Here is a 71,126-nt window from a genome sequence, read left to right as displayed (position 1 = left end):
CATCATAGAAAAAATTTATCTGAAATGATATATATATATATGGCGTTTGAGATACACAAAGAGGAGGCCAACAAGATAGAAAATGATGGTAAGTTTATATAATTTTGATTTGATTTTGTCCAATTTATTTTACTTTGAATAGGTTTTATCCTCTGAGTTGTGTTTGGATCTAAGTTCCTTCTAAAATTTCTTTCACATTTTTGTAGAATTGAAATGTCATGCCAATAGTCATGTTGGTGAAGTGGAACAATCTAGGAATGTGTGGTATGGGAAATCAAGGAACTGCCTCAGTAAAGTGGTGGATTGGTAAGAACCCCCTCATTAGTACATTTTTTTTTTGTTGAAAGCCCCTCGTTAGTCCTTAAAATGGTAATTGAATCACTCACTATATTTTGAAATTTCTTTATCAGAGTTACCCTTTCCATTTCTTTTTTTTGGATTGTCAAAATGTAGGCAGCATTTGTTTGTTTTGTTTTCATAAGTAGATTAGAAATCTAATTTTATATCTAAATCCAATTGGGTGGACTTCAGGTTGAATAATTTTTTTTAATTTGACTCATTTGTCAGATTCATTTGAATGGTTAACTCAGAATGATTTTGGTTCTTTTCGAACCAGACATAAATAACTCTGAACTAAGAACTCACTCATCTGAAATGACTAGTCTTACTATGACCATAATAAGTTCGTTCTAGATGACTAAAATTCAGATAAATTCGACTCAGATGCGTCATATTCAGAGAATAAAACTACAACTACTATATAACATTACTTGCAAGTTGAATATGATCTTTGATTGATTGGACTTTCTTTGGATAAAAGGAATATAATTATTTTCTGGCTCCTAGTGAAGCATGCATGAACTGTTAAAACCATATAAACTTTAAAATAACCAAGAAACTAACGTTGGGAGATTTTGCCGCAATACTCATACATATATAATACATAATAATATACTTAACTACATATAGATGCGGTGGTGGACTGTGGATATGATGGCTGTATGGTGGTGGTGGTGGTGGTGGCTAAAGTGACAAAATATGATGGTGATCCGGTGAAAGGATGTACAAAAAAAGATTAATAAATCCTTAATATTAATTGCACTGTAATATCTTATAAATATTTTAAATAATTACATATACATATTGGCGTCTGAGGTGCTCATTTCTCGAATACTAAAAATCTGATACCTAACCGCCTCACACCCGATCCGGACCGATTCACAACCCTCATTTTTCCTAAATTCAAAAATGGCTCCCACAACTAGGGGTGGGAATCGGGCGGGTTCGGGCTCATAAATGTCGGGCACGGGCGGGTTCGGGCGGGGTAGTAAGCTACCCAATCGGGATATCGGGCGGGTTCGGGCGGGTAAACATGAGCCTCTTTGAAGCCCGCGGCCCGACTATGCCCGAGTGCCCGATCGGGCTCTAACGGGCTCGGGCGGGCGGGTTACGGGTTTTTTCAAGAAAAAATAATATAAAAAAACTTAATTAAAAATATCATTATTGTTTGCAATTCATTCACGACTCAATAACTTATATCCAATTAAAAATATCATTCTAAATTTCCTAAAGTTCATTTACATAAGACAAAAAATACATCAAATTAGATTTACACAAAAAATATACATAAACATAGAAATTATCAGGCGGGCTTATCGGGCGGTCTCTCGGGCGGGCTTATCGGGCGGTCTCTCGGGCGGGCTTATCGGGCGGTCTCTCGGGCGGGCTTATCGGGCAAAGAGCTATGCCCGAGTCCCGCCCGCGTCCGCCCGAAATTTCGGGTCGGGTAAGCCCGAGTCGGGCTCTCTTCGGACTGCGGGCTGCCTCGGATCGGGCGGTTAGGGCCGGATTTCGGATTTTCGGACCGTTTTCCCAGCCCTACCCACAACCACTTCATAAACATTGGAGAAGACAAAAGAACCACGGGGCAATAAAAAGAAACTAGTCACAAACTAAAAGTTAAAAAAATAACAAAAACCATTTTACAAATAAGTAATCTAAAGTGTAATTTGTGGTAAGTAAAAGAAGATAAGAGGTCTTTCTATAGAGTTAGAAAGATGGAGGCAAAAGCTGGGAAACCCAATATTATAGCTAGACAGAATAGCTAGATACTGAAACGGTAATCCGTGTTACTTCAAGGACGAGCTCATTTCAATTAGTTTGCACCATTAATGTTTAGGTTTAATTAGTAACCAAACAGACATTAGAAACAAATCTATGCTTTAGTCAAGAACTTGTGGTAGCATCAAAATTTTTTTCATGAATAGAAACCAAGTAGGCCTAATTACAAAGAATGAATTAGTAGATGTGAAATAATCAACTTTTTTCGTCTAAGTGAGATATGCCGTTGTGAAGCTCAAATACTCAACCTAATGATTATGACTAAATACTAATTAAGGCAGAAGAGATAGGAGATTTTGTTTATATGGAGCAATCATGACAGAATTATATTGGAAATTAGAGATAATAAAAAATTGAAGAGCTTTCCGAACATGTGTTACAAAAACATATATTAAAACATTAATTCTTTCTTATTTGTGAAAGAGAAATACTAAAGAAAGTTGAGCATGTACTCGCTAAAGGTGGAAAAAGATTATGACGTTACATTTATATTTTGACACATAATTAAATAAAGTAGAGGTAGGAGTAGATGGACTCTCAGTCCCCTTATACCTTAAGAGTCTTTATATGGCATTTAGGTCGACCTAAAATGTCTTAATTGATCATTATAGTGCTTATCCACATTCATAGTGTATTGCCTATTGTATTCATGATGTATCAATGTCATTGAAATGTAATGACTCTTGGAGTCCAATCTCAAGAAAAAAAAAATACAATATCTATTCACTCACAAATGTCAAATATTAGAAATCATGTATAATTTCAAGTTTTAAACTATATAGTTATACACGGTTGTTTCGTATGACAACTAAAATATGTTCTTCTACCTCTCAAGCTGTAGACATTTCAAAAGAGAAACAATGGAGACGCCTAACAAGAATACATTGTCAGCTTGAAATGGACCTATGCATGTAGTCTGGCAAGCAACCATTAAAAAACTGAGTAGATCAGATGTTGCTCTTACTGATATATCTAAAGTTATTGGATTGTCGTCTTTTCCCTCTATTTGAAATTATTCAAAAGTTAAACTTATCAACTCTATGGTTTTTTATTTTAATCTTTTGTTGAAGTGTCCTTGAAGGCTAAAAGTTTGAATTATCATCACCACAAAAGTACGGGTTATTTGTGACGGGTTTATCCAGTGGATCTCGGAGAACGGTCACAAATACTCATGATATTCCAACGGTAGGAAAATAAGTCGTCAGAAATACGTTTACTTTCGACGAATTATTTTGTATCCCCGTCGAGAGTGGTATGTATTAACGACGAGTGCTTACTTAACAACCAACGTAAATACACACACTGCTTTAGTCAATTGTAACTATCTATAATATAAATCAGAATAACATGTATATTCATGTATGGAGTAATAAATTTATACTCACATTGAACAAGCGTATCTAAATGACTTGTCACATGCAGGTTCGTCAATTTTCCTATCTTAATCGGAATAGGCCTTGAAGCCTGTGTTTCCAAATTAAAGAACACCAATTTGTTTCTACCTCTTGATAGTATATTTCATTATCCCTTACAATAGTGGAATGTATCATCATTGGAACTGCAGCCTTTTTTTTACCTAATTGGTCGTTTCAAACCTATATTTTCTTACCCAAGTTGAGCTGTTGTTGTGAGTATCTGAAGCGCCCAAACTTGCATCTCAACTTTGTTCATCATACACACAGCCAAACTCCCATCTAATTCAACCAAGTAAGGAGTATAAGGTTCTCCGACATTCACACAGATAGGCAAGACATGAGTTATGTACTCTTCGGTGATTATGTTGATTGACAGTACATAAGCAAGTTGATCAAAAAAATTAAAGTCACTCGAACTTCTAAAGGTGATAACAAGATTGTATATGAGGATTCTGCTGAAAAAATAGTAAGTTTCTTTTCATATTAACATTTGATATGATTAATATTTTATTATGTATATGACATATGTGGACACTAATCAACTTTATATTCTTTGGCAGAGACAAATGGATGAATTGGAGGCAGATAGAATTGCCTAGAGTACTCCAGAAGATTTTGATGGCCCATCAAGTCCGAATGACGTGTTTGGCACCGTCATGGGGCATGATCGAGGTGGTTGTGTGCGGTGCCTGCCAATGGTAAAATCAAAAGACATCACATATGCAGCCAATGGTGAACCTCTTTCAGATCCCCAATCCTATAGAAGTTTGGTCGGTGCCCTACAATATCTTAATCTCCTTAGATCTGACATCACATATGCAGTCAATTAAGTTTCAAAGTTCATGACCAATCCTTCTTCCATTCATCTCACGGCCTATCCAGATGTTGATTAGGCAGGATCTATTGATGACAAAAGATCCACCTCAGGTTTATGTGTTTATTTGGGTCCCAATTCGCTTATTTGGACTTCTGAGACCCAACCAACGGTATCCAGACCATCCACCCAGGCAGAGTTTAGGGTTGTTGCTCACACGTCAGCGGAAATTACATAGCTTCATAACTTATTAGTCGAACTGGCTTTCTCCTTAGAGGCATCTCCAATATATATTGTGATAACATAAGTTCTACGTATCTTGCTGTTAATCCAGTCCTTCATTCACACGACCTAAACACGCTGCCATTGATTTCTATTTTGTTCGTTGACAAGTTAATAGTGGAAGACTTTAAGTTCACTACTTACCTCGAGAGGACAACATTGTTGATATTCTTACCAAGGGGTTATCCATACAGAAATTTCATCTCCTAAGAGTCAAGCGTTCACTTAATTACCAGCGTTCAGCTTGAGGGGGGATACAAGTGTACATATGACATTGTAATTTTTTCTATTTCTTCAAGGGTATTATTGCCCTTCTCACTTTGTATCATTTGTTTATTTAATAGAAGTGTTCCCATGCTTTAGGGCATCTTAGCCATTACATTTACAATATTAATAACATGTTACATATGCACAAGTTAGTTACCATTTAATTATCTTTGCTTGGTCCTGAGGTTATTCAACTTCCGAAATCTATCTTTTCTATATGTTGATAGTGTACCAATGGGGAAGTGAAAAATGAAGTGTTCATTACTCCAACTAAGATTACTTATATATATTTATATATATATATATATATATATATATATATATATATATATATATATATATATATATATATTGATTGATATATGTACTTGTGATACTGGTATGGGATCGATGAGCACGATTACGAAGAAGAAATTGAACAAGTCAGAGATTTTACTGCTAAGATTAGGTAAAGCAACTTTATGTCTCACAGGAATTTCAGTTTTAGGTATTGTTTTTAGTATTAAACGAAATATGAATATTATTCATAATTTGTTTACCTACCGGGATTTTGGTCAGTATTTGAAGGATAAGGTTCGGCAAGCCACAACCTTAGATCGTCAAATGGGTAATCTTTCGCTTAACGAGATTCTAGAAGAGAAAACCAATGAGCAAAGCGCTCGTGTGTTCTGTGAAACAGCAGTAGGTTTTCTATCAACGTGTGTTCTTCTGAAATTTCTTCGTTTTCTTTGAAATGCATATATATTTTTGGCATATACTCCTAGAAAAGAGTGTATCATTTTTTGTCCTACAACTATTTTTTGTAAAGAGTTTTGTGTTGTATTGCAGGTTTTAAAGAGTGGTAATATGATCGGCGTGAAACAAGAGGGAGCTTACCGTGACATCACTTTATCAGTGGACCCAGAAATAGAATGATTTATAAGTTTAATTAGTTGAGTGGTCTAAATTACTTTTAGTTTAAGACGACTACTTTCGTATGGTTTATATTTTTTGTGACAGTCAGCTAACTCATGTTACAGATATTATTTGTTTCGAAGATTTTAAGTCATGGGATTCGTTTATCGAACTTCAAAATTTTGTAAATATTAAACATCTTAGAGCAATTCTTGTAATACTCTAGATTATCTAGAAATTAGTAGTGCATTTATCAAGATAATATCTTGATTATCTGAAACTAGTTATGTAATAATTAAGAAAAAGTTTACGTATAGACTAGATGTTTCGATGACCTCTATGTGTTACGTAACTTTTGGTAATTCATCGGCCACAAACTCTATCCTAAAACTTAATAACTTTTAATTGCAAATTGTCTCTAATTACTAACTAGATAACACTAATTGTGGTATCAAAGAACCCTAGTCCTTTATCCAAATTGTATTGCTGAAATGATAATAGTTATTAGAAGACATTACAAGGTTTTTGGACTTCCCTATAACTAAATATAAAAGTTTAACAACTACTATCATCTTAGGCTAGAGCCAGCTGATATTCACGTAACATGTTCTCCTAACCCTAGAATGTGTGTTATTACTTTTTTTTGGAAAACGAAAGTGATTACAATGGCATTGATGTGATAAGCCCGACAACCGTCAATTTTAAGCTCTTACACACAGACCTAAAGTCCAACTAAATAACGGCCTAAAGCCAACTGAAACAACGGGTCTATAGCCCAACTAAATTACTGTATTTATACATTTAATAACCCAATTTCTATAAACCATGGATTTCACCTCCAGAGAATCGAACTGGATCACCTAGGGCCTCCAAGGTTTCAGAATTTATGTCAACACTATCGACCACTTGAGCAAATAAGTGTTGACCTACAACGGGTATTATTAGTTTTGGATGTCTTTAAACTTACATTGGGAGCATAACTTGCATATCATTTGGCTAATTACATATCAAATGCATTTTATATAGTTGAGGTCAATATTAATTTGATTCACGATGAATGAGATATTGTCCGTCGATGTAATGGAAGAGTGTAAGCATCTAACAGACGTTAACATAGAAGGAAATTATGAGAATAAAATTTACAAAGATTAGAAAACCGCAATATTTGGAGGTCTACTTTCAATTTTACTCCTTTTCGTACCAGTCTCTCTGTGTCACTTTTCTTTGGCCTGCCTGTTATTTCTATTTCCTTTGGTCTGTTTGGCTGCACCATAGTCTACTGGGCTTTCAATCTATACGCTTTTCTGGTCCCTTTGTGCTAACACAGGCATTTTAATCGGCTTTGTAATTTGCATCTACTATTCCTCAACATGCTTCTCCATCTTCCTCTCAGATTGGATAATAAAGCTTTCTGGTTTTGGAGAGGTGGTGATGACGGAGCATGGTGAAGGCATCTTTTAAAACATGGCGCAAAACGTTGTGGAGTCAAGAGTAAACATCACGTAAAAAAAAATCATACAAAATATGATTATGTTAAGAACAGTGAGAATAGTCCCACGTAAGAGTAGAAGGTTGCAATAACCAAGAATATAATGTCTGATGTCTGCATCATCTATACTCATCGCCGGTGGTTTTGATGAATTAGATAACCACAAAACTTAACATGGTACTGTATATAGCTAGACCCACATGTAATAGTCTTAAATTCATATTTTTAATACTAATGACTAATGTGGATTAATATAGTAAAAGTAATCTACTAAATTTATAAACGATGGACCATAAAATAGGAGTAACAATTTAAGTTTGAATGCATATAATTAATATGTTATATCTAGAGCCCTTAAAAGTAATTATTAAATAATAATGAGCTCTTTAATAATTACTTGGATAACTGACAATAACCACTTGAACAGGTCTAGGATAAATCCTTAAAACAAGATTTTGGTTTAATTATTTTCAGTATTTGTGTTATATAGAATTTCTTTGTGCATGTGTCATGAAAATCTATCATAAAAGTCACATTTCGGGCACATAAAAAACGTGTATTTGCTCAAAGAACCCTACATGAGAAGGTGTATAAGAATAGTAACACATAAAAAGAGTGATATTTTAATAACCGAAAACATAAGGTCTCTCCCGTCATTATCAATTACTGAAATAGGGACAATAATAGAGGCTGTTATAATGGCAATCGACCTTAAGTGTGGTCGTTTTCATTCTTTCCTTTGAATACTTAATAGCATAAGCTCTGGGCTTCAAAACAAAATAGAAATAGATCACCATCAATATGCAAATGAAAGTAAAGCCTTCAGGTACATAATTAGTTGCTTGCATTTACAACTTTGCATTTCTAATGATAAAATCGTGCTCAACAATTTCTTCCAAATACAAAGTTAGGTCTAGCTTTTAGACCTTTTTGTGTAGATCGGATCACCCACCTGAACTAAGAGACGTGTAAGGAAGTAAAGCACAAGATATAATTTTGAGAAGGTGTTAATAAACGGAGCCTAGTTGCCACAAGAATAAAGGAGCCAATGACCTTCCTATAAAACTTTCTCGCATAAAATAGTCAGACATCAAGAAAGAAAAGTGTCCCTATCAATAAATTTATAACACATGTTCTGCGCATCTCTATTATTTGTCAATTAATTTTGAGTTGTGCAATTCATACAATATCTCATATTTCTAAATATGTAGTACAAGTCCTCCACGCCCACATAACCTATCAAGTGGTGAGAACAACTTCTAATTTTCAATTTTATTTGTATCATGAATTCTAGTTTGTCGGCCTTTAGGGTCATTAATTCTCAGATCTTCAGGTTCTCCTTTTGTCGGTTTTTAGGGTCTTTTTTTTTAGTCAGTGTCGAGTCAATTTCTTTCCCTTCATGAGGTACTTTGCATTCGAAATTCCTACGAACTTATCTTATGTAACTCTCATGAAGTTTCTAGAGAGAAATAACAATTATCTACCATGTAACTTTGTGATTGTTATCACTATTGAATGAAAGTATGGTTTTGCTCAAAAAAAAACATCGCCACTAAAATGATATCACTGAAGTCTTTGCTCAATATTGTGGACTAGTTTTGAATGAAGTCCTTCATTGTTTTCGAAAAAGATAGGATTGTATTAAAAACTTAATGAATTCATTTTATTTATTTTGAATTGAGTACTTGGAAACATAACAAAGGCAAGATTACTTTTCTCTAAAAATGAATTTCATTGTTGATTAATATATGGATATTGAGCAGTCATACTTGCCAATGGACAGACCAAATTGATTGAAGAAGAGAAGGGAGGAGGAGCTAAAGAGGTTAAGAGGAAATGGAGAAGGAGAACGGAAGAGTTTCGAAAGGATATACGACTACAATTTTTACAACGATCTTAGAAATCCAGATCTGAGTGACGAATTAGATAGACCAGTACTAGGTGGTCCTAACCACCATTATCCAAGGCGTTGCAGGACCGGCCGTGGCCCGTCACAAAAAGGTAAAATTGTATGTGAGTAAGCCAAAAATATCCACCTTTTCTTAGTACATTTGAGAATAGTCCCACATTGGAGAATGGGTAACTAGCAACCAAGAATATAAAGTATAGGTCCTCTCCACTCATTGCCAATTGGTTTTGAGTTGGATGACTACAAACTTAACAGCACACCTATTATTTGTTACATTATGTCACTATACCAGCTATTCATTGATATAAGTCATTTTCCTTTTTTCTAGTCTCGGCTAATTTTGACCTCCCAATTAGTTTGGACCACCATCATTTATTAGAGCGGGCTCATATAGTACATTAAATTTGTCGAGTACATTTACTTCGTCTTTACACTATTTGTTGGGAATTTTCTACGGGGGAGATGCTAGAGTGTCCAGTTTTTTGGGCATTTTAATGCCCAGCGATGTGGAATCACTAAAAGACAAGGTTTTTTCAAAGTTTGACTATGATGGGGACCGCTTTTGTTTCTAAATGAGGAAATATGTCACCCTCTAAGTACCAATTTCTAAGTCACTCTATCATTTCCCATTAGGAAAGGGAAATCTCCAACAATAGTTAGTTATTCTCTTTTCTAAATTTCTGTAAATATCGTAAAAATTTAGAAACACATCTATTATATTAAAACAGGTCGGTCGGTTATCCAGGGGATAAGTCTGGCCGTCCATTTTATTTTAGAGATTTGGTTGGAGCCTGATCCAACGGACGATAATTCATGAATAAAAACCGTTTAAACACATTTTTGTAATTACATAAATGTTTTTGGGGTAATTAAGTAAAAGTAACCCACCTTTAGAATAGAGAGAAAAAGGGGAGGTTATACCCTCAAATCTCTCCACTAATCCTCATGGTTACTCTTCAAGAGAGGTAAATTGGTTTTGAAAATCGGTTTTGAAACTCCCTGTATTTATGTCAAAATTTATTCCAAAGATTCTAATACTAAAAAATTATTCACGAAGAAACTACTTTTCCAAAAAAACTTTTCACCATTAATTTAATTTGGATTGTTTCATATTCGATCTAACGGCGTTAGCCAAGAGGGATCTCCTGCTTCCGTAAGAAGATTTTAAATATTGTTAATGACTATTTTTAGGGTTTGTACTACAGTTAATTCCTTCGAAGCACAAAGTATATACAAGAAATTACAAGTGAACCAGTCATGAAAGTAGTTCATATGGGAGAGTCATGCAATTCTATGAAAACATGTTTAACAAAGGGAGTTTTGTCCACCACCTTTTGGTGCAGTGATTGGACACTTCTTAAGCCCGTGAGATCATGAGATCGAGTTTCGACGGAAGTAGTTTATCATTGAGATTTCTCCCATGTAATTTGGACAATAAATAAAGTAAAGGTAGAAATAGATGGGCTTTCAGACCCCCTAAGATGGCTCTATGGGTCTTTATATAGCTTTTAGGACCCAAGAAGTCTTAAGTGGCGATTATAGTGTTCATTCAAATTCATGATGTATTCCATATTATAATCAAAGATGTATCGATGTCATTCAAATGTAATGACTCTTGGAGTCCAATTTCAAAGATAAAGAAGGGATTTTTCAACTTTATTTTGTCACAAAAAATATGAGTATGCTAACTAGGTTGTTGCTTATGGTGGGCAGACCCATTGACAGAGAAGAAAGGAGATACTTTTCATGTGGCAAGGGATGAAAAATTCTCAGAAGAGAAACAATTATCATTCACAGTGAAGACATTGAGCTCAGGCCTTAGTGCATTGCCACCGGTGCTTGAATCTTTAGCCCGCGTCGATATAAACCTCAGTTTCAAGAACTTCACAGACATAAGTTCTATATTCAAGGATGGGATCACCTTGCTTAAAAAGGGTGAAAATGGAGAAAAAAAGAGTCAAGGGTTTTCGTTGTCGAATGTTGGATCTGTGCTAAAACAACTAGTGAAAGTGGTGGCAACCCAAGGAGATCAACTCTTAATCTTTGAAACTCCACAGCTGTTACAGAGTATGTATCTCTCTCTCTCTCTTGTCAAACCAGTCCACGATGAACAAATGTGAGAATAATCCCACATGGAAAAAATAGTAAGTTAGTAAAAATATAATGTGTAGGCACCTGCTCATTATCAATTAGTTTTGAGTTAAATGACCACAAATTTAACATCTTAATTTTTTGAAACTCTAAAACATATACGAATCTAGACATGTTACAGATTTGCAAACGCTGACCAATTATGCTAATTAAATTTCTTGCTAGCAGGAGATAGATTCTCTTGGCTAAAAGACGAAGAGTTTGCTCGTCAAACACTCGCTGGGACCAATCCATATAGTATTCAGTTGGTCAAGGTACGCTAACTTATAATGCAACTAATATATTTGCAATATACAACAAGCTAGAATAAAAACCCGATATATATTTTATGTAACACTCCAAATCCAGATTTCCATGTCGGCCGCCATGAAAACCTAAACTTAAAGCATTTCTCCGCAGAACAATAAACATATACGATATACTCATCAAGGAGACAAATAGTATGGAACATGAAGCTCAAAAAGTAATAATAAATCAACTAATGAAACTTTACCAAGTTTCTTAAAACTCACAGAGTGTCTCTAAATCATTGACACAAATGTCGGACAAGATCAAACAAAATAACACCAAGTATTTAGAAAATACAACTCCAAATAACTACCTAAAGAAAGAAAGAAAACCACTAAAGAAACTCCTCCAAGGCTAGCTATGACTCAAGCAGGTGGCACTTTCCGATTTCCTTGTCCTGAAAAATAAAAGGTTGGGTCAGACCCCAACAAGTAGATTTCGAAACCTCTAAAGCCTCAATAGACAGTTTCAAGAGCTACCAAAACAAATAGACAACCACATATCATGTAAAGATGTCCAAGTATAGTATCCGAGTTGTGACCATTAGAAATAAAGTGTACCACATATGTAACAAACAACAAAAAGCGACATGACGAGTTGGTGTCCACCTTATGTAAGAGTGTGGTCCACAAGGTCATCCATTGTGTTAGCGCCGACCCCATGCGCTCCATACCTATATCACATCCGGTAGAGAGGGTCGAACCAACCACAAAACTCTTACAACCCTTCACCAACTCCATCACGTCACACATACATAATATCACACCATTTGTAATAAACAACCAAAAGAAATATGACAAGTTCCACGTTGTATGAGAGTGTGGTCCACAAAGTCATCCATTGTGTTAGCGCCGACCCCATACGCTCCATACCTATATCACATCCGGTAGAGAGGGTCGAACCAACCACAAAACTCTCACAACCCTCCACCAACTCCATCACATCACACACATATAATAGCATCACGCCACAACATACATAAATCAAAATCATATTCGTTAGTATATTACGACATACGAGTTTCATATTTATAATGTTTGTAAGTAATGAATCAATGATGATAATAGCCTAAAATTCTCATATCAAGTTGAGTTCTAGGACATGATCATGTATCTATATAAAGAGTATTGTTAAATAGTGAGAGACATCTAATTATAAGAGTTATATACTAAAATCATGGCAAATAAAGGATTTAAGCCCTAAATATCATTGTAGTACATAAATGTAGCATGAGAATGTTAATAGAGATTGTATGGTTCATCAAGTACGTCATTAGGGCAAATATCTTACAAAACCTAAACACATAGATGGGATTTCAAAGTGACCTAAAATGAGTTTGTAGAAATGAAGGATCTACTACTACTAATATATACATTTGTGTCAAGAACCCTAAACTATGTTCAAGTAATACTAAAATCTAGGATTTGTAGTGTTATCTAATTTGTCTAGGTTTTCTATAAAAATGGCTATTCAAGCCCTCTCTCTAACACTAATAACTACAACAAGAAAAGAAAGAGATGAAGAAGGTGGGAACTCAAAAGTGGGTGTAGGGTTTAGATTGTTAAGAGAGTTAATTGGGTTAAATGAGTTAAATGGGTTAAATGGGTGGGAAAGGATTACCTTTCACCAAAACGGTGAGAGGTCTCACGGTTGTAAGTGGCCATGAGGTTGGGTTGCTAAAGGCAACCCAACTTTTACTTATGGGCGCTACATTTTATGTATTCGGTGTGTCAAGGTACAGTAACTTAATGTTAGTTACATCGCTTTACCACCCCTTGAGTTTTCACGCCCGCAATATAAAATTTGGAAGTTAACATAACATCTTTTTAGCACGAATGGCCACTAAAGAGCAATCTCAACCCAGAGACGTATGGACCGCCTGATTCCTTAATTACTACAAAACTCGTCGAGAGCCAAATCCAAGTTACCATCGCGCAGGTATAAAACGCAATCTACTCCGAAATCATAGTTTTGTTAAGTTGATCAACATCTAGAATTGATTAAGATTTTGTAACAATTAACTAGGCAATGGAGGAGAAGAAACTATTCATATTAGACTACCATATGTGAACAAAGTGAGAGCGATTATGTAGTGCCCCTACAAGTAACTGGTGGGTGCCTTTAGCAGCACCACTAATAACCCCACTAGAAACCCTACTACCCCTCACCTCTTCTTCTTCATTTTTTTTCCAGCCTCATTTTGTGGAGATAGGGATAGAGTGAGAAAGTGGGAAGGTGGTTTCCTTCCCTTCCATTACAACCCCATTAAACCCTTTTAACCCCTAAACCCTACATCCACTTTGGGAGTTTCCACTTTCTTCATCTCTTCATTTTCTTTTGTAGACATTAGTGTTGGTTCTAGAGAGGGAAACTAGGGCAAGTGAAGGAGAAGAAGGAGGCATCAAGGTGTTGGGGGGATCTTTTGCTTGGTTGGTTCTTAGTGTGGGGGTTCTCTTCATTGTTTGGCTTTGGACTAAGGTAGATTTCTACTCCTCTAGGGCTTGAATAGCCATTTTTATAGAAAACCTAGACAAATTAGATAACACCACAAACCCTAGATTTTAGTATTACTTGAACATAGATTAGGGTTCTTGACATGAATATATATGCTAGAAGTAGTAGATCTATATTTATACAAACTCATTTTTTGGTCACTTTGAATCTCATCTATGTGTTAGATTTTGAGGATATTTGCTATAATGATATACTTGATGAACCATACAACCTTCATTTACATTTCCATGCTAGATTCATGTATTACAATGATATTTAGGCTAAACCTCTCTATTTGTCATGATTTTAGTATATAGCTCTTATAATTATATGTCTCTCACTATTGGACAACACTCTTTATATAGATACATGAACATGCCCTAGAACTCAACATGATATGAGAATTTTAGGCTATTATCATCATTGATTCATTACTTGCAAAATTACAAATATGGAACTCGTATGTCGTAATATGCTATCGAATATGATTTTGATTTATGTATGTTGTGGTGTGATGCTATTATATGTGTGTGATGTGAAGGAGTTGGTGGAGAGTTGTGAGAGTTTTGTGGTTGGTTCGACCCTCTCTACCGGATGTGATATTGGTATGGAGCGTATGGGGTCGACGCTAACACAATGGATGACCTTGTGGGCCACACTCTCATACAACGTGGATACCAACTTGTCATATTGCTTTTGGTTGTTTATTACAAATGGTGTGATATTATGTATGTGTGACGTGATGGAGTTGGTGAAGGGTTGTAAGAGTATTGTGGTTGGTTCGACCTTCTCTACCGGATGTGATATAGGTATGGAGCGTATGGGGTCGGCGCTAACACAATGGATGACCTTGTGGGCCACACTCTTACATAAGGTGGACACCAACTCGCCATGTCGCTTTTTGTTGTTTGTTACATATGTGGTACATTTTATTTCTAATGGTCACAACTCGGATACTATACTTGGACATCTTCTCATGATAAGTGGTTGTCTATTTGTTTTAGTAGCTCTTGAAACTGTCTATTGAGGCTTTAGAGGTTTCGAAATCTACTTGTTGGGGTCTGACCCAACCTTTTATTTTTCAGGACAAGGAAATCGGGAAGTGCCACCTGCTTGAGTCATAGTTAGCCTTGGAGGAGTTTCTTTAGTGGTTTTTTTTTTCTTTCTTTCTTTAGGTAGTTATTTGGAGTTGTATCTCCTAAACACTTGGTGTTATTTATGTTTTATCTTGTCCGACATTTGTGTCGATGATTTAGAGACATCCTATGACTTTTGAGAAACTTGGCAAAGTTTCAGTAGTTGATTTATTGTTACTTTTTGAGCTTCATGTTCGATACTATTTGTCTCCTTGATGAGTATATCGTATATGTTTACTGTTCTGCGAAGAAATGCTTTAAGTTTAGGTTTTCATGGCAGCCGACGTGAAAATCTGGATTTGGGGTGTTACAAAGTGGTATCAGAGCTCTAGGTTCATAAATCCTAGGGATTGTGTCTAGGGCTATTAGACAGTTAGAAGCAGTAGTGGCACTTTAATCTTTCCTTGGTTTTTGTGCGTGACATTAATTTAGTTTATCTCCTTATTCTTCTCTTGATTAGATTCATGGACAGAGATGGAGTTATTGGTAGGGGACGTAGTAGTGCTCGCATCCAAGGTCGAGGTACAAGCCGAGGTACAGGCCGAGGTGTAGGCAGGGGGACAGGCCGAGGTGCAGGCAAGGCGATAGGTCGAGGAGTCCTTGCCGAGGAAAGAGGATCGACAGGAACTGTGGGTACAACGGCGCAGGCTGAGAGCAGTGCAACTCCAATTCAAAATCCGAATGAAGGGGCAACGGTGACCATTGACGCAACTGCATTGCAAGATTTGATTAACATTGCAGCGGAGGCTAAAATGCGGGAGCGAGATCGGGTTCAGGTTCCAACACGGGAAACAGGAGGTCTTGTGGTACCTGTGGTGAATCAGAGACCACCGACTGAGATGACTTGGGTGCAACATTATCATCATTTCACGAAGATGGGACCACCTGTATTTGATGGAACCGCGGGACCTTTAGGAGCACATGCATGGTGCCAGAAGATGGATAAGATTTTGCAGAATCTCGAGTGCTCAGATGTGTATAAGCAGAGAATGGCAGTGTTTCAGTTGGAAGGAAATGCCGCTTCTTGGTGGGATACAGAGGCTCGGTTAGTAGATCCTATGGCTATGACATGGACACAGTTTAAGGATGTATTCAAGGCAAATTACTTTCCATATTCAACACAACAGAAAGTATCAAGAGAATTTCAAAATTTGAAGCAGGGAGAGAATCAGACAGTCTTAGAGTATGAGCAGGAGTTTCATCGACTGTCATTGTTTGCAACTCACTTGATCCCTACTGAACAGTATAAGATTGAGAGGTTCGTGAATGGGTTGCTCCCTAACATTGCGAGACAAATCATTGGGCAACCTAGTTTTGACACTTATCAGAAAGTGGTGACATGTGCTAAGGCACAAGATGACTACATTCAAGAGATGAGGAAGCAGAGGAGTGTCAAGGGAGAGATGGGACATAACCAGAAATGGAGTGGTAATAACAACAAGAACGGTGGTAAGAATTGAAGTGACCGCTATCATGGACAACGTGATGGCAAGAGGCCTCGTACAGATCGGGATGATAGAGCAGTGGTAGCAACTGGTGGACAACCAAACCACTGAATGGCAACTGGGGAAGACAGAGAGCTTTCCAGGGAATTTGTTACACTTGTCATGGGCAGGGTCATAGAGCAATTGATTGTCCTAGGAAGAATGAGACTCGAATTGGTAATCAAGGGCGACAACATGATCATAATCAACAAGGGAGGTTGCAGGGACGGGGTCAGCAGCTGCAGCTGAATGTCGTAGTTCCTAGGGATGTTGGAGCACCTGCTGAGGTGGTTGAAGGTACATTTCTTATTCATAGTAATCTGGGAAGAGTATTATTTGATCCTGGTGCCATGGGTACATTTATTTCTACTTCTTTTGTACGCACTTTGCCTATTGTGTTAGATCGATGTGTGAGCCCTTTTATTGTGTCGTCACCATGGGGTGGGTCTATAGTGATAGACCACATTTTTCGAGGGTGCATTATTAAGTTAGGTGAACGAGAGTTTGCTTCAGACCTCTTTGTACTTCAGTTAGTTTACTATGATGTCATCCTAGGCATGGATTGGCTTGCTTCATATCATGCACTTGTGGACTGTTTTGCCAAGACGGTCATATTTTCTCTTCCGAGTGAAGAGGTGTTGGTTGTGTCTGGACTTACGAGACAGATGAGGGAGATGCACTTGGGTAACGTGGAACTGATAGAGCATCCGGTGATGGGTAAGACGCTAGAGATGATTGATGTGGTATGTGAGTACCATGGGGTGTTCAGCGATATACCAGGGTTGCCACCACGCAGAGAGGTTGACTTCTGTATAGAGTTGGAACCGGGTACTGCACCGATAGCTAAAACTCATTACCGAATGGCTCCAGTTGAACTACGTGAGCTCAAGGACCAGATTCAACAGTTACTTGACTTGGGTTTCATACGCCAAAGTAGCTCCCCGTGGGGTGCGCCTGTTCTTTTTGTTAAAAAGAAAGACGGGTCGATGAGGTTGTGTATTGATTATAGGGAGTTGAATAAGGTTACTGTGAGGAATAAGTACCCTTTACCGAGGATCGATGACTTATTCGATCAACTGAGAGGATCCAAGTGGTTTTCGAAGATTGACTTGAGATCAGGGTATCATCAGTTACGGGTTAGAGAAGAAGACATTCCTAAGACTGCATTTGTGACACGTTATGGTTCTTATGAGTTTTTGGTTATGCCTTTTGGTTTGACTAATGCTCCAGCAGTTTTCATGGATTTGATGAATCGGGTATTTCGAGATTTCTTAGATAAGTTTGTCATCGTATTTATTGATGATATCCTTATCTACTCTAAAACTAAGGAAGATCATGAGGATCACTTGCGACGAGTACTAGAGAGACTGATGGAACATCAGTTGTATGCTATGTTCGAGAAGTGTGAATTTTGGCAAGAAGAAGTAAAGTTCTTGGGTCATGTTATTTCTAGCATCGGAGTATCAGTCGACCCTTCTAAGGTCGAGGCAGTGCTTAATTGGAAGCAACCCACATCTGCGACGGAGTTTCGTAGTTTTCTGGGATTGGCTGGATATTACAGGCGGTTTATCAAGAGGTTCTCGAGTATTGCAGGTCCTTTGACGAACCTAACTAAGAAGGAAGTTCCGTTTCGATGGTCTACAGAGTGTGACTTGGCATTTCAAGAACTAAAGACGAGATTGACTACTGCACCAGTTTTGACCATTCCTGAGGGTGGTGTTCGGTTAGTGATTTACACTGATGCTTCAATTCAGGGTTTGGGTTGTGTTCTTATGCAGAGTGATAAGGTGGTTGCCTATGCTTCGAGGCAGTTGAGACCGCATGAGCGGAATTATCCAACTCATGACTTAGAGTTGGCAGCTATAGTGTTTGCTTTGAAGATTTGGAGACATTATTTGTACGGAGAAAAGTTTGATCTCTTTACCGACCATAAGAGCCTCAAGTATCTATTCTCGCAAAAGGAGTTGAACATGCGCCAACGCCGATGGTTAGAGTTGATGAAAGACAATGACTTCTCGCTGCAATACCACCCGGGTAAGGCTAATGTAGTAGCTGATGCATTAAGTCGACAACCGAGGGGTATCATAGCCGCCTTGATGATGAATCAGTGGAAGATGTTGGAGGATGTGGCAACATATGACATTGACATGGTTGGGTCAGGAGTTGACTCGTTATTTCTGGGTAGTATGGTTGTTAGGCCATCCTTGCTGAACCGTATCGTGGATGCACAAGTTAACGATGAGTGGTGCCAGAAACAGGTTTCGTTAATGCAAGGAACTGAAACTGAGTTCAATACAGGACAGGACGGAGGATTGAGATTTCGAGGGAGGTTATTTGTACCGGCGGATCCGTTCTCGAGACGGGATATATTAGACGAGGCACATCGGAGTAAGTACACTGTTCATCCTGGTGGTAACAAGATGTACAAAGACTTGAAGAGGCAATATTGGTGGTCCGGAATGAAGAAAGATGTTGCTGAACATGTAAGAAAGTGTGAGGTGTGTCAGATGGTGAAAGCAGAAAATCGACATCCGTTGGGACTTTTAGAACCGTTGCCTATTCCAGAGTGGAAATGGGAGAACATATCGATGGACTCCATCACAGGTTTACCGCGTTTGAGTCGAGGCTTTGATGCCATTTGGGTGATAGTTGATAGGCTGACTAAGTCGGCTCACTTCTTACCAGTGAAGACGACAGATAGTGGAGATCGACTGACACAATGTTACATTAAGGAGATTGTCAGGTTGCATGGAGTTCCAGTGTCTATTGTGTCAGATAGAGATTCATCCTTTACTTCTCGGTTCTGGAAGAGCTTTCAAGCTTCCATGGGAACATCATTACACTTTAGTACAGCCTTTCACCCTCAGACCGATGGGCAGACAGAGAGAGTCAACAAAGTACTCGAGGATATGTTACGGCGCTCGATACTAGATCTTGGTGGTAGTTGGCAAGATCACTTGCCCTTGGTAGAGTTCGCATATAATAATAGTTACCAATCTAGCATTGGTATGGCTCCTTTCGAGGCATTATATGGGAGGCCTTGTCGATCATCATTATGCTGGACAGAGGCAGGAGATGCTAAACTAGAAGGACCAGAGGTGATTCGGGATACTTCTGAAAAGATTGCGTTAACTCGGAGTAGGCTCAAAGCAGCTCAGAGTCGTCAGAAGAGTTATGCTGATAAACGACGTAGAGATTTGGAGTTTATCGTTGGAGAGGAGGTGTTATTGAAGGTATCTCCTATGAAGGGTGTCTTACGGTTTGGTAAGAAAGGAAAATTGGCTCCGAGGTACATTGGACCTTTCAGAATAGTTGAGAAGGTAGGCAAAGTAGCTTATCAACTTGACTTGCCTGCAAGCTTGGCAGGAGTGCACAACGTATTCCATATATCGATGCTTCGTAAGCATGTGAGAGATGAAGAACAACATTCAGTTATTGGCTACGATGACTTAGAACTTCAACCAGATACAGCATATGAGGAGGGACCCGCACGTATCGTTGACCGTAAAGAGCATGTGCTTCGCCGGAAGACTATTCCCATGGTCAAGGTTCAGTGGAATCATCACAATGATAAAGAAGTTACTTGGGAGCGCGAGGATGATATGCAACTTCGTTATCCCCACCTTTTCCTCTCATCAGGTACGTTCAATTTCGAGGACGAAATTTCTTTTAGGAGTGGAGATTGTAGTGCCCCTACAAGTAACTAGTGTGTGCCTTTAGTAGCACCACTAATAACCCCACTAGAAACCCTACTACCCCTCACCTCTTCTTCTTCATTTTTTTTTCCAGCCTCATTTTGTGGAGATAGGGATAGAGTGAGAAAGTGGGAAGGTGGTTTCCTTCCCTTCCATTACAACCCCATTAAACCCTTTTAACCCCTAAACCCTACATCCACTTTGGGAGTTTCCACTTTCTTCATCTCTTCATTTTCTTTTGTAGACATTAGTGTTGGTTCTAGAGAGGGAAACTAGGGCAAGTGAAGGAGAAGAAGGAGGCATCAAGGTGTTGGGGGATCTTTTGCTTGGTTGGTTCTTAGTGTGGGGGTTCTCTTCATTGTTTGGCTTTGGACTAAGGTAGATTTCTACTCCTCTAGGGCTTGAATAGCCATTTTTATAGAAAACCTAGACAAATTAGATAACACCACAAACCCTAGATTTTAGTATTACTTGAACATAGATTAGGGTTCTTGACATGAATATATATGCTAGAAGTAGTAGATCTATATTTGTACAAACTCATTTTTTGGTCACTTTGAATCTCATCTATGTGTTAGATTTTGAGGATATTTGCTATTATGATATACTTGATGAACCATACAACCTTCATTTACATTTCCATGCTAGATTCATGTATTACGATGATATTTAGGGCTAAACCTCTCTATTTGTCATGATTTTAGTATATAGCTCTTATAATTATATGTCTCTCACTATTGGACAACACTTTTTATATAGATACATGAACATGCCCTAGAACTCAACATGATATGAGAATTTTAGGCTATTATCATCATTGATTCATTACTTGCAAAATTACAAATATGGAACTCGTATGTCGTAATATGCTATCGAATATGATTTTGATTTATGTATGTTGTGGTGTGATGCTATTATATGTGTGTGATGTGATGGAGTTGGTGGAGAGTTGTGAGAGTTTTGTGGTTGGTTCGACCCTCTCTACCGGATGTGATATTGGTATGGAGCGTATGGGGTCGACGCTAACACAATGGATGACCTTGTGGGCCACACTCTCATACAACGTGGATACCAACTTGTCATATTGCTTTTGGTTGTTTATTACAAATGGTGTGATATTATGTATGTGTGACGTGATGGAGTTGGTGAAGGGTTGTAAGAGTATTGTGGTTGGTTCGACCTTCTCTACCGGATGTGATATAGGTATGGAGCGTATGGGGTCGGCGCTAACACAATGGATGACCTTGTGGGCCACACTCTTACATAAGGTGGACACCAACTCGCCATGTCGCTTTTTGTTGTTTGTTACATATGTGGTACATTTTATTTCTAATGGTCACAACTCGGATACTATACTTGGACATCTTCTCATGATAAGTGGTTGTCTATTTGTTTTAGTAGCTCTTGAAACTGTCTATTGAGGCTTTAGAGGTTTCGAAATCTACTTGTTGGGGTCTGACCCAACCTTTTATTTTTCAGGACAAGGAAATCGGGAAGTGCCACCTGCTTGAGTCATAGTTAGCCTTGGAGGAGTTTCTTTAGTGGTTTTTTTTTTCTTTCTTTCTTTAGGTAGTTATTTGGAGTTGTATCTCCTAAACACTTGGTGTTATTTATGTTTTATCTTGTCCGACATTTGGGTCGATGATTTAGAGACATCCTATGACTTTTGAGAAACTTGGCAAAGTTTCAGTAGTTGATTTATTGTTACTTTTTGAGCTTCATGTTCGATACTATTTGTCTCCTTGATGAGTATATCGTATATGTTTACTGTTCTGCGAAGAAATGCTTTAAGTTTAGGTTTTCATGGCGGCCGACGTGAAAATCTGGATTTGGGGTGTTACAGATTAAAGGGACGACATTGTATGGATCAAGAACGCTCTTCTTTCTAACAGAAGAAGGAACTTTAAAACTCATAGCCATTGAACTAACTCGCGTACCCGAGGGAGATAAACCACAGTGGAAGGAAGTATTCACACCAAGTAATAGCAGTGCCACCAGTTTCTGGCTATGGAGGTTGGCTGAAGCTCATGTCGCTGCTCATGATTCGGGCTATCACGAGCTTGTCAGCCACTGGTATATATACTTAGAGAGATGCTAGAATCACAAAAGATTTTGACAAGCTGATGTGGCGGTTGTGATTTTCATCTCTCAACGGCCTAGATTTGGTCAAAGTTTGAAACCACATCAGCTGGGAACTTTTTTTTGTCAAAATCTTTTGTACCACCTATTAACTAGTATGTTTGTTTTGGCGCCTAATCTTACTCGGTCTCATAATTTTATTTTGGTAGGTTAAGGACTCATTGTTGTATGGAACCATACATAATTGCAACACATCGACAATTAAGTGAAATGCATCCTATTTATAGACTTTTACACCCGCATTGTCGATACACCATGAATATCAATGCACTAGCTCGCAAATATCTCATAAATGGTGGTGGAATCATTGAGATCGCCTTCTCCCCAAGTAAGTACTCAATGGAACTAAGCTCCGTCTTTTACGACAAGCAATGGTGCTTCGACATGGAAGGTCTCCCAGCAGACCTTGTTAGAAGGTAACTACCCATCTCATGACTAGAAAGAATTGTTTTTGCGTACGTGTTCATACAGGTAATTTCATGAACGTATTTTCAGGAGTAGGGCGATAGAAGACCCAATGGCTGAGCATGGTTTAAAATTGACAATCGAAGACTATCCATTCGCTAACGATGGTCTCATCTTATGGGATGTGATAAAGACTTGGGTCGGTGACTATGTAAACCATTATTACCCAAATTCAAATCTCGTAGAAGGTGAAACGGAACTTCAAGAATGGTGGACAGAGATTAGAACCAAAGGGCATGGAGACAAGAAGGACGAACCATGGTGGCCGCAGTTAAAAACACAAAAAGATCTAATTAAGCATACTGACAACCATAATCTGGGTCGCTTCGGCTCACCACTCAGCAGTTAACTTTGCCCAGTATGCGTACGCAGGTTATTTCCCAAAGAGAGATGCTAGAATCACAAAAGATTTTGACAAAAAAAAGTTCCCAGCTGATGTGGCGGTTGTGATTTTCATCTCTCAACGGCCTAGATTTGGTCAAAGTTTGAAACCACACCCGCCATCAGCTGGGAACCTTTTTTTGTCAAAATCTTTTGTAACTTTATCATTTCCCTTTCCCAAACTGACCCTCCATTGCAAGAACTAATATGCCCGTTGAGGACCCAACCGAAGAAAAACTCAAAAAATTCCTCGAAAATCCTGAATCAACACTTATAGAATGTCTTCCTTCACAAGTTCAAGCTACAGGTGTGATGGCAACTATAGATATGTTATCGGATCATTCGCCGGAAGAGGAGTACATTGGAGGTCAATTAGAGCCTGCATGGGCAGATGACCCGACCGTGAAGGAGGCATTCCAACGATTTAGCGAAAAACTCAAGGATTTGGAGAGAACAATTGATGGTAGAAATGTAGATGAGAAGTCAGAACAGAACAGGAGCAGGTGTAGTGCCATATGAGCTATTGAAACCATTCTCTAACCCTGGGGTCACAGGGATGGGTGTCCCTAATAGTACCTCTATTTAGTAATAAGGTTTTATGTCTGTTGTTGTTTAAGAATTCATGGAGATCTAACAACAATAGTTTTACATGTAAATAAACTTTGTTCGCATTTGAACACAGATAAGATTGTTAAGTTGTTATTCTTTTTTAAGTTTTTTGAGTTTATCCCCTCAATACTAATTGGTAATTGAGTTTACCCCCCTCAATAATTGATAATTGGGTTCCCCCCTAGACTTACTACTTTAAGCAAAATACTAGAGTCATGTTTGGCGTAAAGGAACTGAATCACAAATTAAATAGTGTACGGACAAAATAAATCTTTACGAATCATATTCTTGACTAAACTTGACCTATTAAGGTATTATAATTACTAAAATAACATTACCCAATCGTTACTTTTGACAGTCAGATTCTTTTTTCACACACTGTCAAACATTGTCTTAGTTTTTTAACAAAAATAGTAAGTTGAGAGGGGTAAACTAAATTATCAATTATTGAGGGGGGTAAACTCAATTACCAATTAGTATCGAGGGGGTAAACTCAAAAAACCTTCTTTTTTTCCATGAAGTAAGATTCTTGAACGGTAAAAATTAGAGAATTATTCTTAAAATTACGGCCTTGGAGTCACGTGAGATAAAAGCAGTATATTTGTACAAATAGAGACTCTCGCAACGTGACATGAAAAACATATTTTAGAAAAATAGAGACACATTGAGTAAAAAAGTTATTTCAAGAAACTAGAACATTAGGATCCACGTCAGACGGAAGAAGTATTTCTTGAAAACCATGATTTTTCAAAACTAGGGACTCATCGCCGCAGTTTGGAGAAATAACTATGGGCTTTAACTCTATATAAAAAGATACACTATAGACACTTTCTCTACCATCTTAAGAAAATTTCTATCTAAAATGATAGATATGGCGTTTGAGATACATAAAGAGGAGGCTAAAAGGATTGAAAATGATGGTAAGTTTATCTGATTTTGATAGTCCAATTTATTTTACTTTGAATAAATTTTTTATCTTCTAAATTGTGTTTGGATCTAAGTTTCTTTTGAAATTTCTTTCACATTTTTGTATAGAATTGAAGTGTCATACCAAGAGTGATGTTGGTGAAGTGAACTATCTAGGAATGTGTGGTAAGGGAAAGCAAGGAACTGTCGTTGTGAAGTGATGATTGGTGAGGAAAACCTCATGATCGTCATCCATTGCAATGGTAATTAAATCACTCACTATACTTAGAAAAAAAATTAGTAGAGTTACCTTGTCCATTTCTTTTTTTGATTGTCAAGATGTAGGTTGTGTTTGTTTTTTTTTCAAAATTACATCAGAAATCTAATTTAATATCTCAATCTACTCGGGTGGATTTGGTTTTTTATTTGACTAATGTGTCAGATTCATTTGAATGATTAATTCAGAATGATTTTGGTTCTATTCTAACCAAACAAAATAAGTCTGAATCAAGAACTCATTCATCTGAAATGACTATTCGAATCATGACCATGATAAGTTCGATCTAGATTACTACAATTTACATAAATCCGACTCAAATGTGTCAGATTGAGAATAAAACTACAACTACTATACAACGTTATTTGAAACTTGAACACCTTAACACGATCTTTGATCGATTGGACTTTTCTTTTGACAAAAAGAATGTAGTTATGTTTCGGTCTCCTAGTGATCCTAGTGAAGCATGAAATGTTAAAGCCAAATGAAGTTCAAAATAACCAAGCAATCCAACGTAGAGAGATGCTATTACAATAATTATATATATATAATACATGTTATACTTAAATACATATAGACGTAGTGGTAGATCGCAGATATAATAGTTTTATGGTGATGGTGACTAAAGTGACAAAATATGGTTGTGATCTGATGAAAAGATGTATAAAATACATTTTTTTTTTTAAGTATAAAATAGATTAATAAATTTTTAAATAATTAAATGTAGTATTTTATAAATATTTTAAATAACTATATATATTTTAGATAACTATATATATATATAAATATTTTAAATTAGATTTTTAAAGGATAAATTTGGTCAAAACTCCCTACAAATTTTTTATTTAGGTGTGGAATGATCACTTAATTTTTTTGGTCTTCCGCTTTCTAGGTATTTCTTGTTTTGAGAAATTTGAGAAATTTGGCCAAAACTCCCTAAGAAATTTGGACTTTGGTTAATAATGATCAGTCAATTTTTCTAGTCTTCAACTCCCTGAGTATTTTTTTTTAATTTGCAACGCCTTTACCTCAACTTTGCAACAACTTTGGAGCCCAACAACAATGAAAATGGTTCCTTCTTTGCTGAAATTATATGCGCAAATGCCTGAACCAAAGTATGTCGACTCATTGTTATGGAGCCTGTATTATTACAGGAGGGATGTTCAGTACTGATTTTTATAGTACTGTTCGGGGAGTCGATAAGCTAATTTTTGTGGATGTTTTTATTGCAACACCTTACAACAATTTTGCAACACCTTACAACAGCTTTCCAATGCCTTGCAGCGCCTTGCAACCTCTTGCAACACCTTTGTAATAAGATATTGAGTTTTTACCCAAACAATACAAATATTTGGGGTTTAAACAAAAAATACAAAATTTTGGTTTTTAACAAAAAAATAAAAACAAATTGTCTTTTTAACTAAAAGAAAATTCAAACTTGGTGTTCGGCCCAATTTCCTGTTTTGGTAATTTGCATATGCAAGAGGTTTGCAACTAGTTTGCAAATGAGTTGAAACGGCTTGTAAAAGAATTGCAAAAGATATTGAATATTTAACCAAACAAAATATATATTTAAGATTTTAACCAAAAAAAAAAATGTTGGATGTTTAACTAAACAAAATATAACTAGTCTATTCAATTTGAGAGAACTTAAAATTGGGCTGAAATTGTAGTCCGGTGTTGCTTCAACGACAAGTTTAGATTCCAATTAGTTTGCACCAAATGTCTAGGTTTAATTAGTAAGCAAACAGCCATTAGAAAAAAAGTCTACACTTTAGTTAAAAACTTGTGGTACCATCAACCTTTTGGTCATGAATAATAACCAAGAAGGCCTAATTGCAGCGAATGAATAAGCAGGTGTCAAGTAATCAACCTAATGATTAGCACTAATTAAGGTAGAAGAGATGGAGATTTTTTTAACATGGAGTAATCGTGACAAAATTATATTGGAAATTAAAGATAATAACCATATGCAGTTGGAGGTTGGATTAGGAGCACGAGCATGCGTAATCCACTATTTGAAGTTAACGGCCATATGCAGTTGGAGGTTGGAGTAGGAGAACGAGCATGCGTAATCGACTATTTCAAGTTAACGGCGAGTATGAACCATCTATTGGAAATACATTAGCTTTTGGAGGAGAACCCCATGTTGGTGTTAGTTCCACATCTACACCTCTATCACATCGATATGTTTTAGCTTCCAGGGAACCTGATGACGGTGTTACTCCCACTTCTTATAATGTAGGGGACGAAACACCTGTCTCCGAGTATCAACCAACCCCACGGGTTAAAAGGTAAATTTCTTAATGCATTGTTAGGAATTCAAAAGAGAAGAAACGTCCCAATGCCACAGGTAAAAGAACGGTCCGGATCAAAGTTGAACTTTGAAAAAACTTTGAAAAACCTTTATCTTTAGTGAAAATGAGTCATTAAGTCAAGGATTTTGTTAAAGATTTTGGCCAAACTTGGCCCGACTATGGACCCGATAGGGCCAAACTTGGCCCGACTATGGACCCGATAGGGCCAAACTTCAGTTTTCATATCAGCGCTGAAATTGAAGTTTGGCCTTTTCAGATGATGGTCCGGCTAAGTAACATTTTCCAGAAAAATAATAGTTTATCGTATGAAAAAGTTGTTCGGTAAATATTTTAGTAAGAAACTAATGGAGTGCTTACTTGAAATGAAAAATGATATTCGTTTACAAGTCTATCCGCCGATCTTCAAAATATTTTCAGAAAAATTATGTTGTGGCTAGAGCTTCTACTATTTCATTAAGAGAACACATTCCTCAAGAGCCTACTAACTCAACTAATTCAACCTCAATTTTCGAGAACAATATAGTCGACGAGTGTCCAGATCAATTTTAAAACGTTCCACCTGAGAACGATACAATCGGTGAGGATCAAAATGTCTCAGTTGATGAAGATGTTTCTGTGCTTCAAATGACATCTTTAGGCGAACCTACGACTATTGACAGCCAGCTTGTGAGTTATATATGCTGGAGTTAGTTACCATTTCATTATATTTTTTTTCGTAGTTCAACTAGTTTATGATCCTAAGCCTTTTCAACTTCGAGGACCTATCTTTTCTTGATGCTGATACTGTACCAACCCGTAAGCAAAAACTGAAGTGTTTATTACTGCAACTAAACTTAGTTGTATATATATATATATATAGAAGTTTGACTGATATATACTTGTGATACTGGTAGGGGATGAGCACGATTACGAAGAAGAAATTGAACAAGTCAACGATTTTACTGCTAAGACTAGGTAATGCAAATTTACATCTTCAAGGATTATGGGTTTTAACTACGTTTTTAGTATTAACCGAAATATGAATATTATTCATAATTTGTTTATGTATAGGGATTTTGCTCAATATTTGAAGGATAAGGTTCGGCAACCACAACCTTAGATCGTCAAATGGGTAATCTTTCGTTGAATGAGATTCTACAAGGGAAAACCAGAAAGTTAAGCGCTCGTATGTTCTATGAAACACTAGTAAGTTTTCTATCCACGTGTATTCTTCTGAAGTTTCTTTGTAATCTTTGAAATGAATATTTTTTGTACTACAACTATTCTTTTTAAAGAGCTTTGTGTTGTATTGCAGATTTTGAAGAATCGTAATATGATCGACATGAAACAAGAGGAAGGTTACGATGACATCACTTTATCAGTGGACCCAAAATTAGAATGATAACAGCATACGTGATATAAGAGACGGATCCAGATGAAGAGATCCGACGATCAAGATGAAACCAAGGATTGAATTACGTGTGTAACACGTGTATGTACTTGACGGATCGAGAAGACGAGATCCGATGATTGAAAAGTATTCAGAATATTCGACGATATTCCAAGATATATGAAGATCAAGAATATTACTCTCTTATATTTAGGATATAAACTAGGTCATGGATTTATGTCTGCGTAATGTAACCGATCAACCTCACAATTGTATGCAGTGATTATTAATGAAACAATTATTTCCCCATGGATGTAGGTCATGATTATACTGAACCACATTATATTATATGGTCAATTATTTCATAATCGTGAATTTGACAAATGATTTATAAGTTTAATTAGTTGAGTGGTCTAAATTACTTTTAGTTTAGAAGACTATTTCGGTATGGTTTATATTATTTGTGAAAGTCATGGATGAATTGCTAACTCATGTTACAAATTAACTTTACGGGAGTACTACTATGACAAGATCCTTGACATGACGAGTCTTGTTCGTTTTGGAGGTTTTAAGACACGTGGATAACAGTATTAGACCCTTTATTCTACTATTACGCAAAAAGCTTTGAAGTTTAATGTTAGATTGTTTGTAGTAGAATATTTTATTACATGAATTTTTTCGAAAAAAGCTAAATAGATCACTTGCAAATTTTAAAATACCAATAAGAAATAAGAGAGATTATCTAGCCATTAATAACAATATCACACGGATTTCTCTGTTGAACTTCATAATTTTGTAAATTGTTAAACATCTTAGAGCAATTCTTGTAATACTCTAGATTATCTAGAAATTTGTCGTTGCATTTATTAAGATAATAATCTAGATTATCCAAAACTCGCTATGCAATAAGCAAGAACAAGTTTTTACGTATTAACTAGATGTTTCGATGACCTCTATAATAAACGTAACTTTTGATGATTCGTCGGCCACACACTCTATCCAAAAATATTATAACTTTTATTGGCAAATTGTCTCTAATTACTGACTAGATAATACCAATTGTGGTATGAAGAGCCCTAACTTATCCTTTATCCAAATTGTCTAGGTGAAATGATAGTAGTTCTTAGAAGCCATTACAAGGTTTTTGGACTTTCCTATAACCAATTTTACAACTTTAACAACTACTATCATCTTAGGCCAGAGCCAGCTGATATTTACTTACCAATTTCTCCTAACCTAGAACATGTATTATTAATTTTGGATGTCAATGACTCATGAACTTACATGAAGTATAAGAGCCTGACTTGTTACTTGCATATCATTTGGGTAATTACACATCTAATGCATTTTCTATAGTTGAGATTATTTTCAATTCTAAATCGATTTGTGTATTGATGAATGAGATGTTGTCAGTCGAAGAATTGAAAGAGTGTAAGCATCTAACGGACGTTAAATGTAACATGGAAGGAAATTATGAGAATAGAATTTACAAAGATAAAAAAAAAGTGCAATATTTTGGACTCTACTTTCAATAGTCCACTTGAGAAAAGACTAATCTGATAACCAAGTAACCTAAAACAACAAGTGCACACAAACACAGTACAAGTTATTTCACTTAAGGGTCGTGAAAGTGATCTAATCAATTGATAAATTATGGACCATAAAATATCAGTTTCAGTCTACGTTCATGTATTCCCCTAAAAAAACCCGCATGAGGAGGTTTATGAGAATAGTCTCACACGAAAGAATGATATTTTAATAACCGGAAATATAATGTTTCGGTCTCTCCCGTCATTATCGATTACCCAAATAGGGACAATAATAGAGGCTGTTATAATAGAAATAAAAATGTGGCAACCGATCATTAAGTATGTGGTCGTTTTCATTCTTTCCTTTGAATACTAAATAACATGAGCTCTGGACTTGAAAACAAAATAGAAATGATGCACCATCAATATTATGCAAAAGAAAGTAAAGCCTTCAGGTACATGAGGCGGACCCACGTTGGGGCCCGTGGGGACACGTGCCCCCACAGCCCAAAGTGAATCCCCTTTAGAGTAAAAACGTTTCCTTCAATAAATACCCCATTTAAGTTCCTCCACGGATATCCACAGCCCAAAAACCATTCATACCACAGCCCAAAAACCATTCATCCATTCCCGATGCCTATTACGCGGCCCACTCGATTAAACAACATTTTTTTAACCCTATTAATTGCCAAACATATATGTGCTAGAGATTTTCACTTTCAATTACAAATTACAACCCAACTTCCAAATTCAAATTAAATTAGGGTGTCTAATTTGGCTATTTAAATTCCAAATTAAATTAGGGTTTAAAGAACATTCTCACTAATTATTATAATTTCTTAAATTCAAATACCTATTTTCCCTATATATATTACTTTTTTTATTCTAGTTATTCAATTTTTTTTTACTGATTGGACATTCTCACTAATTCATCAAACTAAGAACGACAACTGAAAGTATGTGATATAATCTACTATACTATTTCTTATAGTTTTTAGTTTATATCTATCATGTTTATCATAAAATTCACTATCGTGTATATATCAAAATTCGAAAATTAATCATATTTTTACATTAATTAGATATTCTAAGATAATGGAGAGACACTTTAAACGAATAAGCACCGTTAATGAGTCTTCAAATTTTAACAGACTCAATGGTATCTCAAGAGAGAAGGCTAAAGGTGTCTAATTTTATATTATTTAAAATTCCATTCAGTGTTTTTCTTTTTTTGGAATTTGACTTCGAAGTACGATAGTTATTACAATGGCGTTGATGCATCAAAGATGTGATAAGAACGGTAACTGCGAAATCAAACAAAAACATATCTAAAGCCCAACTAAATTATGGCCTAAAGTTCATTTAGTGTTTTCAATATGTGCCCCCACAAGCAAAATATCCTGGGTCCGCCACTGATGACTAGTTGCTTGCATCTACAACTTTGCACTTCTAGGAATAATATTGAGCTTAACAATCAAATACAAAGTTAGGTTTAACTTTAAGACTTTTTTTGTGGATCAGATCACCCACCAGGCCACCAGAACAAAGAGACGTGTAAGAGAAAGTGAAATAAAAATTTTAACGTCGTAAAATGATTATCTAATCCTATTTATAGTACTGCTGGAAAAATTGAAAGGGTGTACATAGTATTCGGTCATTTGAATATCCAGAAACCATACCACCTGCGAACAGATACCGCGTTTGCTCTTTGTATCGACATCCAGAAGTTTTCAGATATATCCAAAACTTTCTAATCCGAGAAACTTTATATGAAATTCATATTTAGTAGATATTTTTTAATTTGTGAAAGTAACCTAATAATTGTATATCCAATATTTAGATTCGAGTATTATTAACCACATAATATTTTGAGAAAGCACTTCTTAACGGCTTCTTTAAAGATCTTAACATCGTGTTTACTAGGAGGTACGAGTACTTAATGGTTACCAACAAGATTGTTACGTTTGGTTAACATCAAATTTGTTGAGATACCAACATAAGTGTGGCTGAGAATTCAGAGACCCACGAATTATTCAAGAGCTTTGCAGCACCTTTCAAAGAGCTCTGAAAGAGATATTAGGTTTTTATCAAACGAATGTTAGTTTTTTAACCAAAAAAACTATTTGTCTCTTTAACTTCAAAAAAAGAAATTCAAAATTGGGTCTTCGATTTCCTAATATTAAAATACTTTATTAGATACAAAAGACAATTAAACAATGACTTAGTTAATTTGATTAGAGATAGGAAGTCAGCGAGAAACAAAAAAAGTATGTACAGTGAGAACTTTTTTTTTTTTAGTTGTAAGCGTGCCTTGAATCCTAAACTTCTTACAACTCCAACCAAAATTTGTTAACTGTACACTGAGTAGTTAAAAAGTGAGAGGAACACTGGATTATAGAGGGAGATGTGTGCGCCCAATAGTCTTTTTCCCACCATGGAGTACAACTTCGATCTCCCTAAATTTTGGCAATTCTTAATGGATATATACCAATTAGGTGTTAACCAAAACTTAGGTTTCAGAATTCAGAAATTGCTTTGATGGCAGCCATAAGTATTTGTTGGGATATATTAGTACTATACGTCCTAACCTGACATCTACCAGCAATTTTGGCATCTTTCTTGTTCATTACTAATGCTTTCCCAAGAAAATTTGATGGTTAACATCAAAGATACCAGTATTACAGGTCTTAACCTAACAGGAGAGTTAGGAGAGGACTTTGAAGAAGAGGAGTAGATGATGGAAAAATAGAAAAAAAAAACTTCTGGCCAAACTTAGAAATCGAAAAAGTCCCTAAGAGTAAAAAAATACTACAATTTTGTTGATAAAACTGAACTAAGGGCTAGGCCTTCTGTTCTTGGAGTCTATCCGAACCGAAGAAGGACTGATTAAGGAATGGAGTTCGGGGATCCCCTTCAAAGTCACAAAGAGGAAGGTTGGTTGTAAATCAAGACAAAGACGGAATCAGTGAATGCCCCCGTAAACAACTATTGAATACCCTTTATACAACATTAGAGTTTTCAAAACCTAATCAAATTTGGATTAACAACATCTGAATAAATAAATTGCAAAATCTCAAGAAAAAAACTATCAAAAAAAATTTCTACTGAAAACAAAATAGTGAAATAAGCATAAAAAAGAACGTTTTTAAAGCCTAAAGGATGGGACTTGACCCCTTACCCTTAGTGGCCCAAATGTGACATTAGCCACAATGATTGTGCCAAACATTTTTTAGCACCTTACCCTTTGTTTTTTATTTTTGCGGCATCAATTTCTTCCATGAATTTTTCGACAAGTTCCTTTACATCAAAAGAAGACTTGTGACAAGATAAGAAGAAGGTGACTTTTTTTTTGAGAAATCGACTACGATCTACGTTAGTCGTTACAAGACATTGATACATCATGGAGATGTGATGAACACTATCATCGTCTAATTTAAACCATAATGAAAGAGGTCTAAAGTCCGACAACGAAGAAGGTGACTTCAATGGAAAGAGTTGGTTGTTTTTAAAGAGAAAAAATTGTCTTTTGATAGAGAAAAAACAAAAGTTTTTGGTTGTTTGAACTCTAACCCTTTTTTATGTACACCCCAATTATAACTTTTAAGTTCAGAACTTTGAATTAGATATAATTGTGAGCGAAATTGTCTCCAAAGTCCTTAGGTCGTATTTTAAGTTGAAAAACTGAATTTTTCATTCAAAATGTATAAACGTGTCACTTAAAAGTTCTAAAAAAGAATTTTGAACCAATAACATTGCAATTCTGAACCAATAACGTTGGACTTCAAAGTTCTTAAAAAATGTTTTGAATCAATAACTGATTTTCAATAATTTTAAAAGAATGAGGGATTCTACTTCCACCGTAAATCAACCGTGACCTTTGAATTTCTGGACCAATTATTAACTGTATAAAGTATCATTTTGTATTTGAGAAATTTAGTCAAAACTCCCAATAAATTTTTTGTTTTGGTGAAAAAAGATCAGTCGATTTTTTTCAGTCTATAGTTCCCTAGGTATTTTTTTTAATTTGCGACACCTTCCGACAACTTTGCAACACCTTGCGACAACTTTGAAATACTTTTCGACAACTTTGGAAAAGATATTGAGTTTTTAACCAAGCAAATTAAAAAAAAAAGTTAGGTTAACTATAAAAATTTGAATTTTGGATTTTTAACAAAAAAAATATGACTTGTTTTTTTAACTAAATTTTTTTGATAATTGGATCTTCAGCCCAATTTCCTGATTAGTAAAAGGGTTTGAAAGATAAAAAAACAAAATTTTATGACCAAATAATTAATATTGAGGTCATCTCTACTCCCCTTATCTCCTCATTGCAAACTAATGCTCAATTAAATGCCAAAAGTTTTATATGGTACCACTATAATCAAATAGTAAAATAACTTCAAAAATGATTTATAATAAACTTGAAAAGACTACTATATATATCTAAGAATTGGAAGCAGAAGCATCCTCTATATAAGTAATGAACCCATCTACTAGGGTATGTACAGTACAACAACCATCAATAAGGTACCTACCCAAGAAAGATATTCAAACCTTTTCTCTATAAAAAGCATGCTGGGTTTTCAAATTCAGCCATCAAACTCTTCTACTGCATCTCTATTACACTTGCACAAACCCTTCCCATTCTCTGGTAGAAATTATTCATCCAAATTAAAAATTAGACCGCCTAGGCGAACAGTTTTCCGCTGCAAACTCAAGAACGAAAACCCTGTTAGATCGGTCGGGCCAGTTGTCTCGTCTCTCACAAATATGACACAGATTAAGGGTGTCATAACGATAAAAAAGACGGTAGTAAGCTCCTTGTCTCTGGGAGGAGTATTCAACAATATTAAAGATTTTCTGCACAAATCTATGCTTGTTGAGTTAGTTAGCTCAGAGGATGATCCTGGTAAGATTTTGATCATTTAGTATTACAATTTTAAGCTATATTTGTTTGGTCCCAAAAAAGGGGGTTAATAGAAACATGAAGTAGATGTAGCCGGCCCTCACTAGCCGCGCGCCCAACCAATGAGAACTGGCTGCATCTGCTGTGGGTTGTGGTCGACCCATTTGTTTCAGGCCATTTTGCTTTTTCCTTCTATTATTGTCTTCGAAGAGTAGTTGTAATTTATTTCATGAAAACCCATGCATCCTCACTAGTGGGGCGCCCAATCAATGAGGGCTGGCTACATCTGTTTCAGGCTGTGGTTGGCCTATTTTTTTTGCCACCATTTGCATTTTCCTCCTGTTATTGTTTTCGAAGAGTAGTTACTATTTATTACATGAAAACCCATGCATTAATCAGTAGAAATATATGATAGTGATGGAAGTTTTTTTCTCTTTGTTTTTTGAAATGTTTCATAATAATAATAATAGTGATGCCAACAACTGGTAGCCCAGTCGGTAAGTGCATCTACTTCGCAATGCGGAGGTCCCAGGTTTGATCCCATGGAAGTGCAGATCCTGGAATATTGAACTTGGGTATAAATAAAATAGTTTATGTAGGTTTTAGGCCATTTAATTCGTCGGACTTCAGACCATTTAGTTTCGTCAGGCTTTAGACCAGTAGTAATTCGACAGATATCGTGTTTATCACATCGTATCGATGTATAAATGTCTTTGTAATGACCATTGTAGTCAACATTCAAATAATAATAATAATAATAGTGATATTTCTTTACTATGCTCGAGTGATACAGAGACGGGAACGGAGAAGGAAACCGTCACAGCATATGCGAATCGAGGGAAGGAAGAAGCAAATGAAGTGAAGTATGAGTGCAAGTTCAATGTACCACAAAATTTTGGTGAGATTGGAGGAGTTGTAGTTGAGAACCAACATCACAATGAGATGCTTTTGAAGGACATTGTCTTAAGTGGCTTTCCAAATGGCTCTACTCTTACCATTCCATGTAACTCTTGGGTTCATTCCAAGTTTGATAACCCTGACAAAAGGATCTTTTTTACTACTAAGGTCAATTTTCATCTTTTCTCTCAATTTTTTCTCTTATTTATGATGCATCATACATATATATCAAGTTTGCTAACTTGAGTGAAATGATTTTCTTTTCTAACATATGAAAGGGATTCTATATGTGAGGTCACGTTTTCTTTGTTACTAGCCTATATCAAAACAAATATGTTATTTGGTCCGAAATTTGAAGTCAGTCATATTTCGAAAGCTGGCGTGGCCAGCTTCTATTAGTCAGATCATGTCGAGAGAAAATACTCCGACTAATGGAAGTCGGCCATATCAACCTTGACATGTGGTCTATCTCAAATTTTGGGCCAAATAATATTTCTCCTATAAAAAATAAATATGTGAGTTTGATAGCCTATTAAATTAGTGGTAATTTTGGGAAGGTGTTAATAAACGGAGTGTAGCTGCCACAAGAATAATGGAGCCAGTGACGTTCCTATAAAACTTTTCTAGAGAAAATAGTCAGACATCAAGAAAGAAAAGCGTCGTTATCAAATGAATTTATAACACATGTTTTGGGCATCTCTATTGTTTGTCAATTAATGTTGAGTTATTTAATTCATACAGTATCAGATATTTTTATCTAGTACAAGTTCTCCACGCGACCACGCCCACATAACCTATCAAGTGGTCAGAAGTGCTTAACGTTAGTCAATAAAAAGACAATTAACAAAGAACACCGTACCTAAAGAGCGTGTGAGAACAACCCAGAATACTAAAAAGAAACATCGCGACTAAAATAATATCAATGAAGTCTCCGCTCAATACTGTAGACTAGTTTTGAATAGAGTCCTTCTTTGTTTTCAAAAAAGATAGAATTGTGTTAAAATCTTAATAAATTTCTTTTACTTATTTTGAATTGAGTGCTTGGAAACATAGCCTTTTCTCTAAAAAAAAATATCCCATTTTCTATTACTCTTGTACACATCATTGTTGATTAATATATGGATATTGAGCAGTCATACTTGCCAATGGACACTCCAAATGGATTGAAGAAGAGAAGAGAGGAGGAGCTAAAGAAGTTAAGAGGAAATGGGGAAGGAGAGAGAAAGAGTTTCGAAAGGATATATGACTACGATTTTTACAACGATCTTGGGAATCCAGATGTCAATGACGAATTAGATAGACCAGTACTAGGTGGTCCTAACCACCCTTATCCAAGGCGTTGCAGGACCGGCCGCGGCCCATCACAAAAAGGTAAATTATTTTCGGATTAAGCCAAAAATATTCACCTTTTTTTTTTATGAAATTTTATTCACGTTTTCTTTGTACACCCTATTATTGGTCACACCATGTCATATTCATTAATAAAGCCATTTTGGCCTTAGCTAATTTTGGCCACCCAAATTTTTTGGACCACCATCATTTATTAGACCGGGCTCCTATAGTACATTAACTTTGTCGAGTATATTTACTTTGTCTTTACACTATTTGCTGGAAATTTTCTACGGCAGCCTAGTTATTCGTGGTACAGGCGTCCACCAGAGCCAAATTTTGTAGGACAGGGGGAGGTGTGATTTAGTGTTGATGATATTTCGTAGTTAAAGTTCACATGGGGAACTTAAATTTAAAACTTCTAAGCCCTAAATAAAAGTCAATTTTGTTTCCTTCTATTTCCCCCTCCATCCCCAATTTAACAACTATCTTGATTTAAAGTATGTACGTCTTGACCAAGATCGAAAACACCTTCAACATTAACTTATAATGCCAAAAAGAATCCATTCCGAATCCGCCAAATAACTTTTAAATAAAATACCAAAATACCTTTACATTTGACTATAGAAAACAAATTTTAAAGAGAAAAAAAATATCTGTTGGAGGCATGTTGGATTGGTTAAGTGGCACTTACGTATTTATAGTTTTTTTTTTTTTTTTTAAGTTGAGATACATATTTATAGTTTGTCACTAGATACCATCTAATGGGCCTTCAAATGGGATATGCCCACTTGATGAAGGGATATATACACCCAATACCAATGGGAATTGTGCCCGTTCGGTATTTTGAAATCTCCAACAAAAGCTAATTCTTTTTTATTCTCAAAATTTTCGTAATTATAAGTGAATTTTTCGAAACATACAACAAGTGCAGGTACCACGTTAAGAAAACTATTAAGACTATTTTTAGGTTTATGGGGAAGCTAATGTCTTGGAGAAACAAATTACAAACAATTAAAAGTGGACTACGTCATGAAAATTGCTCACGGTGGAGAGTCTAGTGGTGTTTATCGGCTTGGGTCAGTCTGGGTTGTGTCTAGGAATGACCCGGTTCTTACCGGCCCGACCCAGCCCAATAGACACCGCTAGGAAAGTCATTCAATTCCATGAAAATATGTTTAATGAAGTGAGCTTTTGAACTTTATTTTTTGTCACCAAAAATATGAGTATACTAACTAGGTTATTGCTTATGGTGGGCAGACCCATTGACAGAGAAGAAAGGAACTACAGTTTATGTGCCAAGGGATGAAAAATTCTCAGAAGAGAAACAATTATCATTCACAGTGAGGACATTGAGCTCAGGCCTTAATGCATTGCCATCGGTGCTCGAATCTTTAGCCCGCATCGATATGAACCTCAGTTTCAAGAACTTCACAGAGATAAATTCTTTATTCAAGGATGGGATCACCTTGCTTAAACAGGGTGAAAATGGAGAAAAAAGGAGTCAAGGGTTTTCGTTGTCGAATGTTGGATCTGTGCTAGGATCTGTGCTAAAACAACTAGTGAAAGTGGTGGCAACCCAAGGAGATCAACTCTTAATCTTTGAAACTCCACAGCTGTTAGAGAGTATGTATATCTCTCTCCTATAATCCATCTCTCTCTCTCGGGTCGAACCAATCCATGATGAACAAATGTGAGAATAATCCTACATGGAGAAAATAGTAAGCTAGTAAAAATATAATGTATAGGTCATTTATGCTCACTGTCAATTAGTCTTGAATTAAATGTCCACAAATTTAACATCTTAATTTTTTGAAACTCTAAAAAGTATACTTATACGAGTCTAGACTTGTTATAGATTTGTAAATGCTGATCAGTTATGCTAAATTTCTTGCTAGCAGGAGACACATTCTCTTGGCTAAAAGACGAGGAGTTTGCTCGTCAAACACTCGCTGGGACCAATCCATATAGTATTCAGTTGGTCAAGGTACGCTAACTTATAATGCAACTGATTCCTTATTAATAAGTTAACATAACATCGTTTTAGCAGGAATGGCCGCTACAGAGCAATCTCGACCCAGAGACGTATGGACCACCTGATTCTTTAATTACTACAAAACTCGTCGAGAGCCATATCCAAGGTACCGTCGCGCAGGTATAAAATGCAATCTACTCCGAAATCATATTTTTGTAAAGTTGAACAACATCTAGAATTGATTCAGATTTTGTAATAATTAACTAGGCAATGGAGGAGAAGAAACTATTCATATTAGACTACCACGATACATTTTTACCATATGTGAACAAAGTGCGAGCAATTAAAGGGACGACATTGTATGGATCGAGAACTCTCTTCTTTCTAACAGAAGAAGGAACCTTAAAACCCATAGCCATTGAACTAACTCGCCCACCTGACGGAGATAAACCACAGTGGAAGGAAGTCTTCACACCAAGTAATAGCAGTGCCACCAGTCTCTGGCTGTGGAGGTTGGCTAAAGCTCATGTCGCTGCTCATGATTCCGGCTATCACGAGCTTGTCAGCCACTGGTATATATACTTATCCTTCTTGTGACACCTATAAACTACTTTTTTTTTTTTGGCGCCTAATCTTACTCGGTCTCCTAACTTTATTTTGGTAGGTTAAGGACTCATTGTTGTATGGAACCCTATATAATTGCAACACATCGACAATTAAGTGAAATGCATCCTATTTATAGACTTTTACACCCACATTGTCGATACACCATGAATATCAATGCCCTAGCTCGCCAATATCTCATAAATGGTGGCGGAATCATTGAGATCGCCTTCTCCCCGAGTAAGTACTCTATGGAACTAAGCTCCGTCTTTTACGACAAGCAATGGCGCTTCGACATGGAAGGTCTCCCAGCAGACCTTATTAGAAGGTAACTCATACATATTGACAATGACTAGAAAAATTGTTTTTCCCGTACACGTTCATAGGTAATTTCATGAACATATTTTCAGGGGTATGGCAGTAGAAGACCCAATGGCTGAGCATGGTTTAAAATTGACAATCGAAGACTATCCATTCGCTAACGATGGTCTCATCTTATGGGATGTGATAAAGACTTGGGTGGGTGACTACGTAAACCATTATTACCCAAATTCAGATCTCGTTGAAGGCGATCCGGAACTTCAAGAATGGTGGACAGAGATTAGAACCAAAGGTCATGGAGACAAGAAGGATGAACCATGGTGGCCGGTCTTAAAAACACAAAACGATCTAATCAGCATACTGACAACCATAATCTGGGTCGCTTCGGCTCACCATTCGGCAGTTAACTTTGCCCAGTACGCGTACGCAGGTTATTTCCCAAACCGACCCTCCATTGCAAGAACTAATATGCCTGTTGAGGACCCAACCGAAGAAAATTTCAAAAAATTCCTCGAAAATCCTGAATCAACACTTATAGAATGTCTTCCTTCACAAGTTCAAGCTACAGTTGTGATGGCAACTATAGATGTGTTATCGGACCACTCCCCGGAAGAGGAGTACATAGGAGGTCAATTAGAGCCTGCATGGGCAGATGACCCGACCGTGAAGGAGGCGTTCCAACGATTTAGCGAAAAACTCAAGGATTTGGAGAGAACAATTGATGGTAGAAATGTAGATGAGAAGTTGAAGAACAGAACCGGAGCTGGTGTAGTGCCATATGAGCTATTGAAACCATTCTCTAATCCTGGGGTCACAGGGATGGGTGTCCCTAATAGTACCTCTATTTAGTAATAAGGTTTTATGTCTGTTGTTGTTTTAAGAATTCATGGAGATCTAACAACAATAGTTTTACTTGTAAGAATTCATGGAGATTGTTAAGTTGTTATTGTTACAGTATTATCAACATTTATTGCATTCACTAAATTCAATTATACGACGGAGCAGATAGAAAACTTTTTGATGTAACACTGATATAAAATACGTCATGTTGAGACCTACAACATGTTTTTTCTCTAAGTAAATCTAGACACAAGAAAAGCGCGCTAGGCAGACTATGAACAAAATCCTATATGGGTTGCCGTGATTCGTAATTCAATAATTCATAATTATCAGAAATGTGAATTGCAACAAGCCACTTAAAATTTTGTGGAGAGTCTGCTTAGTTTTTCTTATTCCTAGCATTTTTCTTTTCTTTAACGGTCGTTTTACGACATTTTTGTCGGATCCAATGGCTTTATTTTTTCGGCTCCACAATGACAAGGAATCAAAGTAGAGCAACATTATACATAATTTTCACTTACGAAGAATCACAAGAATTTCCCCTTAAAAAATGGGTTTCTCCAGTAAACCATGAATGAAAATGTTACCAGTTAATGGCTTTTGATGCCCAATTTACGAAATATATACAAAATCTCCCTTGTAAAGAAATATACACGAGTTTATAAAAATAAATTTCATTATCTAATACAAAATACAATTATTCTACATATCGACGAATTTATAAAAATAAATTTATTCAGTAAAGAAATATACACGAGTAGCCTCCATATTATACTAATCAAGTATAAGGCCATAAGGGTATGTTTATATATGTATAATATTAATCATGGAGTAGGAAGTTCTTGAACCAACGCGCAGAGTACTTAGGGTATCTCTTGAGACCATTTCTCCAGTCGACGTAGTTGAGTCCAAATCTAACAGTATATCCCATGTTCCATTCGAAGTTGTCTAGCAATGACCATGCAAAGTATCCCCTCACATCAACTCCTTCCCTGTCATTTACACCCAAAAACCTAAATTAAAAAATGAGCTGATAGGATGACTCCCTGTACACTCCTTCGTGCACCCCGCCTTAATAGGATAAGGGTTATTTTGGTCTTTTCATAGTTCGAAAAGACTAAATCCAACTAGTACTGCAAGCTTGTTTGTACATCATTATAGGTTTTTAGTAATTTGTGCTCTGAGTAACTAATATATTGATAGTTAAAAAAACTCAAATGGGAAAAAAAGGGTAAGTAGTTTTAGTACTTGATAGCTCTTAGAAGGTTAACAAGATGGGTATGATAGTAATGAACTCTTAGTTCATCCTTCAATGCTTCCTCCACTGTCATATTTTCATCATTTTTCTCTGATATCCCTGCATATATTTAACATGTATTATTCCATATTTTATATCATATCACATATTATGTGTAAATATCCCTCAAATCATTTTCATATTCCACCTCAAAAAGTAACCCTATTGATATGATACTAACCATTCTCTGTAATGTAAATGGTAGGATTGTTGTATTTCTTCTTTGTGTAAACCAGTAAGTTTCTTATCCCTTCTGGGTACACATGTAACCATGCTGATCCTGACTGCATATTTAAATATCTCGTCCCATCACATATATGTTTTTCATAAAATGATTCGTTACATCATATGACATCGATGCACCAAAGAATAAAAATGACATGAATGCATAGAGGTTCACTAAAAACGTTTGTGCTTTCATGGTGTCAAAATAAAATAGTATAATGTCTGGTTCATATTCCTAATATGTTACGTTTGTGGTCATCCAACTCAAAACTAATTGACTATGAGTAGAGATGATAAGTTATTATATTCTTGGTTACTAAAATATTTTATACTTTGTGCGGTTATTCTCATAGAACCCCCTCATGTTTAGCGTTTTTTTAGCCAAAACGCGTCTTTTTTGGGTGATGTGGAGCACGTGTTGCATTGGGCCTAACTCCGATGTCATGTTAAGTTTGTTGTCATCTAATCCAAAACAAATTGACAATGAATAGAAAAGGCCTAGACGTCGTATTTTTTCCTTACTAGAGTACATTTTCTTTATGTGGGACTATTCTCACAGAATATACATTTATAAATAATAAGTTCCTACGTAGACACATACCTTAAGGCCAATAGGAACTCCATTTCGTTGAGCTGCCACGGTATCAAAATACATTATGTTTTGTTGTTATAAGCATAACATAATATTCAAAATATATGTTTATGTTGAAGATAGGAAGTTGTATAAAAGTAGACTTACTGGTTAGATTGGCGAGAGAATCAGTTGTGTAAGTAGGATTGACATTTTGAGTAGAAACGGAACGAATATGAGATGAGTAAAAAGCAGTATAATAATTTAATCCAATGAAATCAAACGATCCTTTCACCATTTTCGATTCTTTTTCTGAGAATTTTGGCAACCTATTTCCTACTAGAGCCCTCATACTCTTCGGATAGTCCCCATAAGTTAATGGGTCCATGAACCTGCCAAAAATGAGAAAAGATTATCCCTTAGAGTGGTTACTCTTCATGTTGTTTATATGAAGCAATAATTCTGTTGCGCCGGGAACATACTCCGGATCAACTTCTTCTACGTTGTTCATTCACTTGGGATGTCATTTTTCATTCTCAGACATGCCATGTCATCATTTGAGCCATGGTTAGGCAACATTTTCGGGCCATGTAGACTTTTCCATTCGCGAAATTACATAGAAAAGGAAAAGGTACTACTTACCATCCATACATGAAATCAAGTGCTCTCATTGCTGCATCTTGGTCTTGCTTGGATTTGGAAAAAGGCACCATCCAGTGAGACACTAAATTTATTCCAATTTTACCCTTCTGGCGTGACTACACACATACATATATTAAGTACATGGACATTAAAATTCACTACTTTATGTCAAATGAGTACTCGAATATATAGAAATACATAAAATACATACTTGGTAGTAGTCTTTGTAAAGTGAAACAGCAGCAGCATGAGCAAGAAGCATATGGTGAGTGACCAAGTAGGGTTCTGATCCTGAATCCCCAGCAGTACAGTTCCTTGATGTTGAACATCTCCCTGGTGGGAAAATCCCAGAGACATACCCTCCGGTTGTATATGTCCATGGCTCATTTAAAGTAGTCCAATGCTTCACTCTATCACCAAACTCTTGGTAGCAGAGCTTTGCATAATCTTTGAAATCATCTCTGATGCATATGCTTCTAAACCATTAGATTGGGTCGTCCACTAGCGGCTTTTAGTTTTTCGATTCAAAATTTGTGTAGTAATAATAATCATAATAATTCCGACTGAGTTCGTCCTCTTTTATGTTTCTGTTAGACTCGTCAGGAAAATGGTGTTGGTGTTAGTCCCGCATTAGTTGTGGAAGGGTGTGATGGTCACTTTATAAAGGGAATGTACAAAAGATTTTTGACAAAATCCTAGACTGGATGAGTCACGCGGGTAAAAGAACGGTCCAGATCAAAGTCAAATTTTGAAAAAACTTTGTCTTTGAGTGAAAATGAGTCATTAAGTCAAAGATTTTGTCATTATAGCAATGTGAGGGAGAACCTCACCTCTCGACCTAGATTTTGAGATAAGATATATCCGGTACTACTTGGGGGCAAGTAAGGTCCAAGACAACATTCACAAAAGGTATTGGATTCCCACTTTACCAAAGTCTGTGACCGAAATTATTTCTCAGTCGAAAGCTTAATTATCTTATGTTATTGCTCTTTCGATTTGAAAGTTGCCAAAAGAAAAAAGATAAAGTGGTGAAAAAACAACTTACACGATGAGAGGGCTTAAGAAGCCTCCATACTCGTCCTCTAGGACTTGGGGAAGATCCCAATGGAATATAGTTACAAATGGCTCCACACCTGCACCAGCCTCGTTCATATTTTTAGAATTTTGACATAATTTATGAAAAATGGTCTAGCAAGGGAAATCCTAAACAAATTTAGGAAGGTGGGAAGCCGAAATTAATGGTTTGGTTGATTTGTCAATTTACTATTGATTTGTTTCCTAAATCCAAAAACAATTCGACTTTAATTTAGAATTTTCTTCCAAGTGTGTCTGAAATTTCCCTTGCTCTATCACTACTAGTAATTTATAGACGAGAGATATAAAAATTATTTGTTACCACGGAACAAGAGACGGTTGATGAGATTGTTGTAGTAAGTGATGCCGTCCTTATTAACTCCCCCACTTATTTTTCCATCTAATAATCATGATTAGGACAAACATTAATGTAAATCATTAGTGTTGTAAAATCACCTTTGATGCGTGTGTATATGACAAATTTGGTGAGTGTATTTAAAATTTCCCATTAAATAGAGGGCCTTGGCAGAGAGTACTTTTTTGTATAATTCTATAAGCACCTCCTAGAATGGGTCCTAAATTTGGTGGCCCAGACAAGCATATACCTTTGGATTTAGGTCTAATCCATTATGAATGCATAACTCATACTAGGGAAGAGTTAGAGGCGCTATCGAGACAAATTTTAGGGGGAGAGTGTGAAGAAAATGAGCGTCTTTAACGAAAATGGAAAGACGCATTTAGCAATCGCTCAAATTATGCGAATTGAAGGTCGGGGTAAAAAAATATTTACGTACTTGGTAATAACCTGGACCACGAGATGGAGAACCTATAACTATCCATACCCATGTCTTTCATTATCTCCACGTCTTCCTGTTCAATTACACAGTAACACTATTCATTTTCGAATCTTATAATTTCCAAAAACAAATTGATAATTTTTTACTCGAAAATATATTTTCGTTATCTCGTTGTCGTTGGTGGTTGAGGTTGATATTAAATTTTTCTCTCCAAAACCCTTTTCACTCATTAGAAACATATAATAAAAAATAATACCTTGTAACGATGATAAGAATCGACAGCCAAATCTCCATTGCTACGATCCGCTATCTTTTCTGAAATAAAAAGCAATGATTTTGTAATAACATTTAAAGGATGATATAGTTCTTTCGTGTTCAAGCAGGCACGGACGGAAAGCAATATATATACCTGGGAATTTGTGGGTGAAAATATCCCAAACACTTGGTCCTTTACCATCTTCCCTAGCTGCACCTTCGTACTTTCACCACAACCACAATATAGCAAACAATTAACTAGAAGTCTAGAACGTTTTTAAAAATGTCAAAGGAAAAAAGATAAATTGGTGTTTGTTTTCTTTTTCATAGGAGAATATTTCACTTGTTTGAATTTAAAATTTTGATTCACATGAACTCAAAATCAGATCGAATCAAGATTTCTGACAAACTAAAAGTCATAAGTTTGACAAGATCAAAACCTCACCTGATATGAAGCAGAAGACGTCCCAAAAACAAAAGCAGACGGAAAACTACTCCGGTTAAATGTGTTAGAGTAGTCATGGAAAGATGTCGAACGAACACTTGATGAGACCAAAATAATGAAACCAATAAGGAGCCATCCCATATTTGCCATATCTTATTACCTTGTCTTGTTATTTTCTTTACATGCCAAACTCCCAAAACCCTATAAATATGCAAAAAAAAATCAACTACCTAATGGGTAGTTCAAAATTTAGGTCTTTGTTTCAATATAATATTTGTCGACAGATCTACCTAAGCTCTTAAGAAAATGAAGTAATTTGCTAAAAATTAAGATTAGTCTACGATGATGTTCTTTCTTTTGTTTACTTTATATTCTTTTTGCCTTATCTAATTTGTCAGATTCTTGTACTATCCAACGTCGATATTTCATGAGAAAAGTCTAGGTGTCTAGAAAAGTCATCATTTCGGTCACGTTAGGACAACGTTTTAAAAGATTAATATTGAATTAAAAGTCAAATTTACCATAACCATCACTTTCGTTTAATCTGACCCTAGCAAAAAATGACCAAAAAAAAATATTTATATCCCGAAAGGGAATCCAACATTACGACCTTATATTTAATATATACACACATGAAATGTAGTTATGTAGGCACCCCAGATTATTGTTCTAACCCCATTTACATTTTTTTTTGTTGAACTAACCCCATTTACACATGAATTGGTTTCAAATTTTGGCTTGGAAACTAGGCCTAGGGCAATAATATGGGGCGTCTATAGAACCACCCACATATGAAATATGTTTTTTTTCTAAAATGATAGATTACTGAAATTTTGTAATGGAAAATCTTTTTATTTTGAAAACACAGAGAGTTTTCCCACTAAACGACTACGTAACTAACAAAACTTGATTAAATTGGGTATTCTCTTTACTTCAAAATTATGTATAATTTTAACAACTCTAACAATGATAGTGTTTGTTTCTCATGATACAACGGATTATCTATCTGTTAAAATTATACTTCAAAATCAGAAACTATACTGCTATACGAATTGCAAGTAGTCTGAACTTTGTCTTCCATGCAAACTGGTAGTTTTAAAGACACCATCTTAAAGTGTTATTGGTGCGCGCCTCTCAAGGCCAATTTCAGAGTGAGAATGCGAAGGAAAGTGGCGCCAATAACACTTTAGAGATGCCCTTTTAAAGTTACCCTTTTAGTTTTCTAGGAATTACATTTTGGTCCTCCGTCTCTCGTTGAGTTCTCCTATTCTTGAATGCTTTTAGGAGGGTATTTATAGTATTGTAAGTACCTCTTCAGGTGCATGTTACTTACAAACAGGTGAAGATCTAGTTATGTTCCTTGTATGGAGCAGTTGAATCATTGAGGTGTGCTCCCTTTGGTGTTATAAATTAGCTTCTTAGGGTAGCATCTTGTGAGGTTCTTCATCGATGGGATTGTGATCGGAGAAGAAGGTGATGGTTTATTTGTGGAAGGGTATGAGCCATAAGGAAGTCTTGCCTTAGGTTTCGTCTGCACTTTCTCAAACCATAAGCGTGTAGGTGGGAGTGTCGGTTGTGCTCCAGCGTCCGGTGCCACCTTCTTTTACGCATAGAGTTCCAATCAATGTTAATTATAGACGTAATTTTTTGAGGTTTTGAACAAACTGTACTCATCTAATCGCTTCGTTCTATATCGTTGTGTTCTTCTCGTTAAGTTTGAGTATAGATCTAAATATTGCTCAAATCCGACTCCTGAAGAAGGAAAAAATTAGCATTCGGCATACCCGCATTTAACATGAGTAGATGGTTCAGATGAGTGACAAGCTAAAATTTAAGTCGTATATACATCGATTAAACCAAAGAAACTATGTTTGTATAATATGGCCTACTTACATCCATTCTCACCACTTCGTTCCTATACCTGCATTCGTGTGCGCAATTATGAACCCTAGCATTTGTGTTCGCAGCTATGAGCCTGTAGGGCTCATTATGTATATATTTGCACTCGTGCGCAGTTATGAGCCTCTAGGGCTCATTATGTACTCTTATACTTGCATTTGTGTGCCAAGTTATGAGCTTCAAGGACTCATTCCTTAGTAATGAGCATATCCCAAACTTCCATCATATCATATATGACGCCAAGGTAAGTTTTGTAGTCTATTCCATAGCCTTTCCATTAGCAGCCACAAAAACTCAAGAAATACAAAACCTAAAGTTAGGCCTCTGCTGTAATAATCTTCGTTATATACAGGTTAGACTTCTCTTAAAGACTATGAATGACCAAAGTTTGTTTGTGATCTTTGTGAGATTTCATCGGGATTTAAAATGAGCCAAAAACCTAATTCCTGCCAACATGGGTTTGTACATGTGTAGACCATGTCATTTTTGTACATATATTCACTAATAACCAATCACAATAATCTCGTCAAAGTACATGGCAATTGAAGGAATTTGAAAGCAAAAGAAAAACAAAACACAAGCAAGTTCAGTCATTCAAGTCAAGTTCCGCCATTCAAGGCAAGTTCTCAAATAGGTCTATCAGAAATTTTTGAGATTCAAGTCAGTCTACCTTCTGAAGAAGATCAAGATAGCAAATACAAATAACAAGCAAGATTTGATAATCAGGTTGGTCGTGGAGCATATGATTCCTAAGCAGACATAGAAAGCGAAAGAGAAGTCCATGGAAGTCTCTCCGAAACATATGTTCTTTAAAGAGACCAGTCAATCTGATGAGTAGAAGAAGAGTCATAAGCCCTTGAAGGTGGGAGTTCCATGTATTGTCTGTTCGTCTGTTGATGAGCTAACTCAAGCTCGCCAGAAAACTGATGACAGTTGCTTGAAGAAACTTCTCCTAATCCGAAATTGTGGCACAAGTTGTTCCCGGTTTCATCATTCTTGAAATTCCACGTGTTACCCGTGAAACCATTCATCACAGCACCATGAAGTGTTGTAGATTGAGCCATTGGAGAACCTTCATTGCTCACTAAGTTATTCACCGAAAGAGTAGTCGAAGAATGGTTTCTGGGATCCCATGACTGATTTGACAGAAGAGAGAGAGCACAACTGGAGTCGGCGACTCCAGCAAAACATTCACCTGGTGGTATTCTTAAACTGGAATGAACAGTCCCACCTGGTGAAGGTGCTTGAAGATATTGGTGAAACCCATGAGAATAGATGCTAGCTGGATGATTCGCCTGCCATTCCTGACCGAGAAACTTTCCAGTTGGAGTTGGTCCATTGTCAGGTGCCCTAATGGTCGGCCATGCATCAGTTCCAGGCATTCTAGGGTATGCTGAGAAGTCCATCAAGAAACCAGCAACTCTGCTACTATCTTCTGTTCCTAATTGAAAAAATTAAATTAAATAAAACCACCAACTCTGTTTCTTTTTCCTAAATTCAAATCTAATTCATCTGAATGGTTTGAATCATCCGAGTCAAGTTTATTTTAGAGTGCTTTTCTTTGTCTGGGTGCATCTGACTCCCTTTAAATGGCCGAATCCAACTGATATTGGGTCCATTTGAGTTAAACATAAAATAGGTCTGAAACAAGAATCTCTTCACTGATATAACCTAACATGACGATTAGTGTACCCCGGACCAAAATAAGTCAGACTCATAGGGTCCGATTCAGACAAGTGACATTCAGATGAGTTAACTTCAAATTAAAAAACGGATACCGCCTAAGCAACATTTCACAGTTAATTTTGGAAACATGTAAAGCAAATGATGCAATCGGACAGAGCTTGGTCAGTCAGGCCTGAAAACAAAACCAAATTAGGTTCTGAGTTCGGTTGAGAAGCCCAAATCCTCTTCAGATGCGAGAGTGAACACTTCAGGCGTGGTTTTACGACGGCACGCCTGATTTCTAAGATTAATAACTTACCCTGGGGAGATGAAGAAAGTCGTGCATAGCGTGGAGATAATAAGGATCCAGGTTGTGGCTTTCTCCTACGCGCATTATGACCAGCCAGACGTCTGCGACAACTTCGTTTTCCTTGGTCAAACTCAGGGAGCTGATGAAATCTGTAGGCCATTACAATAATATTAGGAATAGAATTCAAATCCCTGATCCTATTTATCAACTTACGACATCCCAAAAGCATCACAATAAGCTACAGGATGATTTATGCAAAAAAAAAAAAGCTACAGGATGAGAGGGAAGAAGCATCTCTCCTACCCTAATACCTAGCTTTTTAGTTATTTAAAAACTTCAACATCAATTATTAAGTCTAGATATATATCTTGATCAAGTTCAATTGATACTTCTCCACAGTGTTTACACTGCTTCCGACACCTCATATCGGTGTTTCGTACTGATACTCATATGTTGGCCAGACCATGCATCAATAGCCAAGAAATGTTATATTGTCATATGAAATCAACAGTTGAAGTAGAAAGCAGAGATCATATTTGGGTAACTAATGCTCTACAACTTCAACAAAGGGAAACTCATCGACATCCCAAAGTCGATAACAACTCAACAAGTACAAAGCAAAATTAGAGAATTTTATGCATGAAAGAACAAAACAAAATTCCAAGATCAATCGGCAAACGCAATTCTTAAAACTAGATTACGTGAAACAGAAGAAATATAGTTCCACACTCAAACATCAACTCCTAAATAATTAGATAGGATTCTAAAAACTATTGACTGAGCCTACTTACTCCTTTCATATACCAGAACAGAGTTTGTCGCTCCTACATCTTTTCACATCTTCGTTCAAAAGTCCAACGAGGACTTGAACACAGACAGTTTTATCACCTATTGACATGTGCGGAATGCTTCTCGCTTTGTGATGTTTTCTTGGATGTTGGCTCGTTGCTTCGACTCACACTAGAATGCATCACTAAAGTCGAACTACTTTAACCCATGATTACCACTTGCATTATAAGTCTAATACTATACCGAAAAAACACTTCCATCTTGTCAAATGTTCTATAGTGACTAGTGAGCCCAAAGCAACTCCCACTTACCTGCTAACCAGTACTATATTCTCTTCAATGGAAGACCTAAATATAATAATCTATCATAAAAACTAAAACCCACCCAACTCTGCCTTTATCTTCAACTATGCAGATTTACTAGTTTATTAATAAGAGTTTGATATTGTTCTCATTGTCATATCCAACTACAAACCCATAACCAACCAAAAACTGAGTTAAAGAAATATTTCAAACAACAAAAAACAGGTGCATTTGAGAAATTCATATTAGGGTTTAATACCACAAAAAGAAGACCAGACACCAAACAAAAAACAACAACAAATAATATCAAAACCAAAACCAAATCATAATAGAACTACCTTTCTGCACAGAACTAAAATCACAGCAACAAATAAATGAAACCCAAAACTGAAAACCTAAAAACAAAAATCATAACCATTAAAAGAGGGTAGAGAGAGAAAGGGGGGAAATGAAGGGATTAAAAAAACTGACCTACTACACTGTTGGCAAAACCTCTGCTCTAATCCTGCAACAATGACCTTAGGAAACTTAGAATGAACTGGACAAACTTTATGCCTTGAATAATAAGCCTTAGTACCACTCAGATCCACTTCACAACCCTCAACTTGACATCTAGGAGGTTGCCCTGGTTGAGTAACTCTCCTTACTTTTCTAACAATAGCCGGCGCCGGTGAAGACACCGGAAACCCTTCACTAGTAGAAATTGAAGACGACCCACCGCCTGATTTAGTCGAAACTCCAATACCCACATCCTCAAAGTAGATTTTCTTACCAAATTTTAAACCATCAAGTGATGAATCAGCGAAGAAACCAGAACCAGACCCCTTTGTTGAAATATCCATGGGTATTGGGTTCTCTTTGTCTTAGTTTTCCTTCATGGCTACTTTCTGGGGGGCATGAAAGGAGAGTTTTTAAGTAGTAGACAGAGAGGTGGGGTTTTGGTTTTTTCTTCTGTTGAAAAGACTGATAGGAGTGAGAAAGATGAAAAGGGTGAATTGAAAAACCTGATGGGTAGTTGAGAGAGAGAGAGAAGAGGTTGGATTAAAGGATCTCCTCCTCCTCCTCAGTCCTCCACTCCTCCCTGGTCATGTTGGTGGAGCTTGTAATAGTGGTACAGTATAAAGCCGACACCAACCACTTGGGTAATGCCAGCTCTTTCTCATATAGTACATTCTATCTCTTTCAATCTGTATCAAAAAAAATTATAGACACTATAGGGTAGAGACTAGAGAGAGAAACAAGGATTCGATTACAAAATAACTTTGGCATCTTCTGTTGTTGCTTTCAAATCCTCACTTTTTTGTGGTGCTATATTCATGTTTTAATTTACTTGAATGATTATTATGAGCTTCAGTAACCAAAAGATTTACTACAACATTACAATTATAGCCACCATCAACTTTATGTCCAATTACTTTCAACCAAAAAAAAAAACTTTATGTCCACTCTACCATGATATGACTTTTGGTTCCTTTGTTATTTTGAATTGCCCCCTCCACATTTATGTCTTCATGATTCGAATCGATCGGCATGGATTTAACCTACCGAAGAAGCTTAGTTCGTTGAGCAAGAACGTCGATGAGAGGAAGTGTTGCTTGTAAAGTGGCACTGGGCCTCCTTTGAACACTACGTTCTGCTAGAAGAACAAGAGTTCTCAAACTGAGCTATATATCGGACTTCTTAAGATCTAAACCATTACGAGATATAGTTCACTAAGTGTTTATCATGAGGCCATCAGGTCGATACTCCTCCATTTAAAATTTTATTCTCCAGAAATATGGTCGTGACGAATTTTCCGACTATATTTGCTGAACACCCTCAAAACTTCTCTTTTACTAATCTAATGTAGAGGCATCGACGTATATGTTTATGGAATAAATAAATATAGCCAAATACAAAGGAGAAAAGATACAATTATCAAAATTGAAATTACCAATATAAAATTAGTGTGAAATGTATATCATAGATGTATAACGGCGTTCTGCTCAAGAGCTCTTGACTGCGTCAGGGTTTCACCGATTTTTGGAGCCAAATTCAATGGCTTAGTCATTTTTTTTGTCTTTCCTAATTTCGTAACATTCTGCATTTGAGTTTATGAGAAGTTCTTTTAGTTAGAAGTTGTTTAAGATTACAAATTAAGGGACACCATCAGACACTAACCTCGAAAGAGGGGGTTATATAGGTAATAACTCTTTTTCCTCTTCAAATTTTTAAACTTTTGAGAGACATTTTTACTACATTACGAGTGAAAAATGGCTCACATATTATATTACGGGTTATTTCCCAATGGACCGCCTACCAGTTTTTCGTGTGACCCCTTACTTTTGTACAAATAACCAGATGATCCAATTTTTTTTTTTAGTTATTCATGCATAATGCATTCACTGAAAAGTCAATCAAAAACTTTCTAATACTGGAATTTTGTCTTTTTATTCCTTTATCCCTATTTCGTCCTTTATGTTTCTTGTTTTCAGTTTTCACCCTTTGTCTTTCTTTATATTCATCTTTATCATGTGTATCATTCATCTTCTCCTTTGAACACCTTTAAAATAATTACAAAATAATTTTCTCCTCGTAATAGATTTTTAAACAAAAGACCAAATCTTTCTTTCAGCTCTTTTAATGAGAAAGTGCCACATTTGATGAAAATAGATTTAGATAAAATTAAGAAATCATTATATTTTTAGGAGCCAAGGAAATTATTTCAAGAACATCATTTCATTTTCTCCGTCCAGAAAATCTTTGAGATTTGTGAAAAAATATTTCAAGAACCAGAACCAGAACTAGAATTGAGGATTTAAAATCAAATGAAATGGTCAAAGTTATTACGCGTCTAATGACTATAAAGTATTCATATTATCAGATTTCTTGCCTGAAATTAAAAGTGATGATATTTTCATTTAGTAGTAAAGATTCTGATTCTGATCCATCATTGAAATGTTTTCTGAAGAACAAAACTAGTTGGTTTTCTTCTCCACGAAAACCATTGGCCTTCTTTGTGGAGGACCAAATGTGGTCCTTTTCTTCATGAAAGAAGACTTGGATATGGTCCATTGATTGTCCATGAGTCTTTATGTTATTTAAGAGGACCTAAAAGACCTAGATCTAGTGCATTGATTATGAGGTAATACTTTAGGGTTAATCAAGAAGTAACCCTTATATTAGAGCATAGAGGCCCAGGTACATTGCAATGCACCTCCAAAATTCTTTGTCACAACATCGTGGAGGAGTCATAATATATATGTTTCTCCACTAGAGAAACCATGGTTGAAAATTTATCGTTTCTAAAAAAGAAAATACTCAAGATCGTCTGGTAGGAAGTGCGGATCATACCCGGCTACTAAGCTCTTCACTACAAGGGACCGCTTTTGTTTCCCTTTAGATCTTTCTTTGGTTTCGGTCTCATAATGGTTTAACTGAAAGAGACGAGGTTCAACATGAATGCAGTGGCTCAGCCACACTACCATCATTACTATTCTTTTCCGCAAGAACCCAAATAAGATAGGGTTATTTTCTGACTGACCCCTAAAGTATGACCTGTGAAGTTTGTGGCCATCCAACTCAAAACCAATTGGCAATTAGTGGAGAGGACATATACTTTATATTCTTGGTTGCTGGTTACTCATTCTCCCATGTGGGACTATTCTCACACGCCCCCTCACGTGTGGCGTTCTTTGAGTCTAACACGTGTGTTTTTTTCTTTATGGGTGACGTGTGGCTTTTAAGCCTATCACGTGTGGGCCTAGTTCTGATACCATGTTAAGTTTGTGGTCATCCAACTCAAAACCAATTGGCTATGAGTGGAGAGGACCTATACTTTATATTCCTGGTTGCTGGTTACCCATTCTCCCAGACTATTCTCACATGACAACGTTCTATGTGATTCTCTTAATTGCCATCTATCCACCCCAGTTCTGTCATTTTGTATGTTAGTCAGCGCGTTAGCTCATCATTCCGTTTGATTTTAACTCCTTCCGAAGGCAATTGATGACGAAATGTTACGAAATTTCGCCTTTTTTCATCCAATGACTGTCTTGAATAGAAGTCAATATTTTCAAATCAGTTCTCTCTTCTCTATCCTCTCTGCTGCTTCAACTCCCTTTCTCTCCTATCTGGAATTTCTGCCATGAGCAAACAAGTTGATAAAGTTATAGATGTCAAACTCAATTATGGTGGTCAATAGTTGTGAAATACAGATTTTCTCACTTTGCTAGGGACAAATTTGTTATTTTTTTATGTCGACATCACTTCAAAAGATTTTACTTACATGAAGTTAATCGAAATTGCATGTGAGGCGTTCAAGTTGAAAGATAAAGAAGTTTTGGTAGATATCGCTACTATCATATCAAGTGTATCAGACCAACTCCCGTCGAAAATTTTGATTAATTTAGTTTGTCTTTTGCAATACTCGTTAGGCTATTTATATTTTCAAAAAAGAAATCAGATTAACCCCTACTTAAGACAAAGTGGCTTGAACTAGAAAATCTAGTTAAATGTAGCAACCTAGACAAAAATCTAATAGATTTTGAGTAAAAATTGAGAATTTGGAATCTTGGATGTAAATTAAATTCTAAGATATCTTACCCAATATAAATAGAGGAAGGATCATTTAGGAACAGTTTAATAGATTTAAAAAGAAAGTTATTAACTTTTGCCTTCTATCCATATAGAATATTATTCAAGTGAATAACTCATTTCGAATAGGAACAAACAGAACGAAAATACCACCTATGATTGGCTCGCCGATGTTAATTTATATTACTTGCTCTTTCCCTCTCACATAGTCCATATATCTTTATAAAACCCTTCAAAGATACGAACGACAATTAGGATATCGAATAGTTGAAGAAAAATGACTTGTAGAAGTTTCGTCGGATCCCTTTTCAACATTCTTAACTTCTTCATAATGCTTACTGGTCTTTCCATGGCGGGTTGCGGATTATATCGTCTGCTTATATGGAACCAACACACTAAGGATCTCTCATTGGCTTGGTATATATTCAATTTTTCTATTGACTGTGTTTTTTCGTATATAGATTGTTGATATTTCAGATACTTTCATTTAGGATATTTCCTTGTGATGTTTACAAGATCAAATGAAGCTAAGTTTTGTTTCGCTTTCTTGTTTCATTGTAGAAATGCAAATTTATTCCTATATCGTGTTACTTTTTTCGTACTCAAACCACTATATGATTTCTTAACTCTTAAGTTTAAGGTTTGAAGATATTGGACTACAAAATTTTCGATTGGACTTGATTCTTTTTGTATTTTATCGTGCAATTTGTTGCAGGTTTCCTTTCCTTTTAATCGCAGTTGGTGCAACCGTGTTTATCATTTCTTGTTTGGGAAGTATAGGAGTCGGAACCAAGAACAAATGTTGTCTATCTTCCGTATCCTTTAGATTCGCTTACATTGATTCAACCGTGTTTATGAAAATCGTTGAAAGTGCCTTGAATATGGGTTGATGTGTATCTCGGTTGGCGACCCGAAAAACCACTTGAAGAAAATTTTGGCCCGCCCTGTTTACTTATGTTTGTCCTAATCTTATAAGGGGTTATCCGAAAGTCGGTTTATGGAGAGAGTTAAGAGGTGACTAAGTGTTAGGGTTTTAGTCAACTACAAATACTAAAACCCTTGAGAAATCTCTGTAATCTGGTTCTTCTTTCTTAGTGAAAATCATCGTGTCATTGTTCGCTGGGGATATATCTCACTAACCGGATTTGTGTGATTGTTTACTTATTGCTTTTCTTGGTTTGCTTGTTTCTTAGTCATAACAAAAACTATACCATTCCTTGACTAAGCTCAAATAGTATTCTGTATTCATGGTCACATTAATTCTGTTAGAAGGTGGCTTGGGAACTTTGATATTACTTGATCACAATTGGAAACAGGTGAGTAAAGACTATCAATTATTTCATCAGATTTTTCATCATTAGTGTTAGTATTCTTCAATCCAATAACTCTATGACAGAGGATACCGACCGAGAAAACTGGCAATTTGAACTCAATTTCTTCTTTCGTGGAGTCGAAATGGAATATCATGAAATGGGTTGCTCTTGGAGGTTCTATTTCGGAGGTGAAAAATCTTAAACACAACAATCTCAACCTTTTTCTTCATTGTGTTACTGTTAGTAGAAATTTCTTACTTACCCGAAAAAATTGTTTGGTAATTTTGCAGGTCTTGGCTTTAATATTAGCTATTTTGTTGAACATCATGATTAAATCGTATCGCGTGAAACAAGCGATACAGTATGCCTAGTTGATTTTGAGAAAATTTCATCCTTACCGTTACAATTTAAGGGGAGATAATGATAGAGATTGTACAACACATTTTCTTCAATATATTTTTGCTAATGTTTCTCTTCTCTTCTTTGACGGTGTGAAACATTGAATATGAATGCTCGAAATTTTAATAAAAGGAAGGGCATTGCAAATATGTTTTTCTTATGTATGATATTTTTATTTTTGGATCAATCGTTGTAACAGAGCGAATTTTATGGAGCTAACACAAATTTGTATAAGTGCACATAAGATGTATATACAAAGTCGCGTACAGGTATCCTCATTGGCGTTTTTACACGGCAAAAGAATAGATTAGACATCATCTTCGAGTTCGCTTTGTTGTTAAAGAAACGGATTTTGCAAGTTTGAGAGATCTAATTTACTAGTACTTGATTGTCGACCGAACTAATTGCAACCTTCTTGTAAACCCTTTTGTCCTTCATAAGCTTCCTAATACTCTCAACCGATTCCCACTTTCCATCTGCTGCATAAATATTCGATAATGTCACAAATCCTCCTGGTTTCTTCAACTCCATCCCAAGAACTCTCTCTTCCATATCCTTGGCCAAATCACTTCTTCCATGTATTCTACATCCATTAAGAAAAGCCCCAACAATAGATTCATTAATATCGTTACCTATCTCCTTCATAAGTTCATAAGCTTCTGTAATTCTCCCTGAACGGCATAGTAGATCGATAACACAAGAGTAATGCTCTTTGGCTAGCTCAACTTTGCCATTTTCTTTCATAGCCATGAAAATCTCCAAACCCTTCTCGACGAAACCACCATGACTACAAGCTGAAAGAACAGAGGTAAAAGTGACTTGGTTTGCCTCCACATTTTCTTTCTGCATTCTCTCAAACAATTTGATCGATTCTTCAACCAACCCATGTTTCCCGTAACACCCAATCATGGCGTTCCATGCTGCTACATTCCGAACCGATGCCTTATCAAACACATTTAAGGCATAGTTCACGTACCCACATTTAGAGTACATATCAATAAGAGCTGTGATCGAAAAGATATTCATTCCGAGTTCTTTTCGGTAAATAAACCCATGAAGTTCTTTCCCTCTATCTAATGAACCTATCAACCCACATGAAGGAAGAACTCCAGCAATGGTTACTGAATTTGGTTGAAGCCCCGAATCCACCATTTCCTTGAACAACATCAAAGCTTTATGACTTTGTTGGTTTTGAGTAAAACCCGAAATCATCGAATTCCAAGTAACTAAATCAGGTTTTAATCCTCCATTCTTCATTTTACAAAAAAGTTCATAAGCTCTTTTATGATCTCCATTTTGAGCATAACCTGTTATAACTGCATTCCAAGTAAACTCATTTGGTTCTAGACCTTGAACCCTCATTTGCTCGAAAAGTTGTAACGATTTTTCGACTTGTCCTCTATGAGAATACCCACAAATCATACATGTCCAAGTAGCAACATCTCTCTCAGACATTTCATCAAACACATTATGAGCAAATCCCAACTCCCCACATTTACTATACATATCAATCAATGCATTCATAACTGAAACATCAGATTCAAACCCAGATTTATAAATCAGGCAATGAAGTTCCATACCCTTTTTTATATCCATTAAACCCACACAAGCTTTTAAAACACAAGAAAATGTGACTCTGTTTGGAAAAACACCAGCTTTTTGCATATCAGGGAAGTATTTTATAGCAGTTTCACAGTCTCCTTGAAAAGCTAAAGCTGAAATCATCCAATTCCATGAAAAAACAGTTGGTTTTTGCATTGATTTGAAGATTATCTTTGCTGATATTACATCCCCACAACCGGCATAAACTCCGACGAGCTTTGAACTGAAAAAATCTGTTTCAGTTTGAACTCCGGTAGCTATTAATTTGGCATGAATTTGCTTGCCTGGTTTTAACACCTTGGATTTCATGCAGTTCTGTAAGAGAGCTCCTAAACGATCCCCACACATTACTGGTGGAGGAAAAGAACTATACTTAATTTGATTACTACCAATAATACAAGATTTAAAGAGTCATTACAAATTTTATACGAAAATGTGTGTCTGCTAGGCTAATATCCGGATCCAGATATGTGGTCGTAGAAAATTTAGAGAAAGTAAATATTCTCTCTTGATTCTGCTCGGCTACATATTTCGGTCGGGATGGGTCAGACAAAGCATCACACTTGATTGTATATGGAGCTAGACGGAGAAAATCATATGGCTCCAAAACACAACTAGAATGGGTTTAGGGTCCGAAGAAAAAAAAATAAATGGATTGCATGTCGACAGTTTGTGAGAAACATTACACAAAGCATGAAGAGGAATATGTGTCGATAGAAGAAGAAAAGAGGATCGGGGATTAGAAGAATAAGAAACTTTAACAATGCATTGCTATGTAAGTAGAGTAGGCGATTCAGAGAAGAAAGATATCATTTTTACTATTAGGCGAAGGAAAGTGGCAGAATTTCATGAGTGCAGTGTGGTAGGTTACGTCTATAATTGTCCTTTCTCTAGTTGTTACCAAACTGTTTTATACTAAAATAGTTTATTTCTGTTTCATGCAGCAGAACTTTTCACCATTGACGTACAATAACTGTTGCCCACAGTATTTTTTTTTTACTTCCTACGGTGTAAGTTGTAACATCGTCCAAAATAACATTTTTGTAGTGATTTCAGAATAATAAAAAAAATGTTAGAGAATAAGAAATTACGGGTAGACTCTATGCAGTAATACAATGTGGCTTCCTAAAGTCAGATAATTAGATATGATTATTGAAAGCTCAAATCATGAGAAACCACTGTTGTTCGTTAGTATACAAACCAAATAACCCATAACTATTCATTCTATAATGATAGAGATAGACTTAGGGGGGGGGGGGGGTAGTGGTTGGGGACATCCGTGTTATTGGTTGGGGACATTTGAAATGTCCCCAAATGTCCGTGTTATTGGTTGGGGACATTTCAAATGTCCCCAAATGTCCGTGTTATTGGTTGGGGACATTTCAAATGTCTCCAAATGTCCCCAAATGTCCGTGTTATTGGTTGGAGACATTTCAAATGTCCCCAAATGTCTGTGTTATTCGTTCGGGACACGAAATTAGGGACATTTCAAGACAAATTGTTTTTGGGGACATTTGGAGACATTTTAGTGTAAATTGAGAGAGGTGATCAGAAACGAAATAATCGAGTTTTCAGAAGCGAGAACAGACCAACAACAGTAGTATTGAGAGAGGTGATCAGAAATGTGCAAATGAAGGCCATGGCCTGGAAACGCAAATCAGTCGCAACGAGTGATGCTACACAAATATTAGATCGGTTTAACCTAGTAATTTCATTGGCTCAAAAGAAATTACTAGCATGTAAATGGCAGGGACAAGGAGCCAATGAAGTTATTATTAACACCGATGGAGCTTATGATTCCTCCTTTGCTGGGTTTGGAGCTATCATCAGAGATGCCCAAGGCGATGTAATAGTTGCTGCTGCTGCTTATACGACAAACAGGGTATCGGTGCTAACTCATGAACTTCAAGGAGTCCGATTAGGTCTCCAGCTAGCACATAAATTTGGCAGGAAACGAGTCCAGTTGGCAACTGACTCGGCACTGACTGTTTCTATCCTGACCAATAGCGTGAAATCACCTCCATGGCAGACTGCACGGTTAGTTAAAGAGATTCGGACTTTATGGGGACAGTTTGAAGAATGCTCAATCAAACATGTGTTTAGAGAGATTAATCAGCCTGCGGACTTCCTATCTAAGATGCGACCAACTGGAGGGTATTTGGAAATGTTACAAACTGAACTACCGGAGGAATTTAAGAAGATCGTGAACGATGATAAAAGGGGTGTAATTAGAGTTAGACAGTCATAGTTCGATTTCTGTTCTATTTTGTTTAGAGCATTTGTTATTTTTTGATTCAGTTTTTTGTTCAGGGTAGGGTCCCTTCAACCCGCTGACAATTCAAATAAAAAAAATTTTAGTGTAAATTTGGAGAGCTTTTGGAGAGAAAATGTCTCTCAAAATATGGAAGACACTTGGGGACATTTGAGTAAGGAAGATAATAAAAATAATTATTATTACCAAATCATATTATAATAATATTATCTTATTATTATATTATTATTATTATTATTATTATTATTATTATTATTATTATTATTATTATTATGTATTTGAGTAAAGAAGGTAATAAAAATAATTATTATTATCAAATCATATTATTATATTATTATAATATTATCTTATTATTATATTACTATATTATTGTATTATTATTACATTATATTATACTATATTATACTATATTATATTATATTATATTATATTATATTATATTATATTATATTATATTATATTACATTATATTATATTATATTATATTACATTACATTACATTACATTACATTACATTATATTACATTATATTATATTATATTATATTATATTATATTATATTATATTATATTATATTATTATTATATTAATATTTAACTATATTAAATAATAAATATTTACCAATTGTCCATCAATATCCACAGATATCTACAGATGTCTACGAAAGTCGAAAAGTATATATTTGGAAATATTAATTAATTTTTTTATTTCATATGGTAAGACAGTAATAATATTAAAAATAATAAATATCAACTAAATATCTATCAATGTCCACAGATATTCACGGATGTCTACGAAAGTCGAAAAATATATTTTCAAAGTAGTAGGGCAAATTTATTTCGTATGATTAGACAATAATGATTACATTAAAATAATAAATGTCTACCAACTGCCATCAATGTCCTCAGATATCCACAGATGTCCACAAAAGTCGAAAAATATATTATTGAAACATGAGTACAAATATATTATTTCATATGGTTTGACAATAATAATAATATTAAAATAATAAATGTCTACCAATTATCCTTCAATGATGAGATAATAATAATAATAATAATAATAATAATAATAAATAATAATAATAATAATAATAATAATAATAATAATAATAATAATATCCACTACACATTTTGTCCATGGATTCAATATGTTGAAATGTCCCCAGGACATTTTGTCCATGAACCAAATGTCTTGAAATGTCTCTGAGACATTTTGTCTATGAATCAAATGTCCTAAAATGTCCATAAAGACATTTTGTCTACGGACAAATGTCCCGAAATGTCTTGAAATGTCTCTGGAACATTTTGTCTCTGTGTGTCCTCCAATGTCCTGAACCACTACCCCCCCTTACAATTCTTTTTATAAAACACGAGTAAACAATTCAACTCTCTGTTTTGTAAAAACAAGATATGTTTATGAATTTCTATAACAAAAAGAATATATATAAATTTAATAACAAATCAAGAAAATGTTGAAAGAATGAAACTTGAGTAATGAGATAGTATGACCGAGACAAGAGACCTATTTCCTTAAGACATTAATCGCCATGTTTTATGTACTAACAGTGTAGGTGAAGTGTGTCCCGAAATACAACGTTTTTACCTTTCTGATCGGAGATACTTCTGATCGGAAGTCGTTCGACGTTGAGTAAGTTGTATAAACGCTTGAATATTTTCTCTCTGAAAAATCTGATAATTTCGAAGTGATTTTTCTGTCAGTTTTTTGTGTGTTTTATGGACTGGGAGTAACCACACTTTTGAACTCGTGACTATTGAGGAAACAATCACAATAACTACTGGAGGAAATATTCACAATGATAGTTGGTCCGTGAGACCATCCTAGGTCGTTGGATGATGACCCGTGTGATCAATAGGGAAAAGATCCCAATGACCAGACTTGACGTAATCTTGTCCTTCAAATGATAGTCCATCTACAAAAAAAAAAAGGCTCTAACGTTCCTAACGACGATGCGTACGTGTAAAATGAAGGATATATTGCCTCGGTCTGAAGGAATAGTATCCTTCCGAAGGAATGTCCTTCGACCAAGATGGAAATGCGTACGATTTGGCGAATAGGATCACGATGACCGTACTCGGAAGATCATCCAGTCTGTTTCTTAGGAGTCATAATGCTTAGCTAGAAGCCGCTTACGACTGTCAGATTACTTCGGGTATCCGCGGCTAACATAGACCGGATCCTACAACGGGTTACACATAAGAATGGTAACTTGGACGGAGAGAATAGACTTGCGGGAACTGACCTATAGATGGATATGATCCAGTCTGATAATGCTTAAAAGGATAGAAAAGAATTGGGTTAAGAAGGAAAACCCGGAGAGGTGCAAAACCCACTTTTGGGCCAACTAGGTCAAACCCACTAAAGGGTTGACCATAGCCGGCCATAAGAGGGTATTGGGCCGGGCAGACTAAACCCATTAAGGGGCTAGTCTGGCCGGCCATACACTGGGGAAACCCTAATAGGAATTTGTCCTAAAAGGGATTCCTAGTCTGAAATAGTTTCTGACAAGTTTATCTTTTCTGTGGGACTTAAGGAATCCTAGTTTGAGTGAAACTCTAATAAGGGATTGCCTATATAACGACCAGTTAGAGAATAGAAAAAGCATGGAATTTTCTCAAGAGAAAATCATCTCTCTCAGACATCTCAGAGAGAGAGAGAGAGAGAGAAAGATTTTAGAGAAAAGGTTCCCATTCTAGCTATCAAGTCTAGAAGAAAGAGTTCTTCATCTCAACGTTCAAGAAGGTCCTAACTGACTGAAAGAAGGGAGTTCAAGTTATACATTCGGTGTTTCAAGTAGAGGAGCTACACTTGAAGGTCTTATCTTCCGAATACTGGTCGGGATTTAGTTCGTGCAAAAGCGAATAAGGTATTCTTCTTTCCTTCTAGTTCATCTTTAGTTCATGCATAGGATCCTGGATAATCTAGTGTTAAACATATGATGTTTGAGATTCCGCTACCAACACTAGTTAGATGATTAGGGTAGTCTTAGAGACATGTAATTGCCAACATAAAGTGCGTCTCTAAAGAGCCCACGCGCGTGTGTGGTTTGCATGGTGCAGAGCAATCAAATCATTTATTACATAATCAAGAAATTTGGCCGAAGACTCAATTTAAAACTTTTTTTAAGTTAAAAAGACAAGTTATATTTTTTCGGTTAAAAACCCAATTTATAATTTTTCTTGGTTAAAACCCCAAATATTTGTATTTTGTTTGGTTAGAAATCCAATATTTTATACAAAGATGTTGCAAGGTGTAGCAAAACTATTGCAAAGTGTTTTGCAAAGTTGTTGCAAGGTATTGCAAAGTTGTCGCAAGGTGTTGTAAAGCTGTCGCAAATTAGAAAAGTGTCCAGAGAGCTGAAGACTAAAAAAAATTGACTGATCATTTTTCACCAAAACAAAAAAATTGTAGGGAGTTTTGACTAAATTACATAATACCCCTAAGTAGGACATAGTAAGTTATTATAACCTTTACATTATTTTAATATTAGATGTGGGACTATGACTGGCTAAAGTTTTTAACTACCTCAAATCTCCCTCACTGTATAACTCAATATTTGAAGGTTAATATCTCATTTATATGGCCTAAATTAGTTTTATGCTCCTGACCTTGAAATTCTAATCCTCAGCGACACGTATATGTTTTTTGAGTCGTTTTAATGAATGGAGTCCACTCAATTATGTATAAACCAACCGTGAAAAACACTCTACTTGACAGACCTAATCTTTATAACCTTTAAATCAAACACACAATTTTTATTTACAAGGTAATAGATAGGAAGCTAGATATGTCATCTTCTCAAACTCATCTTGTTCTTCCTCTCCTATCTCTCATACTCCTCCTTCAGCCTATCTTCTCCGCCGGACAAAACTACCGGAATGTGAGTCTGGGTCGGTCTCTGACGGCAGGGGATGGTAACAACAATTCATGGACTTCCCCGTCCGGAGATTTTGCCTTCGGTTTTAGTCCGCTAGATAACGACACATTTTTGTTGTCAATCTGGTACGATAAAATTCCTGAAAAAACTATAGTTTGGTATGCGGATTCTAATATAGAAATTCCAACTAAATCCGTAATTTTGTTAACTATAGACGGTAAGTTTGTACTTAATGATCCTCAAGGCAAAGAGATATGGGCGGCTGGAGCTGATGGAGTGAGCTATGGTGCTATGCTAGATAATGGAAATTTTGTTCTTGTTGATTCGAGCAGTTCTTCTCAATACCTATGGCAGAGCTTCAACAATCCGACCAATACCATCTTACCTACACAAGTAATGGGACCGAATTCCGTGCTTTATTCTCGTCGGACCACAAACACATTCTCTAAGGGGAGGTTTAGATTTCGTCTTCAAAGTGATGGAAATCTTGTACTTTATAGTGTTGCCTTTCCAAGTTTAACTGAGAGTCCGTACGATTCTTATTACGAGAGCAAAACGAATAACGAAAACAGCGCGAATGCTGTAGTATTCAACAAGACGGGTGACATTTATGTTGAGAATAGGAATGGAGAAAGAGTGGATCTTAAGTTGAAGAAAATAGATGCGGGTACAAGTGACGACGTATATTACAGGGCAACACTTGATTTTGATGGAGTATTTACATTATACTCACACCCAAGGAGTTCCGGTAGTGATAAGCAAGGCTGGTTCATAGCCGGGTCAATTCCAGATAACATTTGTGTTGCAATTGGTGGTGCATTGGGTAGTGGTGCTTGTGGGTACAATAGCTATTGTTTGCTCACATCAGGTCGAAGACCGAGTTGTGAATGCCCACCGAAGTTCATATTTGTAGATCCGAATAACAAATATGGTGGTTGTAGACCAAATTTCGTACAAGGATGTCAGTTAGATGAATGGAAAGTGAAGGAGGATTTATTCGAATTAGAAACCTTAGATAACATAGACTGGCCGACTTCTGACTTCGAAAAATTGGAGTTTTATGGTGAAGAAGAATGCAGAAATTCGTGCATGAATGATTGCCTATGTGATGTTGCCATTATTAGAGCAGGAAACTGTTGGAAGAAGAAGCTACCGCTCTCAAACGGAAGATATAGCTTCAATATGTATGGAAAAGCTCTCATTAAAGTAAGAAAGGGCAAATTCTCGAATCCCAGTTGATTGTAAATGGAGCTAGACGGCAGAAAGGGTCTACATAATATGACTCCAAAACAAAACCTAGAATGGGTTTAGCCGTTTAGGGTCCGAAGAAAAATAAATAAATAGACTGCATGTCCACAGTTTGTGAGAAACATTACACAAAGCATAAAGAGTAATATGTGTCGGTCGAAGAAGAAAACAGGATCGGGGATCAGAAGAATAAGAAACGTTAAGAATGCATTGCTATGTAAGTGGAGTCAGGGGCGGACCCACGTTGGGTCCTATGGGGTCACGTGCCCCCACGGCCCCAAGCGGAAAGTGGTTGTAATCCCAAAATTTCGAACTTATTTCCTTAAAATAAAGGTAATTGCACAAAATTAGCAGCAAAGATGACTTGGCCCGGTGGTAGTATCTTTAGTTGCACGCGTAAGAGGTCATGGCTTCGAGCCCCTCTGTCCTCTTTTCCTACGTTTTTCCTTTTAAGTAATTTGTTTTAGCTGACTTTAAATACACCGCGTTAAAGTATTCATGGCGCCCATCTAAAGGCAATGCCTTTAGAAGGTAGAAATTGAGCGCTAATAACACTTCGTGCTAAAATTACCTATTTGTTTTTGCCTCTATCATTTTGACACCTCAATTTTTCTTTGTAATTCCTACTTTCTGATTAAATTTTCCTTCGTTCTTATTCTTTGCAAATTCAAGTTTGCTCATCTATTCTCTAGTTGAATTATCTGTATTTTCATAGTTCCAATTAGTCCCCTTCAACCTTCATTTTTGTGTTTATTTTCTTGCAATATTCTTTTTGAATTCACTCTTATTTCTCTCTTCCTTCTTCCTTAATCTTTACACAATTATTCAAATCTTGCGGCTTAATTAATTCGTATATATTCGTTTCTATATAACTTAACATTAATTATTCAAATCTCGCGGCTTAATTAATTAAGAGTGTTGTTATTACATACATGGACTTTTAGTATGAACAAAACGTATTATTTTTTAATAATTTACTTATTATTATTTTCGCTAAAAGTTTTTAGTGATGTTCGATAATGTGTCATTGTTGATGATTTTTTTTTATTGTTTGATATAATCAAATGTGCCCCCACATAGAAAATTTTCTGGGTCCGCCACTGAGTGGAGTAGGCACTTCAGAGAAGAAAGATATCCTTTTTTCTGTTAGGCGAAGGAAATTGGCAGACTTTTGTGAGTGCACTATGGTTTATTACGTCTATGATTGTCCTCGGGAGATTTTATAGGGCCCCCTCATTTTTGTTAAAAGGCCTCCCCTCAGTGATAATTTAACAAGTAAAATGGTTCATGGGGAGGCCTTTTAACAAAATTGGGAGGCCTTATAAAACTTCCCATTGTCCTTTCTCTATTTGTTACCTTACTTTCAGGTACCAAAATAGTTTATTTCTATTTCGTGCAAGCGAATTTTTTTATCTTCGATAATTAACTATTGCCCGCAATATCTTTATTTATTTATTTATTTTTGGCGGGGTAACGTCAGCCAGAATAACCTTTATTTTTGTAGTGATTCCAAAATAATAAGAAAAGTGTTAGAGAATAAGAAATTATGTGTAGACTCTATGGAGAGATACAATGTGACTTCCCAAAATTAGAGTAGAAGTAGATATGAATGAAGCTCAAATCATGAGAAGCTGCCCCTGTTGGTTAGTATACAAACCAAATAATCGATAATTAGTCATTCTATAATTATAGAGATAGACTTACATTTCTTTTTATAAAAAAGAGGTAAACAATATAATATGTTTATGAATTTCTTTTAACAAAAACAATAAATATAAATTTTAAAACAAATCAAAAAAATGGTGAAATAATGAAAATAAATAATGAGATACTATAACCGAGACAAGAGATGTTTTTCCTTAAGACATTAATCGCGTTGTTTTATGTCAACAGTGTAGGCGAAGTAAGTGTCTCCCAAGATACGACAGTTTTACCTTTTTGATCGGAGATACTTCTGATCAGAAATCATTCGAACGTTGAGTAAGTAGTATAAACGCTTGAATGTTTTCTTTCTGAAAAATCTGATAATTTCGAAGTAATTCTTTTGTCTATTTTTTGTGTTTTTATAGACTGGGAGAAGCCAGTCTTGAACTCGTGACTCTTGGGGACGGTCACAATAGTTATTGGAGGAAACAACCACAATGACTGTTGGTCCACTAGACCATCCTAGGTCGTTAGATGATAATCCATGTGATCAATAGGGAAAAAATCCCGACGGCAAGACTTGAGGTAATCTCGTTCATCGGATGATAGTCCCTCTACAGAAAAGAAAGGCCCCTAACGACGATGAATACGTGCAAAGTGCGCCTCTAAAGAGCCCACGCGCGTGCGCGGTTTTTGTGGTGCAAACCATGTAAAACACTCTATACTTTACATGGAATTTCTCCTTTCCTAAGACTACTCAAATAGTGATCAAGGATCAAACCAAATATCTCTCAACAAAAAAACCAAATTAGCTCTATAAAGCGAGAGGATAACACTTGAACCGGTGATGCTTCTGAAATCGCGAATATTTTCTCCTCCCATCTCATTGATATTTCTAAGTCCGAGGGTACTAACATCCAAGATGATCTTTTAAACCTCTTTCACCCTCAAATAAATGATGCCCAGAATACTTCCCTCACTGTGAACCCATCCGAGGAGGAGATTAAAAATGTTGTTTTCTCCCTGAAACCAGAGGCGGCCCAGGGACTAGATGGTTATCCCCTTTCTTCTACCAATCAAATTGGGACACAGTTTAAAAAAACATTTTCTACATAGTCTCCAACTTTTTCCAGACAACCCAGCTCCTCTCTTTCTCTCTCTCCAATCATACCCACATTTGTCTGATACCCAAATCCAAATCTACTCAAACCCCAGTAGACTTCAGAACCATCAGCCTTCTTAACACCACCTACAAGATTATCACCAAATCCTTGCTAATCGGCTGAAAAAGTATTTGCCTGACCTCATCTCCCCTTTTCAAGCCACCTATGTATCTGGCAGATAGATTACAAACAATATCATTATTAGTCAAGAGCTGATCCACTCCTTCAAAAGGCTTCATGGACCTAAAAGCTACTTTGCTCTCAAACTCGACATATCCAAAGCCTTCGATCAAGTAGAATGGGATTTCTTGGAGAACATCATGGCAAAGATGGGCTTCTCTAATCACTGGATTAAGCTCATTCACTCTTATCTGACGACCTCCTCGATGACTATTTTTATCAATGATCGCCCGAGACCTACGTTTGAGGTTAACAGAGGTATTCGTGAAGGTGCCCCTTATCACCTTTCCTGTTCACTATATATTGCTATAGAAGGACTTAGTCGCCTTCTAGAGAACAATGTTGACCCAAACCAATTCATCGACTTCCCTGTTCCTAACTCCAGCTTAAATATCAAGCATCGTCTATTTGCAGACGACTGCATTATCTCCGGTTAGAACACGCTAGAAAATATTTATAATCTCAATCAGATCCTCAAGAGATTTAGCGAGGCTTCTGGCCAAATGATCAACTATGTGAAATCCACCATTTTCTTCTCCAAAAATTCGCACCCTAAATTCAAAAGAATGATCATTCGTAACCTCAAAGTTAGGCAATCCTCTACACTCAACAAATACCTAGGCACAAGCCTCTTCATTGGTGCTAACAAGAAGCAAGTTTTCTCTTCGATTCTCAATCAAATCCAGAATAAATTGTCCAAGTGGCAAACTAATCTTTTCTCTCAAGCTGGTCGCTCAGTTGTTATCTCCATAATTGTAGCGGCTGTTTCCTGATATCAAATGCAGTGTTTTGCCCTCCCAAAAGGCATAAGTAATCGCATTGAGACCAGTCAACGGTTTTTCTGGTGAGAAAAAACCAAAACCATCCACATCATCAACTGGTCCTCTATCTGTCTCCCATGCAAAATGGGAGGTCTTGGCTTCCGTCTTCCTTCTCTGGACAACCAAGCCTTTCTCAGCAAATTGGCCTGACTCAAAGACCCTCAAGCACTTTGGGCCAAGCTTCTCAAAGCTAAATATTTCCCCCATACCTGTAAACCTTCTTCCCCTAAAACCAATAAATCCTGGCTTTGGAAATCTATCCAAAAACAGTTCAATCGGGTCAATAGTATTATCTTCTGGGACGTCAACCAAGGAACCAATATTAAAATTTGGCATGATTACTGGATTCCAGATCATCCCCTCCTATTCCTAACCTTATGAACATTAACCTAACGTGGGTGGCCCAACTTATTAATAACAACCAGTGGAATATGAATT

The 71,126-nt window shown here is 36.2% G+C and overlaps 6 protein-coding genes, 1 long non-coding RNA gene and 2 pseudogenes across 11 annotated transcripts; 6 read left to right on the top strand and 3 right to left on the bottom strand.

Moving 5' to 3' along the window:
- Positions 1 to 7,257: 7,257 nt before the first annotated feature.
- On the top strand, positions 7,258 to 13,700 carry LOC147560020 (linoleate 13S-lipoxygenase 2-1, chloroplastic-like). Its single transcript, XM_086659238.1, has 6 exons — positions 7,258 to 7,284; positions 9,082 to 9,283; positions 10,905 to 11,258; positions 11,511 to 11,596; positions 13,461 to 13,568; positions 13,656 to 13,700. Exons 1-6 carry the CDS (start codon positions 7,258 to 7,260, stop codon positions 13,698 to 13,700), a joined length of 822 nt encoding a protein of 273 aa, XP_086515364.1.
- Positions 13,701 to 22,241: 8,541 nt separating this feature from the next.
- On the top strand, positions 22,242 to 24,125 carry LOC147560019 (linoleate 13S-lipoxygenase 2-1, chloroplastic-like; annotated as a pseudogene). Its single transcript, XR_015234156.1, has 5 exons — positions 22,242 to 22,247; positions 22,282 to 22,511; positions 22,727 to 22,993; positions 23,073 to 23,432; positions 23,611 to 24,125. The product of XR_015234156.1 is annotated as a linoleate 13S-lipoxygenase 2-1, chloroplastic-like (transcript).
- A 3,066-nt stretch (positions 24,126 to 27,191) lies between these two features.
- Positions 27,192 to 29,211, top strand: LOC147560018 (uncharacterized). Its single transcript, XR_015234719.1, has 4 exons — positions 27,192 to 28,199; positions 28,427 to 28,487; positions 28,584 to 28,718; positions 28,828 to 29,211. It is a non-coding gene; the product is annotated as an uncharacterized LOC147560018 (long non-coding RNA).
- Positions 29,212 to 34,938: 5,727 nt separating this feature from the next.
- On the top strand, positions 34,939 to 41,414 carry LOC147560017 (linoleate 13S-lipoxygenase 2-1, chloroplastic-like). 2 transcript variants are annotated; one of them, XM_086662016.1, is made up of 9 exons: positions 34,939 to 35,340; positions 36,131 to 36,402; positions 37,368 to 37,605; positions 38,824 to 39,189; positions 39,465 to 39,550; positions 39,614 to 39,718; positions 39,806 to 40,110; positions 40,203 to 40,469; positions 40,552 to 41,414. In XM_086662016.1, exons 1-9 carry the CDS (start codon positions 35,004 to 35,006, stop codon positions 41,309 to 41,311), a joined length of 2,736 nt encoding a protein of 911 aa, XP_086518142.1. In that variant the 5' UTR covers positions 34,939 to 35,003; the 3' UTR covers positions 41,312 to 41,414. The 2 variants fall into 2 exon arrangements, with proteins under 2 accessions (XP_086518142.1, XP_086518141.1); XM_086662015.1 differs by having other exon boundaries at positions 39,611 to 39,718.
- Positions 41,415 to 41,960: 546 nt separating this feature from the next.
- Positions 41,961 to 46,828, bottom strand: LOC147560016 (beta-glucosidase 12-like). The gene is made up of 13 exons (XM_086662012.1): positions 46,609 to 46,828; positions 46,318 to 46,387; positions 46,165 to 46,223; positions 45,906 to 45,981; positions 45,434 to 45,511; positions 45,083 to 45,170; positions 44,249 to 44,498; positions 44,038 to 44,153; positions 43,564 to 43,787; positions 43,426 to 43,457; positions 42,781 to 42,883; positions 42,551 to 42,659; positions 41,961 to 42,294 (listed from the first exon to the last, which is right to left on the bottom strand). The coding sequence occupies exons 1-13, from the start codon at positions 46,756 to 46,758 to the stop codon at positions 42,123 to 42,125; spliced, it is 1,527 nt and encodes a 508-aa protein (XP_086518138.1). The 5' UTR covers positions 46,759 to 46,828; the 3' UTR covers positions 41,961 to 42,122.
- A 2,162-nt stretch (positions 46,829 to 48,990) lies between these two features.
- On the bottom strand, positions 48,991 to 52,856 carry LOC147560015 (squamosa promoter-binding-like protein 9). Of its 2 annotated transcripts, none has more exons than XM_086662014.1 (3): positions 52,045 to 52,856; positions 50,492 to 50,631; positions 48,991 to 49,942 (listed from the first exon to the last, which is right to left on the bottom strand). In XM_086662014.1, exons 1-3 carry the CDS (start codon positions 52,413 to 52,415, stop codon positions 49,317 to 49,319), a joined length of 1,137 nt encoding a protein of 378 aa, XP_086518140.1. In that variant the 5' UTR covers positions 52,416 to 52,856; the 3' UTR covers positions 48,991 to 49,316. The 2 variants fall into 2 exon arrangements, with proteins under 2 accessions (XP_086518140.1, XP_086518139.1); XM_086662013.1 differs by having other exon boundaries at positions 48,991 to 49,948; positions 52,045 to 52,767.
- Positions 52,857 to 58,065: 5,209 nt separating this feature from the next.
- On the bottom strand, positions 58,066 to 59,926 carry LOC147560014 (pentatricopeptide repeat-containing protein At5g59600 pseudogene; annotated as a pseudogene). Its single transcript, XR_015234717.1, has one exon. The product of XR_015234717.1 is annotated as a pentatricopeptide repeat-containing protein At5g59600 pseudogene (transcript).
- Positions 59,927 to 61,101: 1,175 nt separating this feature from the next.
- LOC147560013 (uncharacterized) lies at positions 61,102 to 61,710 on the top strand. The gene has a single exon (XM_086659236.1). The coding sequence runs from the start codon at positions 61,102 to 61,104 to the stop codon at positions 61,708 to 61,710; it is 609 nt and encodes a 202-aa protein (XP_086515362.1).
- A 3,773-nt stretch (positions 61,711 to 65,483) lies between these two features.
- Positions 65,484 to 68,091, top strand: LOC147560012 (G-type lectin S-receptor-like serine/threonine-protein kinase LECRK4). The gene is made up of 2 exons (XM_086662011.1): positions 65,484 to 67,101; positions 67,986 to 68,091. The coding sequence occupies exon 1, from the start codon at positions 65,543 to 65,545 to the stop codon at positions 66,869 to 66,871; it is 1,329 nt and encodes a 442-aa protein (XP_086518137.1). The 5' UTR covers positions 65,484 to 65,542; the 3' UTR covers positions 66,872 to 67,101; positions 67,986 to 68,091.
- Positions 68,092 to 71,126: the final 3,035 nt, after the last annotated feature.

Source organism: Eschscholzia californica, unplaced genomic scaffold, assembly GCF_041429995.1.
Source record: "Eschscholzia californica isolate CP2 unplaced genomic scaffold, dmEscCali1.0.p SCAF_2, whole genome shotgun sequence".
Lineage (NCBI taxonomy): Eukaryota > Viridiplantae > Streptophyta > Magnoliopsida > Ranunculales > Papaveraceae > Eschscholzia > Eschscholzia californica.
Note: the sequence above shows the minus strand (reverse complement) of the source record. Positions and strands in the feature narration are given on the sequence as shown.

Excerpts from the sequence above, each read along its gene's own strand:
- LOC147560016 (XM_086662012.1), bottom strand. The coding sequence starts at position 46,758 with ATGGCAAATATGGGATGGCTCCTTATTGGTTTCATTATTTTGGTCTCA. Across the intron at positions 46,388-46,608 it reads CGTCTTCTGCTTCATATCAG|TACGAAGGTGCAGCTAGGGA; the intron begins GTGAGGTTTTGA and ends TTGTGGTGAAAG. Across the intron at positions 43,458-43,563 it reads TTCTCTCGCCAATCTAACCA|CTCAACGAAATGGAGTTCCT; the intron begins GTAAGTCTACTT and ends ATACCGTGGCAG.
- LOC147560012 (XM_086662011.1), top strand. The coding sequence starts at position 65,543 with ATGTCATCTTCTCAAACTCATCTTGTTCTTCCTCTCCTATCTCTCATA.
- LOC147560013 (XM_086659236.1), top strand. The coding sequence starts at position 61,102 with ATGGCCTGGAAACGCAAATCAGTCGCAACGAGTGATGCTACACAAATA.
- LOC147560017 (XM_086662015.1), top strand. The coding sequence starts at position 35,004 with ATGCTGGGTTTTCAAATTCAGCCATCAAACTCTTCTACTGCATCTCTA. Across the intron at positions 39,551-39,610 it reads ATAGTATTCAGTTGGTCAAG|CAGGAATGGCCGCTACAGAG; the intron begins GTACGCTAACTT and ends ACATCGTTTTAG. Across the intron at positions 39,719-39,805 it reads TCCAAGGTACCGTCGCGCAG|GCAATGGAGGAGAAGAAACT; the intron begins GTATAAAATGCA and ends ATAATTAACTAG.
- LOC147560015 (XM_086662013.1), bottom strand. The coding sequence starts at position 52,415 with ATGGATATTTCAACAAAGGGGTCTGGTTCTGGTTTCTTCGCTGATTCA. Across the intron at positions 50,632-52,044 it reads TTTTGCCAACAGTGTAGTAG|ATTTCATCAGCTCCCTGAGT; the intron begins GTCAGTTTTTTT and ends AATGGCCTACAG. Across the intron at positions 49,949-50,491 it reads ACTTTCTTCATCTCCCCAGG|GAACAGAAGATAGTAGCAGA; the intron begins GTAAGTTATTAA and ends TTTTTCAATTAG.
- LOC147560020 (XM_086659238.1), top strand. The coding sequence starts at position 7,258 with ATGGCGCAAAACGTTGTGGAGTCAAGA. Across the intron at positions 7,285-9,081 it reads AAAACGTTGTGGAGTCAAGA|AAGAGAAGGGAGGAGGAGCT; the intron begins GTAAACATCACG and ends AATTGATTGAAG. Across the intron at positions 13,569-13,655 it reads TCCAAGTTACCATCGCGCAG|GCAATGGAGGAGAAGAAACT; the intron begins GTATAAAACGCA and ends ACAATTAACTAG.